The sequence below is a fragment of the Mustela erminea genome, chromosome 6 (genome assembly GCF_009829155.1).
Source record: "Mustela erminea isolate mMusErm1 chromosome 6, mMusErm1.Pri, whole genome shotgun sequence".
Lineage (NCBI taxonomy): Eukaryota > Metazoa > Chordata > Mammalia > Carnivora > Mustelidae > Mustela > Mustela erminea.
Genome location: NC_045619.1, coordinates 91,442,664 through 91,507,307, shown reverse-complemented (window position 1 = coordinate 91,507,307; position 64,644 = coordinate 91,442,664). Strand labels below are relative to the sequence as shown.

General features: G+C 36.4%; 1 long non-coding RNA gene and 1 pseudogene across 3 annotated transcripts; both read left to right on the top strand.

Annotated features, from left to right (window-relative positions):
* The first annotated feature begins 8,790 nt into the window (after positions 1–8,790).
* Positions 8,791–10,074, top strand: LOC116593584 (annotated as a pseudogene).
* A 17,603-nt stretch (positions 10,075–27,677) lies between these two features.
* On the top strand, positions 27,678–51,754 carry LOC116593893. 3 transcript variants are annotated; one of them, XR_004286980.1, is made up of 4 exons: positions 27,678–27,763; positions 38,004–38,086; positions 40,531–40,679; positions 51,735–51,754. It is a non-coding gene; the product is annotated as an uncharacterized LOC116593893 (long non-coding RNA). The 3 variants fall into 3 exon arrangements; XR_004286981.1 differs by lacking the exon at positions 27,678–27,763 and adding an exon at positions 32,918–32,948; XR_004286979.1 differs by lacking the exon at positions 27,678–27,763 and having other exon boundaries at positions 37,893–38,086.
* Positions 51,755–64,644: the final 12,890 nt, after the last annotated feature.

The window sequence follows — 64,644 nt, the reverse complement described above, 5'->3', positions numbered from 1 at the left end:
TCTCCTTCCTTCCTTCTCCCTGTGTGTATACATGTCTTTGTGTGGATGCATGTTTTTATTTTTCCTAGATAGACTTCTGAGGTAGAAATTGCTGGGTCATGTAGTAAGATTCTGTTTACCTTATTACGGACCTGATGAAATGCATCATTCTCCGTATCTTCTACAGCATATTCTTAGAGTCTTTTTGATAAAAAAGTCATTCTTAGAGAGTCATTCTGGTGTGAATGAAATAATATCTCATGGATTAACATACGTTTATCTACGCTAGTGATATCCTCTCCTGTTTTATTGGCCGTGTGTATATTTTCTTTGGAGAAACATCCATTCAGGGCACCCTCACTGTCCCTTTTGGGTTGTCTTATTATGTGGTGTAAGAGATCATATATTCTGAACACAAGTTCTTTATCAATCTTGCTTTTTTAAAATACAATTGACAATCTCTGTTGAGTGGAGTGTTTAGTTAATTCAGATTTAGTTTTGATATACTTGTTTCTACACTTCCCATTTTGCTTTTTCTTTCCTGTTTTTCTCATATCTCAAGAGATCCTTCTGTTCCTCCTTTTTTGAGTTACATCTTAGTGATTGATCTAGGTATGACTGTGTGCATCTTGTCAGTCTACTCTAATTCTGGTCAAATGTAGGAACTTTGTTTCAGTAGATCTCATTTTCTTCTCTGTGATCCTAGTGTCATATGTTATATATATGCATGTTACAGCAGCTCAACAATACAGTGACATAACTAGTGTTTTATATAATCTTATTTCCACAGTCTTTCTCTGGGAATGTCATTTATTTTTGCCTTTGTTTTTTTAAGAATAGTTTTGCTGGATATAGAATACATGGTTGCCTTTTTAAAAATCTGTAATAAAAAAATAAAATCTGTAATCATTTAGATTATGTTATCCCATAGACTCCTAGCTCCCATTATTTTTTTGTAAGAAGTCAGCTGTTAATCATAATTTTGGTTTCCTTTTGTGATAGGTTGGTTTTGTTCTCTTGCAGATTTCAAGGTTTGGTGTTCGTTTGCTTATCCTTGATTTTAGCAGTTTGACCCTATGATGACACGTTTAGGTGTGGATATCCTTGTCTATTTCCTGGTTAGGATTTACTGGGCTTTATGGATCTGCAGATTAGGTTTTCATCAAATTTAAGCAATTTTTGGCAATTACTTCTTCAAATATATTTATTAATCCTTTTCTGTCTTCCTTCTGGGGGTCTCCTTATTGTTGATCTGGTCTCAGGCTTTGTTCACTTTCTTCATTGTTTTTTTTTTTTTTTTCCTACCTCTCTGCTTGAGATTGATTAATTTCTGTTGATTCTTCAAGTTCACTGATTCTTCTGTCATCTCAAATCAGTTGAATTTTCCATTGCAGGTACTGTATTTTTCAGCTGTAAGTTCCCATTCAATTCTTTAATTTACTTTGTATCTTTTTTTAAATTTAAATTTTAATTTTTTAAAGATTTTTTTTGACAAAGAGATCATAAATAGGCATATAGACAGGCAGAGAGAGAGGGGGAAGCAGGCTCCCTGCTGAGCAGAGGGCCCAATGTGGGCCTCGATCCCAGGATCCTGAGATCATGACCTGAGATGAAGGCAGAGGCTTAACCCACTGAGCCACCCAGGCACTCCCGTATCTTTTTATTGAGACTCTTCATGTGTTGTGTCATTTTCATCATGGTTTTCAGCACTATTTCCATTAGTCTTTGACCATGTCCATGTAGCTGCTGTTAAATCTTTTAAATCTTTGCTGAATCTACCATCTGGAAATATTTAGATGGTTTCTCCTTAATGCTTTCTGTAGTAAGGGTCACCTTTCTTGTCTTTTGTTTTATAATCTTGTTGAATTTTAGGTAATGTAGCAATTAGGGGTTCTGATTTCCACCCCAGGGGGTTGTCTTGTTTTGCTTAATAACTTGCCTCCAGTAAATTTATGAAGTCTGTCTCTCCTGCAGTGTGCAGCCATTGATGTCTCGGTTCATTTCTTAAATTTTTAAGTCTTGCTTCCTACATGTTGCTGCTATGCCTGCATCCTTTCACATTTAGCCAAAGATTGGGCAGATGTTGTGTGAAGACCCCATTATTCATGCTTTCTCCTCTGCTGATGGATCTGTGTGGGCTTCTAAGTCCATTCAACATTTGGGTCATTTTCAAGGCTGCCTGGTTTTTGCTAACAAGCTTTTTGCTTCTTTGTGTATATGCGCATGGCTTGACAACCATGGGTATGTGGGTGGCTTGAACCAGCTTCAGTTTCGACTGCATGCCCCAGGTAAACTTGGAGTTTATGTGGAGTGCTTATCACATTCAGATGGCTCTCTGACCTCTCAGAGCTTACAGTTAAATACCTTGCTACTCTTACCTTGTTTCCTCCAAACAGCATTGCAATCTCACGCTAGAGAACTCTGTCTGCTTAGCATGGAGCCCACCTCTTTGACTTACTCTGCCTCAGGTCAGGCAAGTCCCTTCTCTAAGTGACAGGTCTCTGGCATGGTAAGTGAGAGCATAGCACAGACTCACACAACTCTAATCAAACTTCAGTAATTTTCATGAATCCTTTTTCCTTTTGAAGCTGGGGTAAGGCCACCTTCTTTGTGTTTGGGACAATAAATATCCAAATAAAGTTGTGGTTTTCCAGCAAGAATGAAGACTATGGCATGGTTATTGGGGAGGGAGCCAGCAGTATTTGATGCAGAGACTCACTGGAGAATGTGAAGCAGAAGGGTAACAAGATTAGATTTGAATTAGGGCCTTCTGGTTGTGGCACAAATAGTGATCACCAAGCTTTTTCTCTAATGGGCCAGATAGTGAATATTTTAGGCCCTGTGGTTTTTCAACTAAAACTACCACTATAGTGTGAAAGCAGCTGTAGCAGTATGTAGGTGAATAGCAAGAACCAACCATCTGGTTCTGTAAATAAAGTTTTATGGGGGCACATGTGACTGGTCTGACTTGGCCTGTGGCCATAGTTTGGTTACCCCTCATGTGGAGGATAGATTGGAAAAAAAAATGTAAAGAGACTGGAAGATAAAGGACGCTAATATTTCCTTAGTCTAGTATCAGTCCATTATGAAATGTTCACTCCTCTATACTGAAAAAGTCAGGAGGCTCAATTTATTCAATTTACAATGTTGTTCTTTTTCTAGGCTTTATCTTTCTGATTTTTTAAAAACTTAAAACTTTTCAAAAGATTTTATTTATTTGAGAGAGAGCACAAGTGGGGCAGAGGGGCAGAGGAAGAGGGAGAAGCAGACTCCCCATTGAGCAGAGAGCCTGGTATGGGGCTTGATCCCAGGACCCTGAGACCACGACTTGAGGCGAAGGCAGACGCTTAGCTGAGTCACCCAGGTGCCCCCTTTCTCATTTGTTTTGCTTAAAAACTTTTTATTCATTTAAGAAATAATAATATTAGTTGGTGGCTTTTTTTTTCCTTCTGGAAGTCATCAGTTAGGAGCTCATGTTTGTGTAGGGCAGTGGCAGGGGAAATATAAAGCAATGATAGAAAAGAAGTATAGTTAATACAGTTTCATGATTATTGAATGTAGAAAGAGGAGAGAGGGGGATGCCTGGGTGGCTCAGTCATTTAGTAGCTGCCTTCAGCTCAGGTCATGATCCCAAGGTCCTGGGATAAAGCCCCACACTGGGGTCCCTGCTCCATGGGAAGCCTGCTTCTCCCTCTCCCACTCCCCTGTTTGTGTTCCCTCTCTCGCTGTGTCTCTCTGTCAAATAAATAAATAAAATCTTAAAAAAGGGGAGGGGGAAGAAGAAATATTAGAAGAGTCATACACTTCCAGGTTGTGCACTAACATTTAAACTGGCCATGAAGAATGAATAGGACTTTATCGGAGTGCAGTGGAAATAGGGAAGACCAGGTATTTTCTGTAAATGTTGAATTTGATGGAATATCCATGTAGTATATTTTCAGTAATTGGGTAATTGAATACTAGGAGTTTCTAGCTGGAGATAGAGCATCAAGTTTGGAGGTCCTGATTTGAAATAAACTGATTAGAATTATTAGGTAAAGTCATAGCTTGGACAAAGATTGAGCTTGTCCATGATGGAAAACATATAGGAATAGATGAAGGCCAGTGAACAAAGCCTGGGAATACCAATATATAAGGTGTGGATGGAGGTGTAAGACTTGGTAGAGAAGACTGAGAAGTGGCTGGGGAAACTTAGGAGAGGAATTAGAGGAAATGTTGTTGAAAAATTTGAGAAAAAATTTCATGGAGTATTAATTGTATCAAATAAAATCACTAAAAAAAGTTGGATTTAACTTTTAAAAGTTCTTTGGTGTTAACCTTTTCAAAAGAACCACTTTTGAGTTGTAAGGTCTGTTATTTATGTGACTTGTTCATTCTGTGTCCAAATATGGAAAAATAACACATCAAGTAAGGTCCTCCCCAACTTTTTCTAACTGCAGTATCTACCTGGACAGGGTTAAGGGGAAATGGTCTAGTCTGGTGAGTAGACTGGCCAATATTTTTCCATAATTGTCAAAACCTATGGGTCAAGTGTGAGGAAAAATGTTGTCTTTCTTACCTGGAGATACTTGAGCTTTTCTTCAAGTCTCTGGTACATTCTCCTGGATGAATGCTAGGACCAAAATCTGGAAGCAATGGGCAGGAAGCCACTGTCAGGCCCTATCTCTGAAATGGAATCACGATGCAGCTGTATTTTGACATTTTAAAATTTTGATCAGAAACACTTTACACAGACCAGCAGTTTGGGAGAAACTGACCTCTTCTAAGTATTTTATTGCAGAAAATTAGTATAATATCAAGGAGGAAATATAAGGTGATATGCTGACTATACTAGTTCTCACTTGCCAGGGATTCTGTGTCAGTAAAAAAGTCAGTACTGGACTATTTTTGTTAGTGCTGTCTCTTTCCATCCTCTTTCATTTGTCTTTTTATGATATCTCTACTTTTACTGCTCATTTTTAAAAATTTATTTTTTATTTATTTCAGCATAACAGTATTCATTGTTTTTGCACCACACCCAGAGCTCCATGCAATCCATGCCCTCTATAATACCCACCACCTGGTACCCCAACCTCTACCCCCCCTAACTTCAAACCCCTCAGATTGTTTTTGAGTCCATAGTCTCTCATGGTTCATCTCCCCTTCTAATTTCCCCCAGCTCCCTTCTCCTCTCCATCTCTCCATATCCTCCATGCTATTTGTTATGCTCCACAAATAAGTGAAACCATATGATAATTGACTCTCTCTGCTTGACTTATTTCACTCAGCATAATCTCTTCCACTCTCGTCCATGTTGCTACAAAAGTTGAGTATTCATCCTTTCTGATGGAGGCACAATACTCCATAGTGTATTTGGACCACATCTTCCTTATCCATTCATCCATTGAAGGACATCTTGGTTATTTCCACAGTTTGGCGACCGTGGCCATTGGTGCTATAAACATTGGGGTACAGATGGCCCTTCTTTTCACGACATTTGTATCTTTGGGATAAATACCCAGGAGTGCAATTGCAGGGTCATAGGGAAGTTTTATTTTTAATTTCTTGAGGAATCTCCACACTGTTCTCCAAAGAGGCTGCACCAACTTGCATTCCCACCAACAGTGGAAGAGGGTTCCCCTTTCTCCACATCCCCTCCAACACATGTTGTTTCCTGTCTTGTTAATTGTGGCCATTCTAACTGGTGTAAGGTGATATCTCAATGTGGTTTTAATTTTAATCTCCCTGATGGCTAGTGATGATGAGCATTTTTTCATGTGTCTGATAGCCATTTGTATGTCTTCATTGGAGAAGTCTCTGTTCATATCTTCTGCCCCTTTTTTGATATGATTGTCTGTTTTGTGTGTGTTGAGTTTGAGGAGTTCATTATAGATCCTGGATATCAACCTTCTGTCTGTACTGTCATTTGCAAATATCTTCTCCCATTCCGTGGGTTTCCTCTTTTTTTTTTTTTTTTTTTTTTTTACTGTTTCCTTTGCTGTGCAGAAGCTTTTGATTTTGATGAAGTCCCAAAGAATTTCATCTGTAAAGAAAGCACGAAGGAAAACTGTCTTGGAATCTGTCACTATTGGAACACATTTCTACCATATGTATATTTCCTTCTAAAGTAACAGGCTACCCCATCTAAAATGTATTTCATGCTTTGTTGTTTCATATGATAAACTTCTTTGTACCTGTACCACAGTGACAGAGTTAGTGATGATGTTTAGCCAAGATTGAAAGCATTTTCTGGATTATTGGAAATTTTTACCTGATAACAGTTTTAATGTGACATGCTTTTGTATTTTTTCAGAAATTGGTAAACTGTGCCTTAACAAGAATATGTGGCCAATTAGATTGACAAGTTTTTAACCATCTATGTATATAAGATAACTCACTTTGTTTTCCCCCAAATGAGTTCTGTTGATCTCTAATGATCAAATCCACTATTTTCAGGCTGGAGTGGATAACTCATCCTACATTTTGACTGTAGTATTTCTGAGTTTTTGAGCAGTTTGTCAACAACTGCCTTTAATAGGTGAACTGTTTCTAATTCTATAAGAAATTAAGAAAATTAGTGGAAACAAAAAACCTCTATATCCAATAGTGTGTTATTATACTGTGTATGATAGTTATATATTTTTCTATAATTATCCCAGTTACCTTATTGATTCATAATTACAATAGAAGTGAATTAAGCCCTATTTAACTGCAGAAAATTTATGTGACCTTTTAGTTTTTTTATAGGAAATTTTATACTGTAGAACATATTGGTAATCATCAGAATTCTCTTTTTTTTCCCCAATTAAAATACGATTGTTGCTTGTTTCACATTATTTTCTGACATTATTTCATCTATTCCTTTTATGCCTTTATTCAAATGGATATAGAAATACAGCAGTCTCCCAGGCAAATACTAAGAAAAACAGATTCAAGGAAAGGTGTTCTGTGAAATAACCTTCTAACTGTAATCGTCTCTTAAAACATCAACCTTAATCATAAAAATTGCATATAATGCATTGGTATTAGAGGCTCCCAAAATGACACCCAGATTTGGTTATTCACTGGAAGAACTCACACGTCTCAGCATATTTGTACGCATGCCTGTGGTTTATTATGGTGTCATGATACAAAGCAAAATCAGCAGAGAAAAGGTGCATGGAGTGAAGTCTAGAGGAAGCCAAGTGCAGGCTTCTAAGAATCCTCTGCCTATGGGTGTGCTTAATTCCTCCAGCATCAAATCATGACAACTCGTGTGAGATGTTGTCTGCCAATAAAAGAATCTTATAGATACTCAGTGCCTGAAATTTTCTTTAAGTGATAATCATGTAGGCATCTTCTCCCTAGCATATATCAAAATTCTGGTTCCCGGAAGGAAATAAAGTAATAAGTACTTGATAAATCACCTGGTTTGTACCAACACTTAGTAGTCTCAATGGATACATTTTGTTTTTTTCCTTCACAGTAAATAGGCCTTATTTTTTACAGCATTTTCAAGTTCATTACACAATATAGCAGAAAGTACAGAGAGTTTCCATTTACCGCATGTTCCTCTACACGTGTAGCCTTCCTTGTCAACATCCTGAACCACAGTGGTACATTGTTATATTTATATTAGCTCATCTTTATCATCCACAGTCCATAATTTACATCAGGGTTCATTCTTGGTGTTGTACATTCTATGGGTTTTAACAAATGTGTGATGACATGTATCTATCATGTGGTATCACACAGAATAGTTTCACTGCCTTAAAATTTCTCTGTGCTGTGCCTGTTCCCCTTGCTGCAACCCTTAACTCCTAACTTAAAAAGTTTTACTTTTACCAGAATGTCATATAGTTGCAATCATACAGTGGATATCTTCTTGAATGTTTAAAAAATTAAAATTCTGAGGTAATTGAATATAGTGATTCAAGATAATCTTTGTCCTTTGTTATGTTCATCAGTGTAGGATCTGATGACATATGCCTTACAGACTGAAGAAGTGTGATTTCTACAGATGTTTGTCACATAGTGGGGAAGGTTGAGAACAATGACATCATATTCTGCTACCTAGCACTAATCATTGGTACCATTCTGGTCTAAGAGGTGGATCCAGATAGACTCTCCAGCAATGAAAATAGATCATCTCAAGAGGTTATACTTTATAGAACCAGAATCACTAAAATCGCTAAGAGCTTTCATACTTACCTTGCAATTGGAAATAAGGCCAGAGAGAGTCTGTTTGCTATGTTTTGCCATGCTGCAAAGTAGAGTGGCTGTAGACCAAACTTTGTGATGAGGTGTTTCACCCCAAACTTAGCCCCTGCTGGAGATCTGGAGAAGTTCTATTGTGTTACAGCAAAATAAGTATAGTCTCTTTTAACTGCGCCTCAATAGTGAAAGTCCTGAAGAATCCAGAAGAATCCTGAAATTGTCAATCTATGATGATGATTCTGCTAATGACACCATTTTCTGTCAGTCTCAAGGATTTGGTTAAAATTGTGGTCATTATAAACATCCACTTGTAGGTATCAAATTCTGATAAATACCATTCTTTTCTTCCATTTGGTAAAAGGTAGAGGAGAAAGTAAGATTTCTTAGCGAGTTAACTGCCTACCAATAGTATAATTAATATTCACTCCAGTATGGTTGCCAGGTATGGTCCCGAAGAAATCTTTTTAACACAACATCAGTCTTAGACTTCGAATATTCTGTATTTTTCTGTTGTTGATTTAAAATGTATTTTGCTTTTTTCTTTAGTGGCGAGTAAGACTTCTGAAGAAGATTCTTTAAGCAGGTAGGATATTTGTGGATTTTTTTTTTTTTTTTTTACAAATTCTGTGTTAACAAGGGAATGCAAAGAAAAGCATTTGTTGAGAGTTCTACTGTGTGCTAGGCACTATATTATGTGCTTGACATTTATTACTTATACAGTCATTACAATAGCATCACAAAGTAGATGTGCTGTTACAACCTATTTTTTTATTAATTAGTCAGCTGTGGTTCAGGAACACTGATTAATTGACCTATGATTCTATAGTTAAAGAGTAGCAGACCCAGAAACCACCACTGCTACTAACAAGAGCTTGAACGCTGTGAATTTTCAGTCTTGGAGGGGGCCATGGTGCCCCCCGTGAGGCATAAGAAGCTAGTCAGTTTCTCACAGTTTGAAACTTCTGGCAGTGATGATGACTTTGTTTCCGCAACCACACCTTTGAATAAGAAGCCCAGAACAACACCAAAGGAGTTAATACTAGAAACAAGGAAACCTAAACTGAAGAATCTCCAGAAAGAAGATATCCCACTACAAGAGAAAACCCCTAAGAAAGGATGGCTTTAGGTGACGAACTCTACCAGCAAGACTTAGAAGTGGCGCTAGCTTTATCAGTGAAGGAACTTCCAGCGGTCACCAGTGATGTGGCAGAGGCTCAAGATACAAGCGCCAAAAAAATGTGGCAGCAGCGAAATTGGGACAATGACTAAGGCTCCCCATCTCTCTGATTGCAGTGTAGCCAGTGATGATTTAGATTTGGTAAGCTTACCGAGGAAGATGATGTGTGCAGTGCTCAAGGGAAAAGAAAAGCAGCATCAAAAGCTGTGGTACAACAAAGGAAGATTCTTTCGGAAGGCAATCCTGGCGGTAGTGTTGACGACTCTGAACCAACCCGCTGGTGGAGAGTCTGAGGATGAGTCTGATTTTAGGGAGAGTGAAGATGATGATGCGAACTTCACTCTGGGAGAAAATAAAGTGGAAGAAATTAAAAAGAAAGAAGTGAAGGTAAAATCCCCAGTTGAAAAAAAGGAGAAGAAACCTAAATCCAAACGTGATACTTTGGAAGTGACTTCAAGAGACTGTGCTCCAGCTGCCCTGAAATCAGAATCTCAGCCTTCACCAAAAAAGGCTTTATCAGTGAAGAGGCCATTCAGGAACCACTACAAATATGCAAGCCTTCAGCTGGAAGCAGAAAACCTAAGTAGATGCCACCAGCGCTGTCTGGAAGCAGCAGCAGCAGCAACAGCAGCAGGAGCCCACTGGCAGGGGTTTCTGTTAAGTCTCCAAATCAGAGTCTCTGCCTTGGCTTGTCCAGATTAGCACAAGTGAAACCTTTGCATCCAAATGCCGCTAGTGGCTGAGTGTGGTAGTCAGTGAAGGTTTGATTAAGAGAAAAAGAATCCAGCATTGGGCTCTCTGCTCAGCGGGGAGCCTGCTTCACCCTCTCTCTCTGCCTGCCTCTCCGCCTACTTGTGATCTCTCTCTCTGCCAAATAAATAAATAAAATCTTTTTAAAAAACCCTTTGTATTCAAATTACAAGCAGACTTTATATAATAAATGCCTTTCTATTATATAAATGTCATTTATTTTTATGATAATTTATACACTTGTATACATCTTATACATTTTTATAATAAATGTTGTTATATAATAAAAAAAGAGAAAAAGTTTTACAAGTGTGCTTATGTTTGAATTGTGTTTCTGTTTAAGGAGGGTATCATAATATAAAGGAATCCTTTAATGTAAAAAAACAAAAAACAAAAAACGAGTAGTAGACCCATGATTTGACTGTCAGCCTGCGAGACTCCCACATCGATTCTTTTGTCCCTCAGCAGCACTGGGGTTAAGGTACAGATCCTAGTCAGATCAACTCAGAGAGTCAAATTTAGTTATGTGTTTGCTTATTTAGGGTTTTCCTAAGAAACCAGGTTAGTCCAAGCATTTGTCCTAATATATTTGACAACTAGTGATAACTAGGGGTAACTAGTGCAATGGCAACTAGTCTCTTGTTTTTACTGTCAAAGATTTTAGGATGGCTCTCATTACCTATGGCCATAGTACATAGCTTTTATATAATAAGCAACACCTAATCAGGCAAGTTCTTAGATATAGAGATGTCTGCTCTCTTTGAGATGAATGATTTTCCAGAAGTGATGTATATGTAATTTAGGTGTAGGCCATGATATGTTAATTAATTTTATCATCCATTTAGAGGATATTTCTAAATGATTCTCTGTTTACTGACTTCCCAATCTAGTTTTTCCTTTAGGCTAGTTCCCTTGACCTTGAAGCTTTTTCTTTTTTTGTAGATTTTTTTCCTTTTCTCTGTTGACTTTTCTATAATCTTTTCTTGTTAATTTTTTTCTTTTTTTCTTTCTTCTCTGCTTTTCTTGGTGTTTCTTTTATTCCATTTTTTCCCCTTTCTGCCAGCTAAGTATTCTCTATTTTTCTGTAGACAAAATCAAAAGCATATAGAATTTCAGGATTTTAGGACATCTTAGAGATGAATTAATCAAGATACTCTCTGGTACTACAACCTGTGTTTAACATCCTCACCAAGTGATTATTTAAATGGAGAATTTGAAATGCAAAAGAGATTAAAGTAACTTACTTGGATATGATAAGTGACAGAAATGAGATTTACATTCAGGTTTCCCCTTTTTTTTCTCATCTTAATAGGTGAATGTTTTAATAATAGAAGGATGGGGAGTGGGTCTAGTGAACACAGTGAAGGTGCATAAGGAAGGAATTGGCAGGAGAGGCCAAGTTTCAAGAATAACAACACTGGGTTGGATAGGAATAAGAGTTTTAGAAATATGTCAGAATATTTGGGCATATGATAAGTTAGATAAATATGAATTACAGAAATGAAGGACACACACACATAGAAAGGAATGAAGGACACAGGATATTGGGAGTTGTTTAGAAAAGCATATTAAAATAGAAGGTTCAAGAGAATCACGAGCAGTTTTATTGATGGTTGGTTTAATTGAATGAACTAGCATACTTCAGGTTTTCTTTTCTTTTCTTTTTTTTTGGTTCTTATTTATTTATTTATTTATTTATTATTTATTTTCAGCATAACAGTATTCATTATTTTTGCACCACACCCACTGCTCCATGCAATCCGTGCCCTCTGTAATAGCCACCTGACTTCCTACTCCCCGCTGTTGAGAGGTTTTAAAATCATTTGAGCCATGGGAAAGGCTTTTTACAGCACATAAGAATGTGATATCATCTACTTCCAGCCCAATCTTGGCTTAGATCCTCTCGAGTATCTAAGGGGGAATGGAGATTCTGAACCACACAGATATATGGCCCAAGGTAGCAGTCTCCTCACTCCACCTCTTTTTCTAATTCTCTGATGTCTTTCCCATGTACATGTAGGGTTTGGTGGGCTAGGACTGGCTGTCAAATCAGTAACAGAGCTTCAATTGGGTAGTTGGTAGCATGTCTACATTGAGATGATTACATGGATGACTTTCAGTGTAGCTTGTCCTCCAGGAGCAGGAAATGGCTCTGACTCTTGGCCATTTGAAGCTATGCTTGTTTTGGGAATCTGCTTTCATAGGCTAAAGATTTAAAAGGTTGGAGGGTACCACTGAGCCCTGCAAAAGAGTGATCTAAGAGCTCACAGAAAGAATATATTAGGCAGTGTATAAGGAAATAGAGGCACAGCTACCAGGACTCTATTTTTATAGCAGTCTCTCTTCTTGGGTATCTCAGTGCTTAGGAAGGTTCATGTAGACCTAAATAAGGTAGGACCTGTGTAGGGAAAAAGTTGAACCTTATAGTTTTTAACCTCTCTGGGAACAGTATTCCCACTAATAACATAAATTTGTTCTTTAACATGTGTATATTTGTTTGTTTATTTATTTAAATTTAAGCATAGTTGACACATAATGTGATGTTGTGTTTTAGGCGATTTAAGAACTCTGAATGTTACACCATGCCTACCACAAGTGTAGTTACTATCTCTTACTGCATGATGCTATTACAATACCATTGACTGTATTCCCTATGCTGTACTTGTATCCCTGTGACTTGCTATAACTGGAATCCTGAACCTCACATTCCCCTTTACCCATTTTGTCCATCCTCCCACCCCCTTCCCTTCTGGTGATCCAGAATTCTCTGTATTTCTGGGTCTGTTTCTGTTTATTTTTGCTTTTACTGCTCTTGCCTCAGGAGCAAGTTGGGACTACATCAAAATCAAAAGCTTTTGCACAGTGAAGGAATCAATCCACACAACGAAAAGGCAACCTATGGAATAGGAGCAGATATTTGCAAATGACATAGCCAGTAAAGGGTTAGTATACAAATATAAAGAATTGATAGAACTCAGCACCCAAAACACAACCCAATTTAAAAATTATCAGAATTGAGCACTGGATGTGGTGCAAAAATAATGAATACTGTTATGCTGAAAATAAATAAAAAACTGGGTATTTACCCCAAAGATACAGATGTAGTGAAAAGAAGGGCCATCTGTACCCCAATGTTTATAGCAACAATGGCCACGGTCACCAAACTGTGGAAAGAACCAAATGCCCTTCAACGGACGAATGGATAAGGAAGATATGATCTATATACACTAAAAAGTATTATGCCTCCATCAGAAAGGATGAATACCCAACTTTTGTAACAACATGGATGGGACTGGAAGAGATTATACTGAGTGAAATCAGTCAAGCAGAGAGAGTCAATTATCATATGGTTTTACTTATTTGTGGAGCATAACAAATAGCATGGAGGACATGGGGAGATAGAGAGGAGAAGGGAGTTGGGGGAAGTTAGAAGGAGAGGTGAACCATGAGAGACTATAGACTCTGAAAAACAATCTGAGGGGTTTGAAGTGGCGGGGGGTGGTTGGAGGTTGGGGTACCAGGTCGTGGGTATTAGAGAGGGCATGGATTGCATGGAGCACTGGGTGTGGTGCAAAAATAATGAATACTCTTATGCTGAAAATAAATAAAAAATAAATTTAAAAAATATATTAAAAAATTTTTTTAAAAAGTAAATGTAAAAAAAACTTATCAGAAGACACGAACAGACATTTTTCCAAAGAAAACATACAGATGACCAACAGGCACCTAAGAAGATACTCAGCATCACTCATCATCAGGCAAATGGAAATCAACACTACAATGAGATACCACTGCATTCCTGTCAGAACGGTTAAAAGAAAAAAAAAAAACAAAACAAGTAACAATGTTGGCACGTATATGGAGGAAAAGGAATCCTCTTTGATTATTGGTGGGAATGCAAACTAATGCAGCCACTGTAGAAACAGTATGGAGTTTCCTCCAAAAGTTAAAAATTGAACTACCCTACAATGCAGTAATCACACTATTGGGTATTTACTCCCCAAAATACGAAAACACCAATTCGAAGGGATACATGTACCCCTATGGTTACTACAGCATTAGTTAACAATAGTCAGCCCAAGTGTCCATTGATAGATGAATGGATAAAGAAGAAGTGGCATATATATACAATGGAATATTCAGCCATAGAAAAGAATCAAAATTTGCCATTTGCAGTGAAATGGAGGGAACTAGAGAATATTGTGCTAAGCAGAGTTGTCAGAGAAAGACAAATACTATAAGATTTCACTCATATGTAGAATTTAAGAAACAATAGAAATGAGCAAAGAAAAAAATAAACAAAAAATAAACAAAAAATGAGAGACAGACAACCAAGAAACCGACTCTTAAATATAGAGAGCAAGTTGATGGTTACCAGAGGGGAGATGGGGTGGGTGAAATAGGAGCTAAGGGTTAAGGAATGCACTTGTCGCGATGAGCACTGGGTGATGGAATTACCAAATCATTATATTGTATACATGAAATAATACAGCACTGTGTGTTAATGATACTGGAATTAAAATAAAAAATAACAAAAACAGAGGTCAAAGTTCAATTACATCAAGAAACTTCATTCAATAAGTAGATAGCTGACCTTTTACTCAGTTTTTCTTTTTCATGAACTTGTTTTTGTTGTGTATTTTTGCTCTAAAGTATTTCCGTTAAACCTGGTGATGATGATGCTTCATGGCCTACATCAGATGATAAAGACTTAAGTTTGAATACAAAGGTAATGTACTCTCTTGTGAAATTAATTTTCCTGCTCTGAATTTAGTTTTGTGTATTATTTACTCTTAAAATTTAGCAGTGGCCTGCCTATCATCATTTTATGTTTGAAGTGGAAAGTTGGTCAGAACAAACCATTTTATAGAAATATGACAAGTTCAATTTTTTTTTTAACTCTGTTAAATAACAAAGGTGGAAAAAATGGGCTGGAAATGTATCATGACAGAAAAATTATATTGGAAAAAGCTTTCCCATGATGGAGGAAATAGGACATTTGGTCAAAGATAAGGATTCTTACTGTGAGTTTTAAATTATCGTATCATGACTTTTCTTTCTTTTCTTTTCCTTTTTCTTTCTCTCTCTCTTTCTTTTCTTCTAACATGACTTTTATAATACTCATGCCTAAATGAATCTTTAGTGGACCCAGTTATTTATTGCAGATTGTTTTTTCTTGGATATGTGTCTGTTTTTGTGCCAGTTCCATGTGTTCATCGTCATTAGCCATCAGAGAGATTCAAATCAAAAACACATTGAGATACCACCTTACACAAGTTAGAATGGCTAAAATCAACAAGACAGTAAACAACAAGTGTTGGAGAGGATGTGGAGAAAGGGGAACCCTCTTACACTGTTGGTGGGAATGCAAGTTGGTGCAGCCACTTTGGAAAACAGTGCTACCCTATGACCCTGCAATTGTACTACTGGGTATTTACCCCAAAGATACAGGTATAGTGAAAAGAAGGGCCATCTGTACCCCAGTGTTCATAGTAGCAATGGTCACAGTTGAGAAACTGTGGAAAGAACCAAGATGCCCTTCAACAGATAAATGAATAAAGAAGATATGGCCCATATATACAATGGAGTATTATGCCTCCATCAGGAAAGATGAATACCCAACTTTTGTATCAACATGGACAGGACTGGAGGAGATTATGCTGAGTGAAATAAGTCAAGTAGAGAGAGTCAATTATCATATGGTTTCACTTACTTGTGGAGCACAAGGAATAACATGGAGGACACTGGGAGATGGAGAGGAGAGGTGGGTTGGGGGAAATAGTAGGGGGAGACAAACCATGAGTGCTGTGGACTCTGAGAAACAAACTGAGGGTTTTGGAGGGGAGGCGGGCAGGGGGCGTTGGTTGAGCCTGGTGGTGGGTATTGAGGGCATCTTTTCCATGGAGCACTGGGTGTAGTGCATAAACAATGAATTTTGGAACACACACACACAAAATTAAATTTAAAAAAAATTTTTGATAAAAATTCCTCAACTTTTTTTCTTTAACCCCATTTGTGCCCCATTAGATATATCCTTTCAATGTATATATTTCTCCTTAGAATTCTTATTACCAATTCTTTCTTCATGTGAAAGCTGATATATTAGAAACATTTCTTTTTCTATTTTTTCTCTTGAGAATTAATTATGGCTTTCAGGTAGTGATAGATGGCCACTAATTGAGCAATTTACTTTATAGCAAAAAAATTAAATTCTTTACTGTAGTATTTATAAATAAATAATTGTAGAGTGAGAAAAGTCAGTAGTATTAGGGATATACTATGAAAAAAAGCCTCTGTTTTATATGTATTTATATGTATATTATATATTTATAATATGTAATTGAAAAATTTTAAGAGACTTCTGTTTATGGTATATCCATAATCACACTTACATATACTGAAAAATATGTTTTTTCTACATACCATTTTTTTAACTTACATTTTTCCATTTTTTCCTTGTCTTATGCTCATGCTTGATTGATTGGTCATGTCTTATATTTTTCCTTTTTTCTTCCTTTCCCCCCAAAGCTTTTTTTTTTTTAATGACTTATTCCTACCCTAATTTTTCCTTGCAGAAAACTTTAGTGTCTATTGTTTCAGTCCATCTCTTTCTGTCTCCACTGTCAACATATTTGGTTATGACTTTCTGTTTTGTGTGTGTGGTTTTTGTTCATGAATCATGCCCCACAAGGTATATGATTTTTTTCTCTAAAATTTTTTTCTTTAAATTTTCTCTAAATTTAAACAATCACTTGACTTTAGGATTTTTTAAAAAATGTTTATTTGATAGAGAGTGCACATGCAGGGAGCAGCAGGCAGAGGGAGAAGCAGGCTCCATGCTGAGCAAGGAGCCCAATGTGGGACTCTATCCCAGAATCCTGAGCCAAAGGCAGATACTTAACTGAATGAGGCACCTAGGTGTCCCTGTCTTTAGCATTTTGGCAAACAAAAGCAACTTAAATTGTTTGCAATTCCAACTTACCTAACTAAGATGCTACTAAAAACTAAATTTTAATATTTCCTCCTGTAAGAGATATTCATGCAAATATAAATCATGCAAATACATTTTAAAAATAATAAATAGTTAACATTTCTTAATGCTAGTTTTTTCAATAACACTTTTAATTACCTAGGAATAAATTTTTATTTTAGGTTACTTTGGTAAAGAAAGTATTTAAACATTTTTGAAATTTCAATTCCATTTATTTTACATATACTGTATTATTGGTTTCAGAAGTAGAATTCAGTGATTCATCAGTTGTGTACAACACCCACTGCTCATTAGTTCAAGTACCCTCTTTAATGTCCATCACTCAGTTATTCCACTCCCCCGTAATCCTCCCACTCCCAGCCCACCTCCCTCCAGCAACCCTCAGGTTCTTTTCTATAGTTAAAAGTCTTCAAGGGGGGTGGGGTTATGGACACTGGGGAGGGTATGTGCTTTGGTGAGTGCTGTGAAGTGTGTAAACCTGGTGATTCACAGACCTGTACCCCTGGGGATAAAAATATATGTTCATAAAAAATTAAAAATTAAAAAAAAAAAAAGAAAACCCTTTACGGGGATTAACTAAAAAAAAAAAAAAAAAGAGTTTGTAGGGTCTGCCTCCTTCTCTGTTTTCATCTCCCCCCTTCCCGTATGTTCATCTGTTTTGTTTCTTAAATTCCACATATGAGTGAAATCATAATTTTGCTTAGCATCATACCCTCTAGTTTCATTCATGTCATTGCAAGTGGAAAGATTTCATTCATTTTGATGGCTGAGTAATATTTCATTGTGTGTGTGTGTGTGTGTGTGTGTGTGTGTGTGTGTGTGTATGGTGGGGGTCTTCTTTATCCATTCATCTGTCAATGGACATCTAGGTTCTTTCCATAGTTTGGCTATTGTGGACATTGCTGGAATAGACATTGGGGTGCAGGTACCCCTTCAGGATGCTACATTTGTATCCTTTGGATAAATACCTAGTAGTGTAATTGCTGGGTTGTAGGATAGCTTTATTGTTAACTTTTTGAGGAAGAATTTGTAATAATCAGGAGTAAGGAAAATAACATTTTGGGACTAGCTATTAAATCTCTCATAATCCTCACCCCATGAGAAAATGTAGGCTAGTAAATGACAGAACTGAGATTTCAATTTACATTTGAATGATTCCAAAACCCATGTTCTTTGTGTAATGGTGCTCATTTGATAATGGTGAATATTATAATTATTTTACCAAATGTGTTACTTGTAATCCTTAAAACTATTAATTTTTTTTCTAGAATACCTCAAAACCAAACTTAAGAAAGCAAATGAATGTTTCTTAGCATTTCAAGAACTGTAAGCTGTTTGAAGACTTGCGTTATTCACTGATTTTTGTCTGTTCTTGTGTTAGTAATTCGAAATTACAGGCAGATATTTTCATGTACTCTTTATTTTGTTTTTTACTAAGTGAGAGCAAAACTTGGCCTTGTATCACTGGGAGATAAAACTTTATTTGAGAATGATAATTCTGATAACAAGTGTGAACATACAGTTGGCGTTCCTTCCAAACCATCCGTCGACATCTGTGACTCTTCTCCTCTGGCTTTGCCATCACCTGATTCTATTCTAAAACCTCCTTTCACATTGTTAGGCCTTGGTCTTACAAAGGTAAGTTGTTTCATTTTAAACTTCTTCCCTATTTTCTTTTTCATGTATCATCCTCTTGATCCTTATAATGAAAAGAATCTTAGGAAGAAATGGAAGTCCTCAAGATCATAAGAGAAAACAGTGTCATAATGGTAGAGAGGTAATTGGATTGAGATTTATAAAGGTTGGTGGGAGTGAACAGTTCTTAGGTATGCCCTTATGGAAGGAAAGAATTAGAGAGCAACTGGAATGAACCGCTGTAGAGGGATGTGAAAATGAGGGAGGAGCTGAAGACAAAGAATTCATTTAAGAAGGGCGATATAAATGTAAACTTGCAGAGTTGAGAAAGATTATTATAAAAACACAATAGCAGTGGGGCTATGGGAGAGCAGATACTCTACATTATAAAATATGGTAGAAATTATTTTAAGTGCAAATTAAGAAAATGAAGTCAGGTAATTAAAAAATGCTCAGACTCCTCTGAATGACTTACAACTTATTTTTATGAAGAAGTGGAAGAAAATTTTATCCTTACCTTTAAGTTGATAAAGTGTGATATTGTATATTTAATTTAGCAAAACCTGTGTTTATAGATAATGCAAAGTGAAATCTGTTTTAGGCCTTAATCAGATTTATTATGAATTTTGAGTTTTGGCCATTATCTTTCTTGTTTTTTTTTAAGATTTTATTTTTATTTTTCTGTGTGTGTAAGAGAGAGAGAGAGTATAAGAGGCGGGAGAGGAGAAGCAGATTCCCTACTGAGCAGGGAGCCTGAAGCAGGACTCGATCCCAAGACCCTGGGATCATGACTTGAGTTGAAGGCAGATGCTTAACCAACTGAGCCAACCAGGTGCTCTTTCTTGTGATTTCTAATTTATTTACTGTGTGGTATAATCTTTTTTTTTTATTTATTTGACAGAACACAAGTAGGCAGAGAGGCAGGCAGAGAGAGAAGAGGAAGCAGGCTCCCTGCTGAGCAGAGAGCCCGATGCGGGACTCGATCCCAGGACCCTGAGATCATGACCTGAGCCAAAGGCAGCGGCTTAACCCACTGAGCCACCCAGGCGCCCTGTGTGGTATAATCTTGGTAAGTTTTTAGATCTTTATGAGAATAAAGAGAGGAGATAAGTAAACACTTTATGTAGTCTTTTCATTACTTAAAACTGAAATTTCTGACTATGTAAGTGAGGTTCTTAATCTTTATCCATTAAATGAAATAAATTTTAAGCTGCAACACTCTTAAAAAATATAAAATTTTGTCTCTCTCTCTTTTTTTTTAAGAGTTTATTTATTTATTTGACAGACAGAGATCACAAGTAGGCAGAGAGGCAGGTAGAGGGGTTTCGAGGGGAGGCAGGTTCCCTGCTGAGCAGAGATCCTGATGTGGGGCTCGATCCCAGGACCCTGGGATCATGGCCTGAGCTGAAGGCATAGGCTTTAATCCACTAAGCCACCCAGATGCCCCTAACATCTTGTTTCTTGATTCTGATTTATTTTTAATTGTATCTGCATATTATAGATACATACACACACATCAAATGAATGAACTCACAATTTATAGTTTTTTCTTAATATGAACTATTTGTCATTTTAGAATCATAAGGAAGGAAAGGTTGCTAACAGAGTATACAAAATTATTTCTGGAAGATGACTTTTACTTTTTCAAATATCTCCCATAGTGGATACATTTTATATTATCAGGAAGCTTTAGTATTAATAGCTATTAGTTTTGGGGGGGTTCTTTTTAGATTTAAAAAATTTTAAGTAATCACTCTACCCAACATGGGGCCTGAACTCACAACCCTGAGATCAAGAATCACACATTCTTCCCACTGAGCCAGCCAGGAGTTCCCATAGTTGTTAAATTTAACATGTGAATTCTTTCATATCTGAAACTCAGAAATACTGGTGATTTGATTTTTTTTTTTTTTGTCCATTTCTTCTTTCCTCATGTGAATATTCAGTCCTGCTTGATAATGACACATGTATTTGGAGACTTTAAAACCTTCAACTTGGATGATCATAATTATTTTTTAATACTAGATTCTTTCTCTGGTCCTTAACTACTGGTGAAATACGCTGTTCACAGTGGAATAAGAAAACCATGTGAATTTTAAAATAGAGTTTTATATTTTTCTCATACATCATAGTAGTACTTAAAAATGCCTCAGAATTCTAAAATCCCATATTTCTCTCATATAATTTAAATCTTTTAAGATTAATTTTTAAAAATGAGTAGTCTTATAAAAACCTTGAATTGGTGTTTTGCAATTAAATCTTCATTAATCTTAAAAATGGTATTCATTACAGAAATGAATCTTGCTTATATATTTTTTTCCAAAGATTTATTTATTTCAGAGCAAGGGAGAGAGAGAGTTGGGGGTGGAGGGACAGAGGGAGAGGAAGAGAGAGGGAAAGAAGCAGACTCCCTGCTGAGCAGGAGTGTGATGTGGGACTCAGTCTCATAAACCTGAGATCATCACCTGAGCCAAAATCAAGGGTCAGATGCTTAACCAACCGAGCCACTTAGGTGCCCATTAACCTGCCTACATTAATAAAAATATATTTTGTATCCTTGAAACCAATGTTGAAGTATGTAATTGAAATATCGAATCCCGGGGCACCTGGGTGGCTCAGTGGGTTAAAGCCTCTGCCTTCAGCTCAGGTCATGATCCCAGGGTCCTGGGATCGAGCCCCGCATCGGGCTCTCTGCTCAGCAGAGAGCCTGCTTCCTCCTCTCTCTCTGCCTGCATCTCCACGTATTTGTGATCTCTGCCTGTCAAATTAAAAAAAAAAATATTGAATCCCATGGGTTTTTCCCCCCTGCTTTTATTTTTATTCTGAAAATTTCAAGAGTTCTGTGTAGGTTTACATTATTTAATTATATCATTAGTATATTTTAGTATATCTATATTTAGTATATATATTTATCTTTCTTTTAAGATTTTTATGCTTTTATTTGACAGAGAGACAGGAGGCAGAGAGGCAGGCAGAGAGAGGGGGAAAGCAGGCTCCCTGCTGAGCAGACAGCCCCATGTGGAGCTCGATCCCAGGACCCTGAGATTATGACCTGAGCTGAAGGCAGAGGCTCAACCCACAGAGCTACCCAGGCACCCAATATTTATCTTTTAAACATTATGAGTAATGTCATTTTTCTTACTCCAAATGTATTTGTCTAGAACTTTCTTCATAAGTCTTCTGGGTGCTTCAGGATGTCTGGGTGGCTCAGTCAGTTAAGCATCTATCTTTGGTTCAGGTCATGATCCCAGGGTGCTGGGATTGAGTCCTGCATTGGGCTTCTTGTTCAGTGGGGAGCCTGCTTCTCCCTCTGCCTGCCCCTCCCTCTACTTGTACTCTCTGTCTCTGACAAATAAATAAATAAAATCTTAAAAAAAAAAAGTCTCCTGGGTGCTTCAAATTTGGTATGTCCCAGATTGAAGACATTGTTTCTGGCCCTTTCTTCTTCCCTGACTTTTTGTAATCTGCTCTGTCATTTGTTTTCCGCATCCTAATAGATAGCACCACTGAAACACTGAAGTAGGAAAAATCTTGGACTCCAAACTTCCCTGAAATCACTACATCCAGGGGCACTTCAGTGGCTTGCTCGGTTAAGCATCTGACTGTTGGTGTTGCTCAGGTCATGATCTCAGGGTCCTGGTATGAAGCCCCGGGTCAGGCTCCATACTGAGTAGGGAGTCTACTTGAGGATTCTCTCTCTTCCTCTCCCTCTGCCCCTCCACCTGCATGCACACCCTCTCCTTCTAAATATAAATAAATTAAATCTTTTAGAAAAAAATCATCACATCTCTACCTCTGAAACCAATAATACATTATATATTAATTAATTGAATTTAAATTAGAAAAAGGGGTGCCTGGGTGGCTCAGTTGGTTAAGCATCTGCCTTCAGCTCAGGACATGATCCCAGGGTTCTGGGCTTGAGTCCCTCGTTGGACTCCTTGCTTAGCGAGGAGTCTGCTGATTTCTCTGCCTGCCGCTCTTCTTGCTTGTACTCTCTCTCTCTCTCTCTGACAAATACATATAAAACCTTTAAAAAATATTTAAATAAAATCACCACATTTAGTCACTCTCTGCATTTGTTATTTTGTACCTGCTTCTCATTTTTCATATCTTACTATAATTCCCTCTCTCTCCTATAATTTTGAAATCCTCTTCTGGCTTGGGTTCCTTTTTCTTTCTTTCTTTTCTTTTATTTTATTTATTTATTTGACAGACAGATCACAAGTAGGCAGAGAGGCAGACAGAGAGGAGGAAGCAGACTCCCCGCTGAGCAGAGAGCCTGATTGGGGCTTGATCCCAGGACCCTGGGTTCATGACCTGAGCTGAAGGCAGAGGCTTTAACACACTGAGCCACCCAGGTGCCCTTTGGGTTCCTTTATGTTCATCTCTACATTGCTGTCAGAGTGACCTTTCTAGAATATATTTGTGGTGATGTAACTCCTCTGCTTCTTTAGTGGATACCCGTTACCTGAAGGAGAAAGTTCATATTCCAGCATGACACTTGACTTTTTTGTTTCAGTCCTGATTTTCCAGTTCTATCTCTCTATCCCGCTCCCAAAAATCGTGTTCCAGTTTCACCACTTTCTGTAGCTATCGTCACTTACTGTGTTATTCCATACGTCATCCTTTTGCTCATTCTACCTTTTCTAGAATGCCCTTCACACCGTCTTTGTGTTGTCTCTCTCTCAAGATACAGCCCTACCTTCGCAGCATTTCCCGAGCTTCCCATATACAACTGTTTTCCCCTTTGTGCCTTCACTGTGCTTTATTCACTTCACCTGTAGAACTAGTAAATGATACTCTTCTGTTCTTGTTTTTGTCCATCTCTACCCCTACTAGTATATATGGCAGTCTCTTTTATTTATATTTCCAGTTTCTCCCAGGATAGTGCCTATCACTTGACAGAAGCATTTGTCTTTCTGAGTGAGTGAGTAAGCATGAGAATTGATGTGATGTTTTCTGAAGTTGGGTTTTTGTTTTGTGTTGTTTTTATAGGAAGGAGAGGAGCGGCCAGCGATTGGAACAAAGGATGATGGTATCACTGAAAGTGTTCCACAAGAGCAAACAGTTAATGACTATTCGACTTCTGCTGACAGGGCAGATAAAAATGATAGACATGGTAACTTAGTGAGCATCCATGAATTTTTTTCTAGGCTTAAATGCTAGTATAAAAAATATCACAGTATGTAGATCCAGTTATGTTACCCGTTTCTTTAAGATATTTTTCTTTTTCTTTTTGCTGTCTTTCTTTTTAAGTATCCCGACTGCTACCAGCTTTTTCTTCCTGAAAATACTTCAACCCTCTGAAAATCTTTACTGCTTTTACTTTTATTTTATTGAAGTAATCATGAAGGGGGATAGGCTTGTATACACACTTAAAATTCATAATACATGTTCTCATTAATGTATCTGTGACTGTATTTTATAGTTATATTGTCAGCATTAGCATTCGCAGAACAAACTGAAGAACCACCTTGGGATTCTGAGGTACTGTTTTATTATTATTTTAAAATAAAAGCATGGAATGATGTTAAAGTGTAAAAGGGATACTTAGACTTTACTCTCTCATCTCTGCATTTGCCCATAAAAACTATTTCCTTATACTTCTTGCCTGTAATTGATAATATATTTGTGTGCTAAATATAATAATCCAGCATAATACAGTTCTATTAATTTACAAACTTAACCTAATGAAAGCTGTGTAGTAGTATTGCAGAAAATGGAGGCTTAGACATGATAAGGAATTAGCTTGTGTTTTGAAATTAAGTTATCTAAATAACCAAAGAATTACTCCAGGCCAGCTTATGGCCAGATATATGATTCTGTGGTGTATATGGATGTGCAAAACTCCTAATAAGATCTAGAAAGAGTTTGGATTTTTAGTTTTTTACAACTTGGAACTTGAAAAGATAATGCCTGGGACTTAAAAGTCTATCTATCTATCTATCTATCTATCTATCTATCTATCTATCAATCATCTATCTATCTATATGTATGATATGCATATGTATATGTATATTTTAAAAATATTTAGTTTATTTTTGTATTTGAGAGGGAGAGTGAGTGAGTGGGAGGGAGAGGGAGAATCTGAAGTAGACTCCAGTCTGAGCACATAGCTCAACTGAGCTATCGGGGCCTCTAAAACTATTTTATTTGGATTGTTAAGTAAATTTACAAGGAGCATTGGGATTATAATAAAATTTACAATAATATAATGGTATTAGTGGTATTATTGGTTTAGTGGTGTTTTGTTTATTTATTTTTTAGAAGATTTTATTTATTTGAGAGAGAGAGAGAGAGAGAGAGAGAAAGGGAGCATGAGTGGGGGGAGGGGCAGAAGGCAAGGGAGAAGCAGGCTCCTTGCTGTCATGTGGGGCTAGATCCCAGAAATGCCCAGGCATCCCTGGTCTAGTGGTGTTTTCAATAGGTAAAAACTATTTTGGATAGTTAAAATAGTATGCCCTGAGTATCTTTGTGGCAACCATACTTGTAGAAGCATAAGTGTAAAGTAATGATGACCTTTTCTAAGGTGATGGGCTTAGAAGGAGGTAAAAAGGGCCTGATCTCTTAGCAGAGGTAGGAGCTACACAGTGCTGCAAGCACCGTGTTTGAAGTCAAAAGATACGGTGGCACCCAGGTTCTGTCACTTGGTAGCTGTGGGATCCCAGAAAAACTTGTTTAACCTGTTTGAATGTCACAGACCTCATTCATAAAAATGGTTCTAATACCTACCTCTCAGGTATGTGTAATGAACAAATGTGAAAACACTTTGTAAACTGTTAAGGGCACTATAGAAATACCAGACAAAAATGATCACAGCAGTATTTAGTGATTTACTAAATATCGAGGACACTTTTTGGAAATGTGAAGATTTCTGAAGGGCAATAAAATAAATGGCAGTAGTGTCAAGAAAAGAAGGGGAAAGTTAGAATGGGCAGGTGGATTTCTAATTTGGGCTATGTTAAATTTCAGTGACATTGCATAGGTATACAGTTGACCCTTGAACAAGATGGGTTTGAATCGTTTGTCCACTTACACTCAGATTTTTTTTTGATACAGTACAGTACTGTTAATGTATCTTCTCTTCCTTATGATTTTCTTAATAACCTTTTCTTTAGTTTATATTGTAGGAATACAGTATATAATATATAGGACATACAAAATGTGTTAATTGACTTTACGTTATGGGTAAGTTCATCATTGGGTTGTAATTTACTTTGGCCTTCCGTGCTCAGTTTACAGAGTCAATGGTCAAATGAGGATTAAGAAGCATATTAGATCTAGAGATCTAATGATCTCTACTCTAGAGATATAAGGTCTTCTATTTCAATATTTTGGTTTTTAATATACACTTTTGCTGTTTTAAGTCTAATTACTTTTGAAGTAGGAAGTTCAATAGGAGATTAGTAAAGTTTTGGGAGAATCCAAAGTTATATGTGGATTTTGGACTGCACAGCTATCAATGCCCTTAACCCTTGCATTGTACAAGGATTGATACCTAGTATAGTGACTTGGTACTTGAGACCTTCTCAGTGAGCTTGTTATTATTGTTTTTTAGAGAAAAAGAGTGAGAGAGAGGGAGGTGTGGAGGGGCAGAAGAAGAGGGACAGAAAGACTCCCAAGTAGGCTTCATGCTCAGCATGGAGTGCAACATGGGGCTTAATCTACCAAACCTGAGATCATGAACTGAACTGAAATCAACAGTCAGTTGCTTAACTGACTGAGCCATATAGGTGTTCCCTCAGTGAGATTATTTTAAGTGTTTTGACCTTAAATACATTTGTTATTAAATACCAGCTATGTACCAGGCTGTACAAGTTGAGGGGTTAGGCTGTAGTGGTTGAAGAAGAAAAATGAGGAAACAACAACCCACTGTAAGTCACTGTTAGTGGTTCATATAAAGAAAATGGAAATGTTAGGTTAGGGAATAGTGGGGGAGTTTGCAGGTAGGATGGGGATGAGAACGCGTATGGAATTTTGTTGGTCAGAAACAATCTCTCTGAGTGTGGCAAGAGCTGCCAAGTAAAGGATGAGAAGGACCAGTTGTGTGAAGGTCTTGGAGACCTTCTAGATATTCTAGACAGACAGAACCGTGGATCACACCTGTTCATCATTTCACTCTAATGTCTTGGAATGACCAGGAAGCAGGAAGATCCACCCCATTGTCATAACCATTGGTATTATTGTTGTTTGTAGAAATGAAAATGGGTATACTAAAATAAGTGCCTGGTACCTTTTAGGCAATTAATAAATAAATGTTCTTATTATTCCCTTATGAAAGCTTATTATACTTTTTGGAGAGTTTCATACCTATATATAAAACTTTTTGCTATTATTTAAACGTAATTTCAAGAAAAGTTTTTCTTCCTACTTTGCCATTGCCTTTAACCATTATCCTGTCAATAGAGTTTCCAATCCTTTGTTTATCCAAATGAAGCAGCAGTTACCACACTGTACTCTTTATACTCAACATGATCTACTCCAGGGTTTCTTATGTCAAGTGTCCTATTTTAACATGGAAAAAAGAATTCTGCTGTTAGGAACAGTTTAAATTTGTAGCAAATATACTTACTAAAGAATTTATTTAAATACATATTTTTAATATCCTTTTATTTTGGTGGGGAATGCAAAGGAGAGTTAGGTGTTTTGTTAGTTCCTGTTGAAATGTACATATAAGTCAGTGTTATGTCCAAGAAAATATTTACTCTGGCATTTGATATTCAGTTTACAGCCAGTGGCCAAATGAAGAGTAAACATTATATTTAATTTAGAAAGCATATATGAGTTTTTCAAATGTTTTGCTTTTCTTATTTGTGAGTCTGATCACTATTACTTATTTTCAAATGTATATGCTTTTCTTTTTTGTGAGTCTGATTACTATTAAAGTAGGAAATTCAGATATTTTCTTAGAAAATGATTAGGGAATCTTTATGCAACTCATTTTTGTTGTTCATTTTAACAGAGTAATTCTGAGAGTCTTCCAGAGACATACGTTAATCATTTATCTGGAAATGCAGATCAGAAAGGGGCAAGTACATTAAATGAACAAGTAGAAGGTAAGAATTGTATTTTATTAAAAAGTCATTTGATAAAATATTGATGTAAAATGGGAACACTGATATATTTAAATATCCAAAGAAAATCACCTATTGAATTAAAGATAAAGAGGAGAAAGATTGTAAAGGAGATAAGTTGAAGTCTTATCAGGTGCCAGTGTCAGTAACAGATGAAATTAAGGATGCCACAAAGGAGATTCATTAGTCATTTCAAGATACTCTAAGACCAAAGGAACATCAGGAAATAAGTGGAAAGGATAAAAAGAGTAACAGATGTGGAAAGAACCAAGATGCCCTTTAAATGGATGAATGGATAAAGATGTGGTCCATATATACTATGGAGTATTATGCCTCCATCAGAAAGGATGAATACCCAACTTTTGTAGCAACATGGACCGGACTGGAAGAGATTATGCTGAGTGAAATAAGTCAAGCAGAGAGAGTCAATTATCATATGGTTTCACTTATTTGTGGAGCATAACAAATAGCATAGAGGACATGGGGAGATAGAGAGGAGAAGGGAGTTGGGGGAAATTGGAAGAGGAGGTGACCCACGAGAGACTATGGACACTGAAAAACAATCTGAGGGTTTTGAAGGGGCGGGGGGTGGGAGGTTGGGGTACCAGGTGGTGGGTATTATAGAGGGCACGGATTGCATGGAGTACTGGCTGTGGTGCAAAAATAATGAATACTGTTATGCTGAAAATAAATAAAAAACAAATTAAAAAAAAGAAAGTCAAGAATACAGGGTATAAATGAAGGACAATAAGCAGCTCTTAAAGTGGAAGGTGGTAAAGTAAAACAATTCTTTGTTTTTTATTTTCTTTTTAAAATTTTTTTTATTTTTTATTAACATATAATGTGTTCTTAGCTGCAGGGGTACAGGTCTGTGAATCTCCAGGTTTACACACTGCATAGCATTGATCATATCACGTACCCTCCCCAATGTCCATAACCCCACCAAAATAATTCTTTTAAATGAGGAGCAGACTATTTGAAATGCAGGAATAATATCAGGTGAGCTTCCAGTACCAAAACCAGTCAGAGTAGGATACCAAAATTTTCCTGCTCTTACTGCTTTCCTCATGGTTGGGAAGACATTCAGGACTTCCCTGGTTGATGATGCAGAGCTATGTTCTAGTCAGCAATAAGTGTGTGTATCTTAATGGAATAAAAATGGTGGTACTTCATAAATAGTATCATTGAGTGCAAAGTAAGAGTATTTGAAGGAAGAAGGGAGGAGGGTCATTTCGGGGGAAATCAAGGAAACTTTATCCACGATAAAAAGTCCATTATAAAGCTTATGACTTTTAAGACATTTCCAGTTTTGAAGAATTGATAGTGATGCACATAAGGCTTGTTTCTAGAAGGTGAAGTTAAGGTAAAGGAATGTGATAGCAGACACAGTATGGACTAGAATTTCTCCAACTTTAGTAATCAGAGACCTTGCTAAAAATGCAGATTGTGAACAGCAGGTCTGGGATTCTGCATTCTGACCTTTCAGGTGATGCCATTGTCTGTGGTCCCTGTGTCATGTGCTCTGTATCAAGGGGTTTCTGTAGAGAGATCTGGAAGGGCCAGTGGATAGTTCAGGACACCATGGGATCAAGGAAAAGCATTATTTTGTTTTTATTTGTGAGCATGTTTTTAGCTAGAGGGGAGCAAGGAGATGCAGAAAGAGAGGTTATAGATGTGAGATACTAGTGCTAAATAAAGAGGAAAGAAGTGGTGAAGATAAATCTTAGTAAAATGGGTGTAAAAGAAGAACAATCAAGACCAGAGATCCAGAAATAACTCTGTTTTAAGGGTTTATTTCTTTACTTATTTTAGGGAGAGAAAATGAGAGAGATAGTGAGTGATTAGGGGGATGGGCAAAGGGAGAAGGAGAGAGATGCCTCAAAGAAGTTCAATTCTGAGACTAGAGCCCAATGCGGGGCTCAATCCCAAGATGGTGCCATCATGACTTGAGTCGAAATCAACAGCTGGATGGCCAATCCGCTGCCACCCAGGCGCCCCCAGAATTACTTTTGAAGAAGAGGGATAGTGACAGGAATGAGGGAAAAAAGAAGGGCACATTAGCTGGGAAATTTTGGAGTTGAGGAGGAAACTCCAGAGAATTCATTTGAGATGGCTTGAGGGTATTTGCACTAAACAGATTAAATCACAGCAGCTCTACAGAGAATACTGAAAGCAGATGGAGTGCTAGACATGGGGTAAATCATAGCCATGTATTCATCCTCCTCAGGTCTACTGGACATCAAAGATATATGTCTTGATTGATAATATCTTGATTGACATTCATTATTTAAATGAGATACGGAAGCTATAGCTTTTTTTTTTTAACATAAGTAATTTATTGATATTATTGCTGATTGAAAAACCCTGTAAAAACTGACATTGTCTGCTCATATCTTCTGCCCATTTTTTAAATATGATTATCTGTTTGTGTGTGTTGAGTTTGAGGAGTTTTTATAGATCCTGGATATCAAACTTTTGTCTGTACTGTCATTTGAAAATCTCTTCTCCCATTCCATGGGTTCCCTCTCTGTTTTGTTGACTGTTTCCTTTGCTGTGCAGAAGGTTTTGGTCTTGATGAAGTCCCCAAAGTTCATTTTCACTTTTGTTTCCTTTGCCTTTGGAGACATATCTTGAAAGAAATTTCTGTGGCTGATATCGAAGAGGTTACTGCCTATGTTCTCCTCTAGGATTCTGATGGATTACTGTCTCACATTGAGGTCTTTTATCCATTTTGAGTTTACCTTTGTGTACGGTGTAAGAGAAGGTCAAGTTTCATTATTCTACATATAGCTGTCCAGTTTTCCTAGCACCACTTATTGAAGAGACTGTCTTTTTTTCAATGTATATTTTTACCTGTTTTGTGAAAGATTATTTGAACATAGAGTTGAGGGTCCATATCTGGGTTCTCTACTCTGTTCCACTGGTCTATGTGTCTGTTATTATGCCAGTACCATGCTGTAATATAAAAATATGGGCAGAAAATATGACCAGACACTTCTCCAATGAAGACATACAAATGGTTATCAGACACATGAAAAAATGTTCATCATCACAGGCCATCAGGGAGATTCAAATTAAAACCACATTGAGATACCACCTTACACCAGTTAGAATCGCCAAAATTAGCAAGACTGGAAGCAACATGTGTTGGAGAGGATGTGGAGAAAGGGGAACCCTCTTACATTGTTCGTGGGAATGCAAGTTGGTGCAGCCACTTTGTGTGGAGATTCCTCAAGAAATTAAAAATAGAGCTTCCCTATGACCTTGCAATTGTGCTACTGGGTATTTGCCCCAAAGATACAGATGTAGTGAAAAGAAGGGCCATCCGTACCCCAGTGTTTATAGCAGCAATAGCCACCGTTGCCAAACTGTGGAAAGAACCAAGATGCCCTTCAATGGACGAATGGATAAAGAAGATGTGGTCCACTATGGAGCATTATGCCTCCATCAGAAAGGATGAATACCCAACTTTTGTAGTAACATGGATGGGACTGGAAGAGATTATGCTGAGTGAAATAAGTCAAGCAGAGAGAGTCAATTATCATATGGTTTCACTTAGTTGTGGAGCATAACAAATAACATGGAGGACAAGGGGAGTTGGAGTGGAGAAGGGAGTTGAGGGAAATTGGAAGGGGAGGTGAACCATGAGAGACGATGCAAAACAAACTATCTGAAAAACAATCTGAGGGTTTTGAAGGGGTGGGGTGTGGGAGGTTGGGGGAACCAGGTGGTGGGTATTATAGAGGGCACGGATTGCATGGAGCACTGGGTGTGGTGCAAAAACAATGAATACTGTTACTCTGAAAAGAAATAAAAAATTAAGGAAAAAACCCTGACATTGTCTACCAAATCAAACTACTTTTCGAAACAGAAGTACTTATAGGGTTGGTTCCCTACATGCAAAAATTGGGAGTATCAGTAAGTATGACACTGATTCTGAAATACAAAAGATTTTCAGGGCCTAAGTATTCTGTGGCAATTAAATAGAATTCTTCTATTTTGATAGTCATATTTCCATATTGAAAGCTTAATGTACATTATTTCATAGATGTGTTTTATATACCTTCTTGCATGAGTGGATCAAGAAACTTTAAGATGGGGACACCTGGGTGGCTCAGCGGGTTAAAGCCTCTGCCTTCAGCTCGGGTCATGGTCTCGGGGTCCTGGGATCGAGCCCCGCATCGGGCTCTCTGCTCAGCAGGGGGCCCGCTTCCCCCTCCCTCTCTGTCTGCCTGTTTGCCTACTTGTGCTCTCTCTCTCTGTTTGTCAAATAAATAAATTAAATTAAAAAAAAAACCCAGAAACTTTAAACTAGAGGATACAAAAAATGTAGGCAAACCAGTAGCCCACATGGGTATGGACAAAATGAGTACTTTTAGTAATCCTTATCCCACAAGTGTATATCCAAGCCAATCAATTCATAATGCTTTCTCTGATGAAAACTCAATTATGCCTTCAGTTGAGCTATCATTACAAAAGTGGACTGCCTAAATTACAGGACAAACGGAAGAACGTGGCTAATGCTTGTAGTATAATGATAAAAAGGATTCTGCTGTACTGCATTAAGGATGTGATGTAGCATTCTACCACTGGCTTTCATGTTTGTCCTCTCAGGGTCATTATTTATTCCTCTCATGAAAAGTTGCTTTTCTCCCCATCAGTCAGCATGTTCGCATCGGTATACATACCATCTTCTCTATTAGTTATGCTCCTTTGAAACATTATCTGACTTTTGAAATCCTAACTGCATGTTTTGTTGAGCATATATTTTGTTATTTTGTTCAATACTTATAATGGGTTCATATTTCTGTCTTGTCACTGTCCTAAGCCACCTTCCTATCTCTAGAAACAGAAAATGAAAACCTAATGTAACCACAGCCAGGCATGAGGATTCATCTTAGTATGAACTGCATGAAAATTTAGTTGTTTTTCATATGTACATATAATTAACTATATGTTCCTTTTGCGTTTTAGAGTCTCCAGGAAAATATTCTTTCTTGAAGGTAAAACTTATATTTTTATTTTGAATTTTTAACTACAGATTGTATGGAATGTACATTATGTAGTAATTCTATTGTTTCAATACCTCTGCAGCCTCCTGTCGAGGAGAAAGGTTCTGTTCCTAAGAAAGGAGGAGAAATGGAGAAAAAACAAACATCCAAATCAGGTAAATTTTACAATAGGAATGTAGCAATGGAAAGAAGTACATTTCAATATTTAAAATGCTCACAGTCTTCTTCTTCTGAATTATTATTAATTTTTTTTGACCACGTTTAAGTGAAGGATTGGACATAAATAAGGGAGAGGTTATTGCTGATATCCATGTTAGAACAAAAGATATTTACAAGCCTAAGAAAAAGAGCTTTTAAAACATGTAAGCTTTAGGTCAATTCTTTTAAAAGGAGGAGCAGACTATTTGATATGCAGGAATAATATCAAGTGAGTTTCCACTACCAAAACCTGTCAGCGTAGTGTACCAAAATTTCCCCCCCTTCCTGCTTTCCTCACAGTTGGGCAAACATTAAGGACTGATGTGGCAGATTATGCAGAGCTATGTCCTGGTCAGCAGTAAGTGTGTGTCTCTTAATGGCTTATAAAATGGTCGTACTTCCTAAGTAGTATCATTGAGTGCAAAGTAAGAGAATTGGAAGGAGAAAGAGAGCAGGGTCAGTTCGCAGGAATCAGGGAAGCTTAGAAAGTTAATGACTTTTAAGACATTTCCAGTTTTGAGGAATTGATAGTGATGAATGTGAGGCTTGCTCTAGAAGGTGAAGTTAAGGTAAAAGAATGTGGCAGTGACTCAGTATGGACCAGAATTTCTCCAATTTTACTGAATCATCGGAGACCTTGTTAAAATGCACATGGTGAGGGGCATGTGTGTGGCTCAGTGGGTTAAGCCTCTGCCTTGGGCTCAGGTCATGATCCCAGGATCCTGGGATTGAGCGCCGCATTGGCTCTCTGCTCCGCAGGGAGCCTGCTTCCACCTCTCTCTCTGCCTGCCTTTCTGACTACTTGTGATCTCTGTCTGTCAAATAAATAAATAAAATCTTTCAGAAAATAATGAACAGTATGACCACAGGTCTGGGATCCTGCATTCTGACCCGTCAGGTGATGTGAATGCCAATGCTCCTTGGGTCATGTGCTCCATCGCAAGAGTGTAGACTTCCACCTACAGACACCTGGAAAGGCCACTGGAGACTTCAAGACACCATAGGATGAAGGAAAACATTATTTTCCTTTTGTTTGTAAGCATGTTTTCAGCTAGACAGGAGCAAGGAGATGCAGAAAGAGATGTCATAAAAGTAAATATCAGTGCTAAATAAAGAGGAGAGAAATGGTGGAGATAATCCAGAATAAAAGGGGTGTAAAAGCAGAAAAATCAATACCATAGTTCCAGCAATAACTCTGTTGTAAGGATTTCTGTATTTATTCTACGGAGAGAGAATGAGAAAGACAGAGAGTGATCAGGGGAGGGGCAAAGGGAGAAGGAAAGGGATTCCTCAAGGAGACTGGCTTCCATGCCTGGAGGCAGATGTGCGACTCTATCCGGGGACCTTTCGATCATGATAGGAGCTGAAATCAAGAGCCGGATGTGCAATCCAAGGCTCCATTCACGTGTCCCCAGAAATTACTTTTATTTTCTTTTTTTCAGAAATTACTTTTGAGGAAGGGGACAGTGATGGGAACAAGGGGAAAAAGAAAGGCACGTTAGCTGAGAAGTTTTGGAATTGAGCAAGAAACTCCAGAGAATTCACTTAAGATGGTTTAAGGGTATTTGCACTAGAACAGATTTAATCACAGCAGCGCCACAAAGAATACTGAAAGCAGATGGAGTGCTAGACATGGGGTAAATCATAGCCACATATTCATCCTCCTCAGGTCTATTGGACATCAAAGATACAGGTTATATTGGTATTTATTATTCAAATGAGATATGGAAGCTATGGCTTTTTTTGGTAAAGATATTTAATTTTTTGATTTGATAGCTGTTTCCAAAAACCCTTGAAAGACTGACATGATCTATCAAATCAAACTCCTTTTGGAAACTATAGAATTACAGGATTGGTTCCCTAAATGTTAAAATTTTTATTATCAATAAGTGTGACACTAATTCTGAAATAATTATTTTTTAAATTTTAATAAATAGAATATTTTTAAAAAAATTAGGAGAAAATAATTTCTTTTAGGCTTTTTTTTAAGCACTCATTTGAGAGTGGGTGGCAGGATTATATTTAGACGTTTGTGCCCAGCTGGGAAAACTAGGTAGAGGTCTAAAGATTGCTTATTGAAAACAAAGTTTCTTTGCCTTATTTTTATAGCTTTAAATTCACAAGTATTGGTCAAATTATATTCAATGTAACTAGAAAAAGCAGCTTCCCAAGCCAAATATTAAAATATTTCCTATATTCTCTATGACTTTATTTTAGCATTGGCTTTCCCAGCCATAATGGGAATCACTGAGAATTTACTATATAGTACCGTCTTCTCAACTATGTACGCATTGTCTATCTCGTTTTATTTTTGTTTTTTTTTTTTTAGAGAGCAAGAAAGTGGGGAGGGAGGGACGAAAGGCAGAAAGAGAGAGAGGGAGAGAACCCTAAGCAGCAGGCTTCACGCTTAGCATGGGGTCTGATGTGGGGCTCGATCTCATGACCCTGAGATCATGACCTGAGCTGACATCCAGAGTCAGACACTTAACTCATTCACCCACCCAGATGCCCCTTTATTATTATCATTATTATTATTATTATTGTTATTATTTCTTAATGATTTTATTTATTTGAGAGAGATTGAGAGAAAAAGTGGGAGGAGGGGCAGAGGGAAAAGCAGACTCCCCACTGACCTGGGAGCCAGATGCAGGACTCCGTCCCAGGACCCAGTCATGACCTGAGCTGAAAGCAGCCCTTTAACTGACTGAGCCATCCAGGCGCCCCCCAACTTCATTAATTTTGATGAATAGGTGGAATATAGGTTTTCAGGAGTACTATATCATTTAAGAATAATATTCTCCTGATACTCAGTCTATTGATTAACCATTTCTAATTTGTGCTCTACTTAATGTACCAGTTAACTCAGGGCCTTTCATCAGTCATATGATCAGATTGGTACTAATAAATTGTACAGTATTTTTTTCACCCCTGTAGTTTTATGTTCTTTCTTTACTTGTAGAACTAATGCTATATTTTCAAAAGATTTTCAATTATCTCCTAGAGTAGTGAATACAGACAATAAATTCAAAGTTATTTACCTATACAAGTGACTTGCTCCTGTTACTTCCTCATGAGCTTGGTGGATCCAAGAAGCAGGACTTTTAAAACAAAGCACCTACAGGTTCCTGTAACACAGGAAGATATGGAACAGAAAAATTATAAAATAAATACATGCAACTTAAAACAGTTCATGTAGAATAATTCCCACTTGATGCCTTTTGTAAAGTAATGAGCAGAGTTGGTTGCTAAGGACCCAAGATTGTGTGTTTATTCATTTAGTATAGATTTATTCTGTACTGGCCCTGATAATTTTATATCCTCAATATTTCTAGATTGATTCTGTCAGTTCAGGTGTGCTTCATCTTTATTTTGCATCAGTGCCTTCTCATTCATCTCCCATCTTATATTATAATGCCCCTCAAATTCATTCCTCCCCACAGCATTTAGAGTGATCTGTCTCAAATGCAAATATGACTGTGAACCATTGCTGAAAATATGTTTGTGTCCAAGTATCTTAAAATTACATATAAAGCTTTCATAATTTTGAGTTCTGCTAAACTCTCCAACCCTTTCTACTGTCTGCCCTTTTCTCTGCCATTCTGAACTGCTGGTGATGTCTTCCTCTTTGATTCCTGTATTTTAGACAGATATTTACCCTGTTGTGTGCGTCTCTCCCTTGTCTTACTACTGGCTTGTATACTCCCCTCATTTTCCACCCTCTAACCCCTTTGAATCTGTCTGACCTCAGTGTTTCTGTCTCAGTTCAGGCATTATCTCTACAAAATCCATTCCTGACACCTTTTATCTACTTGCTTCGTTAAACCTGGGTACCTAGCACTTACTGGGAACTCAGTAAATTATTACTGAGTAAAATAAAGAGTGTTTACACAGAGATGATTTATGAGATTATCCCATACAGGGAATCCTGGGGGGTTCAGTCGGTTGAGTGTCCAACTCTTGATTTTGGCTCAGGTCATGATTTCAGAGTTGTGAGATCAAGCCCCATGTGGGGCTCAGTGCTGGGCGTGGAGCCTGGTCAAAATTCTCTCTCCCTCTTCTCCTCCCCCCCCCCTTTAAAAAAAGAGAAAGAGAGAGATTGTCCAATACAGTCTAGTAACAAAAAGAATATATATATATATATATACATAAAGAAGTATCTTACTGTTCAGGTGGTGAAGATGCACTAGAAAAATCTGTATAGTACTAATGTAGCCCCAAAGAAAGAGATCTATTTATCTAAGGAAGGGTAGCCTTAATCAAGGATGACTTTACATAGCAGTCTGTGTCCTATAAGATGTGAAGAAATTTGTCAAGTAGTAGAGGAAAACATTTTAGGAATGTTTACATTCATCAGGGAAATACACCCCTAGGAAGATTGTACACTGATACAGGCATAAAAAATACTAGTAATTTTGGAAACCATGAATAATGTTGTAGTTGAAGCTTAGGGTGTTGTTTAAGAGATACTACAACAAGGTAAAGAATAGTCTGCTGTGATTTTATATCTTTCTGCTGCATTTTTAAAAAATGTATTTATTTGACAGAGAGAGAGAGAGAGAGAGAGATCACAAGTAGACAGAGAGGCAGGCAGAGAGAGGAAGGGAAGCAGGCTCCCTGCTGAGCAGAGAGCCCGATGCGGGGCTTGATCCCAGAACCCTGGGATCATGATCTGAGCCAAAGGCAGAGGCTTAACCCACTGAGCCACCCAGGTGCCCCTCTTTCTGCTGCATTTTAAAAATTTGTTTCTGATTGTTTTATTCATTGATATTAGGTGAGTGAATTTGTGAATGATTCTTTGAGATGTTTGTATGCCTTTAACCTAGTGACATTTAGTATTTCCCAAATGGTTTGCTGAAATTTTTGATAATTAAAAGTATTTCTTAAAGTAAATATTCAGCTAAAGATTAAGTTTAATTTAAACTCTTAATTGATAAGATGTTGTTTTCTATCTTTATGAAGGTTATAGCTTTTATCTAACAATTCTAATTTGTCCATTTTAATAAAATATATAGATTTTTCAGCAGAACTAGACTTAGAAATGACAACAGAAAAAGAGGAAGAAAGCTGTAATGAAAGTGAAAATAAACACCTACAGGTATATACAAATTTAAATTTAAATTTCCAATTTTATATTGTTTTCCCTACTTTAAGAATGTAACATAGTTCAATTGAAATTATCTTCTGAACAGAATGTATTGAAGTTGATAGATTATAATTTAATATTTAGTTTTTGTAAAATTTTACAAGTTACCAAATTTAAAATATTGTTAGAATTTATAGTAGCTTATAGTTAAACTTTATCCTTGCAATTGGACCAAAAAAATTCCTGAATATTGTTTGCTTCTTCCATTTTTGTAAGTTTTTACATGCTAAAAAGGTAACATCAAATACTGAACCATATGTTTAAGCAGTTGAAATTATGAGCAGTATAACAATGATGACTACTGACTTAGACTCATGTAGAAGGAGTGGTTCTTGGTGGTTCAAAATGTGCAGTTCTGTATTGCCTGTCACTAATGCCAAGATTAAAGATTTATTTTGCCTTGTGATCTCTGTGTAGTTGACTTCAGAGAGTAGGGTCATAAAATCAACACAATTGCCTATTGTAGAATCACACCTTCCAGGATGGGACCTTTGTAGTTGGGTAATAAACAGGCACATTTTCAGTTATTTCATTTCAGTATAGGGAATCTGTAAATATTATTAACATTTTTTCTTATCTACTCTCAGTGGACGTTACAATAGCTGGATACAGGCAGATAATTTATAGTGATGTATAATACTATCATAGTATATAATTTGAATTAAAATTTAGGAATTTATTTTTCTTTTCTGATTGATGTTTATTGATTTTGGCTCCTAATAATAAGTTTGCCTATTCTCTAGTTATTAATCTTTAAAAACATCATCAAATGCACTATTGGGGCTCACTGTTTAAGGTATGGTAAGATAAAATGTTTTTAAGTTTGTAACATTGAAAATCATGTAATTCATTTTTTGGTAGATGTAACATGTGATGAATTGTTTAGTTTAAAAAACTGACAAAATTAAGTTTATGGATTTGTGTTTTTCTTCTATTTCAGGCTAGGGCAAGTTATTTTTTGCTTCTTAGTTACAATCCAGTGACTTGGGAGCAGCTTAACATAGATTAAGGAATTTAACAGTTAAATTTTAATTATTTTCTAATTTTTCCTTTGTCCATACTTGATTACTTAAGGATAAAGTTATTTTATGAACATGTATGCTAACAGAAAGGACATCTGAAAATCAAATACAGCACTTTCACTTTCCATTTTTGTATCTGTCAAAAATGGCCCAAGAACCAGGAATGAATAAGGAATGTGATAGAGAGGATGATATATTTTTATATTCAGAACATCCCTCTGTTCAAAAGTGTGAGGACATGTGGACCAAACAAGACAAATTAGAGTGGAAAAATAAGTTAAAACTCATCACCAGAGAGTTAAAGCAGAAGTTTGGTGAAATTTGTGAAAAACAAAAACAAAAACAAAAACAACATTACTGCTTATCCTAAGGAAGAGTCCCTACATGGTCCCTTTACAGAAGGAGCAAACTTAACGGAATAACCTTCTAATTTGACAAATGATAGATTTGATTGTGAGAAAAAAGATGCATTTGCAGTGCCTGTCTTTGTCACACTTCAGGCATTACCTGAACAGAAAGAGTCTAGACTAGAAAATGTCGTTTTTTCTCATTCATCCTCAGATTGTAGTTGCCGGTCATCTTCTGATCTTTCCTTAAGTGAAAATAAATCAGACTCTGAAAATGATAACAAATCAGACTTTGAGCAGATTTTTAACAAAAGTGAGTTTTGATAGTGACAGAGAACATAAAAAAGTAAGGAACCCACGGGTTACATTTGAAGTGAAAGAAGACCAAGAGTTTGACATGCAAATGGCAAAAAAGTATAAATCAAACTAGTTATTTTAAAGATTTTATTTATTTGTCGGAGAGAGAGTGAGAGAGAGAGAGAGTGAGCAAGACAGCATGTGCACACAAGCAGGGGGAAGTACTGGCAGAAGAAGCAGGCCTGAACTCTGTCCCAGGACTCTGGGATCATGACCTGAGCCCAAGGCAGATACTTAACCAACGAGGTACCCATGCATCCCAATTCCTCTCTTTTTATTGAAACAGAAATGAAGCAGAATTTATAAAAATTGCAGTTACTTGTAATGATAAACATAAAATATTTTTTATCAATTAAAATTATGACAAACTAAGAGTCAAATGATATAATTAATGAAAAAAGTTCTGGGATGCCTGGGTGGCCCAGTTAGTTAAGAGTCTACTTTTGGCTCGAGTCATGATCCCAGGATCCTGGGATGGGGTCCTGCATTAGGCTCCCTGCTCAGTAGGGAGCCTGCTTCTCCCACTGCTGGCACCTCCTCCTGCTTGTGCTCTCTCTCACTCTGATGAATAAATAAATAAAATCTTTAAAACATGTATAATTAATGAAAAAAGTTCATTTTAATGAATAAACTAGTAACGATTATCCTTCATATCAAACTTCTATTAAAGATTGAAGAAACGGAGAAGCACCAAAATGATGAAATGGCAGTATTAGAAAGCATATATTCTTCTGCTGCTGCTGGACTAATGCATCCAATAGGGAGTGGAAAAACTGATAACAACCTATGTCCTATTATGGAAAATGAAGAATCTGATGGGTAAGCCTATAGCAATATTTAAATAGTAGGTAATTATTATTTTCCTATAAAACAAATTCTAGTTGGAGCTATCATTCATGATTAACAAATTTTATGTTTTTTAGTAAGGCTATTTCATCTTGGGTACTAATCAGAAAAATTTAAATAATGAGATACCATTTTTTGCAATCATAATGATAAATATTTTATTAAAAAATTAACAACCAAAGTTAGCAAATGTGAAGAAAAGGGCATTCTTATACACTGTTGTTAAATAAAATTGGTAAACCCTTTCTGAAGGGTGATTTAGCAGTGTGTTTCAAAAGTTTAAATTAGCCCTCAGGGAGATTTGAATTAAAACCACATTGAGATATCACCTTACACCAGTTAGAATGGCCAAAATTAACAAAACAGGGAACAACATGTGTTGGAGAGGATGTGGAGAAAGGGGAACCCTCTTACACTGTTGGTGGGAATGCAAGTTGGTGCAGCCTCTTTGGAGAACAGTGTGGAGATTCCTCAAGAAATTAAAAATACAACTTCCCTATGACCCCGCAATTGCACTCCTGGATATTTACCCCAAGGATACAGATATCGTGAAAAAAAGGGCCATCTGTACCCCAATGTTCATAGCAGCAATGGCCACGGTCACCAAACTATGGAAAGAACCAAGATGCCCTTCAATGGATGAATGGATAAAGAAGATGTGGTCCATATACACTATGGAGTATTATGCCTCCATCAGAAAGGATGAATACCCAACTTTTGTAGCAACATGGATGGGACTGGAAGAGATTATGCTGAGTGAAATAAGTCAAGCAGAGAGAGTCAATTATCATATGGTTTCACTTATTTGTGGAGCATAACAAATAGCATGGAGGACAAGGGGTGTTAGGAGAAGGGAGTTGGGGTAAATTGGAAGGGGAGGTGAATCACGAGAGTCTATGGACTCTGAAAAACAATCTGAGGGGTTTGAAGTGGGGGGGGAGGTTGGGGTACCAGGTGGTGGGTATTATAGAGGGCACCGATTGCATGGAGCACTGGGTGTGGTGAAAAAATAATGAATACTCTTTTTCTGAAAATAAAGAAATTGAAAAAATTTTAAAAAAAAGTTTTAAATATTCTGACCCCTTATTTGCCAGGACTAGATCCTATGGGAAAATGTGACTTGTGTAAGCACACACACACACACACACACACACATTATAAGGACATTTATTATACATTATATATATATAAAATATGACATAATTTAAGGATATTTATTATAGCATTATTTTCATATAAAAAAGTTGGAGATAGTCTTAAGTATCTGTCAATAGGGAAGTAAATTTTCACCCCTGTAAAACAATATAGTATGCGACTGTTGGAAAAAATGAGTTTAGGTCTACGAGGTACTGATTGTTTTACAAAGTATATTTAAAGTTTTTGGTTTGATGTCATGTTTTATGCAAATTTTAGAATACTTTTATTTACTTATTTATTTTTCTATCCCAGCATTTCTTTTTCTTTCTTTCTTCTTTTTTTTTTAAATTCTGGTATGGTAGTCATCATACAATACATCATTAGTTTTTGATGTAGTGTTCTGTGATTTGTTGTTTGTGTATAACACCCAGGGCTCCATGCAACACATGCCCTACTTAATACCCATCATTGGATTGGGCTCACTCAACTCCCCCACCTCATTCCCCTTTAAAATCCTCAGTTTGATTCACAGAGTCCATAGTCTCTCATGGTTCATCTCCCCCTCTGATTTTCCCCCCTTCATTTTCCTCTACCTTCTAATTCCTCCATGCTATTCCTTATGTTCCACAAATAAGTGAAACCATGTCATAATTGTCTTTCTCTGTTTGACTTATTTCACTCAGCATAATCTCCTTCAGTTCCATTACGTTGATGCAGATGTTGGTATTCACCCTTTTTGATGGCTGAGGGATAGTCCATTGTATATATGGACCATATCTTCTTTATCCATTCATCTGTTGAAGGGTACCTCTGCTCCTTCCAAAGTTGGCTATTGTAGACATTGCTGCTATGAACATTGGGATGCATATGGCCCTTCTTTTCACTACATCTGTATCTTTGGGGTAAATACCTAGTAATGCAATTGCTGGGTCTTAGGGTAGCTCTGTTTTATATATATATATATATACATACACATACATACATATATTTTTATATATATAAAACTATATCTATAATAAATATATCTAATATATATATTAGACTATCCCCAACTTTTTTATATAAAAAATATATATGATTAGATATTAGATATTAATATATATTTATATAAGTTTATATAAGATTTTTATTTTTTTATTTGACAGAGAGAGATCACAAGTAGGCAGAGAGGCAGGCAGAGAGAGAGAGGAGGAGGCAGGCTCCCTGCTGAGCAGGGAGCCACATGCAGGACTCGATCCCAGGACCCTGAGATCATGACCTGAGCTGAAGGCAGAGGCCCAACACACTGAGCCACCCAGGCACCCTGTTTTTAACTTTTTGAGGAACCTCCACACTATTTTCCAAAGCAACTGCACCAACTTACTTTCCCAACAGTGCAACAGGGTTCCCCTTTCTCCACATTCTCTCCAATACTGTTATTTCCTGTCCTGTTAATTTTGGTCATTCTAACTGGTGTAAGGTGGTATCTCAATGTGGTTTTGATTTGAATTTCTCTGATGGCTAATGACGATGAACATTTTTTCATGTGTCTGTTAGCCATTTGTATGTCTTCTTTGGAGAAGTGTCTGTTCATATCTTCTGCCCATTTTTTAAATATAATTTTTTATTTTTTTATTAACATATAATGTATTATTAGCCCCAGGGGTACAGGTCTTTGAATCGCCAGGTTTACACATTTCACAGCACTCACTATAGCATATACCTTTCCCAATGTCCATAACCCAACCACACTCTCCATAACCCCCCTCCCTCCAGCAACCCTCAGTTTGTTTTGTGATATTAAGAGTTTCCTATGGTTTGTCTCCCTTCCGATCCCATCTTGTTTCATTTATTTCTTTCCTACCCCTCAAGTCCCCCATGTTGCCTCTCAACTTTCTCATCTCAGGGAGATCATACGATCATTGTCTTTCTCTGATTGACTTATTTTGCTCAGCATAATACCCTCTAGTTCTATCCCTGTCATCGAAAATGGCAAGATTTCATTTCTTTTGATGGCTGCATAGTAGTCCATTGTATGTATATGTGTGTGTGTGTGTGTGTGTGTGTGTGTGTGTGTGTATACCACATCTTCTTTGTCCATTCATCTGTTGATATCCATTCATTGATCTTGAAAGAACATCTAGGTTCTTTCCATTGTTTGTCTATTGTGGACATTGCTGCTATAAACATTCAGGTGCCTGTGCCCCTCCGATCACTACTTTTGTATCTTTAGGGTAAATACCCCGTAGTGCGATTGCTGGGTCATAGGGTAGCTCTATTTTTCACTTTTTGAAGAATCTCCATGCTATTTTTCAGAGTGGTTGCACCAGCTTGCATTCCCACCAACAGTGTAGGAGGGTTCCTCTTTCTTCACATGCTCACCAGGATTTGTCATTTCCTGACTTGTTAATTTTAGCCATTCTGACTGGTGTGAGGTGGCATCTCATTGTGGTTTTGATTTGTATTTCCCTGAAATGAAGTGATGTGGAGCACTTTTTCATGAGTCTGTTGTTCTGCACATTTTTTGACTTGATTATTTGTTTTTGGGGTGTGGAGTTTGGGAAGTACTTTATAGATCTTGGATACCAGCCCTTTATCTGTAGTGTCAGTTGTGAATATCTTCTCCCATTCTGTTGGTTGTCTCTTTGTTTTGTTGACTGTTTCCTTTGCTGTGCAGAAGCTTTTTATCTTGAGGAAGTCCCAAAAGTTCATTTTCACTTTTGTTTTCTTTGCTTTTGGAGACATGTTCTGAAAGAAGTTGCTGTGGCTGATGTCAAAGAGGTTACTACCTATGGGCTGCTCTAGGATTTTTTTTTTTTAATTTTTTATTTTTTATAAACATATACTTTTATCCCCAGGGGTACAGGTCTGTGAATCACTGCCATTTGCGACAACATGGATGGAACTAGAGCGTATCATGCTTAGCGAAATAAGTCAAGCAGAGAAAGACAACTATCATATGATCTCCCTGATATGAGGAAGTGGTGATGCTCTAGGATTTTGATGGATTCCTGTCTCACATTGAGGTCTTTCATCCATTTAGAATTTATCTTTGTGTATGGTGTAGGAGAATGGTCGAGTTTTGTGAAAAATAGAATACTTTTAAAATCTGATATGTTGCAAAAGGAAGTTACCTGCTATACTGACACTCTTATTACCAACAAAATTGCTAGTCACTAGGTTTTGGTTCCTAATGCATGAGTGCTCAAATGTTGGACCCTCAAATTGATCTGAATATTACCAAGAGATTTCATATGGCAACTTGTCCCATGTTCTATACAAACATTTCATTTGATCCCTGTGCTATAAGCTAAGATGTTGCTAATGTGTTGAATCTTCTTAAGGTACCATGCACGCGTGCTATTATCCTTCCTTTTTAAAGAGAATCTATTTCTACGTGCACCCCACCAAAATTTTCAATAGTAACTTCATATTATAGAATTTATGAGAATTCAATTTACAAAGTAGGAATATTTTCTACATTCTAAATCCCTTGTACTTTCCTTACAGAATTTTAATCTGACTAATGATTTTGGATAGAGAAGATATCCTAGAGTTCGATGATTTTTATCAAGCATGAAATACTGCTGTTGGAACTTAGAGTTTTTCTGTGGTCTTTCTAAGCATGAGAAAAATGATAATCAGGTTATATAATATATATCTAGAAAATTTTTAAGGAGTCTTTTGCTTGTATAATTTCATGAATTATTTAATGCCTTGGTCTGGCTTTTAAAAAAGATTTTATTTGTTTATATTAGAAAGAGAGTTGGGTTTGAGGTGCGGTGGTGGGGAGAGGGACAAGCCAGCTTGGCACCGAGAGCAGAGCCCTGCGCAGGGCTTGATCTCACAACCCTGAGATCATGGCCTGAGCCAAACCAAGAATCAGAGACTTAACCGACTAAGCCACTCAGGTGTCCCCTTGGTCAGGCACTTAAAAAAAATAGTGCTACATGTATGCAATTTAAAAAATTTCAAGATATTACAAAAATACTACATCATCATTGTGTAAGGATTGAACTAAACAAGAAAATTAAGTCATCTATAATCATTCCACTTAGCTATTGAATCCTTAAAAGAACCATGTACACTCAGTGATCCTTATTTCCCTCCCATTCACTACTGAATTCTCACGAGTAATTTTCCCTCCCATTACTCCAGAATTGATTTTTCAAAGGTTACCACTGATTTTCATTTTAATAAATCTAGACATAATTTCTTAGATCTCATTTTATTTAACCTATCAGCAATCTTTGACCCATTGGAAAACTCTCTTCTCCAAAATTCTGTCTTCATTTAGCTTTCAGAATATCACTCACTCACCTGGTTTCCCCCCTGCCTTTCTAGTCTGTACATCTCAGCCTGATTTGCTTCTTTCTCTTCATTCTCCACCTCTTCCACATTGAAGTCTTCCAGGAATCAGTCCTTGATCTTCCTTCTCTTGACTTTTACTATCTTTTATATTCTAATGATCCTCAAGGTTGTATCGCCAGCCCACATCTCTCTGTGGAATTCCAGACCTACATATAAAACCACCGATTTGATATTACTTTGGGATAGTTATTGGCTATTGCAAACTTAACATGTCCAAAATTGAACTACTGATATTCTTTCTTATACCTGCCCTTCTTGTCTTTCCCAATTAAGTTAATGACAATTCTTCTAGTTGCTCTGCCAAAAAACTTGGTATCATCTTTGACTCCTGTCTTTTTCTTTTTCATACATGTCTCATCTACTCTATCAGCAAATCTTGTCAGGTCTTCCTTCAAAATATATCCAGAAGCCAAACACATCCTCCATGACCAAGCCACTGTCATCTGTTGTCTGTATAAGTGTAATAATTAACTAATTGGTCTTCTTGTTTGTTTGTTCTTTTGCCTTTTCTTTTTTCACTAATTCTAAACACGGTGGGTCTTTTAAAACACAAGTCAGATTATGTCTTCCTCTGCTCAAACCCCAATTGTCTCTGATTTCACTCAGAGTATGTGCCTAAGTTTTTTCTAACACCTACATGGCCTTGTATGATCTATTCATCTCGGGTCTCTCCCTATTGCTTACCACCTCTCCTTGATTTGAACTCCTATTTTCTGACTTTTCACTCTGTTGAGGCACACTGAATGTTTTTCTGTTTTTTTTTTTCTTTTTTGCTCACTATAAACACTTAGGATTAAATAGTAAGCTAAAAGTATACAAAAGTTACCAAATCATTTTCTTTAAGAAAATTAAAAAGAAATTATTTGTGAGAGAGAGAGTATGAGCAGGAGGGAGGGGCAAAGGGTGAGGGAGAAGCTCAGTGGGGAGCCTGATTTGGGGTTCTATCCCAGGACCTGGAGATCATGACCTGAGCTGAAGGCAGACCTTATCTGACTGAGCCACCCAGGAACCCCCAAATAATTTTATTTTCAAACAAAATTAAGCACATTATTGCTATTTTTCACATCTGAGTATTGTTGAATTTTGTCCAGATTTTTTGAGGTATAATTGACAGATAACTGTGTAAGTGTAAGGTATACCTGTATTACTTTAATATACTTTTATATTGTAAAATGCTAATAGTGTTAATAGCTCTATCACCTCACATAATTATCATTTCTTTTTTAGCAACTTCTAAATATATAACAGTATTATTAACTGTAATCACCATTCTGTACATTAGATCCTCAGATCTTACTCTTCTTGTAACAGGAAGTTTGTACCCTCTAGCCAATATCTACCCATTTCCCTCAGCTTCCTACCGCTGGCAACCACAAATCTATAAATGTGTTTTTTTTTTTTTTTCAAGATTCCATGAGTAAGTCAGATCATAGAGTATTTATCTTTTTGCGTGACTTCCTTCACTTAGCTTAATTCCCTCAAGGTTCATTCATGTTGTTGCAGATGGCAGGGTTTCCCTCTTTTTTTTGTGTGTGTGTGGCTAAAAATATTCCATTGTAAGTGTATACCACATTTTTAAATCAGTGAATCCACTGATGGGCACATAGGTCGTTTCTGTGTCTTGGCTGTTGTAAATAATGCTGCAGTAAATGTAGAGGGACAGATACCTCTTTGAGATACTGATTCATTTCTGTCAGAATGTTCCCAGAAATGGGATTATTGGATATTCTGATAATTCTATTTTTTCGTTTGTTGAGGAACCTCCACACTGTTTTGCACAGTGGCTGTACCAGTTTACAGTCCTGTAACAGTGTGTAAGGATTCCCTTTTCTGTACATCTTTGCCAGTGGTATCTCTTCCCTTTTTGATGTAAGCCATTTTAACAGGTGTGAAGTGATAGATATATCATTATGGTTTTGATATGCATTTCCCTGAGATGATCATGTAATTTCTTTCATTCTGTAATGTGTATCAAACTTACTGATTTTATTGATTTCTATAGGATAATTTTGCTCAGTAAAGTATTCTTGGTTGACAGTTCTTTTCTCTCAGCATTTTTGGATAAACTACTGATCTTCATGTGTTTGAGATCAATTATTGGAAGATTATTGTGATCATTTTGTGGTATCATATTTCCTTGACTTTTTATATTCTTTGAAGTTTTACATTGCTGTCTTTGCATTTGAAGTAGTCTTTAATGACTACCTTTCCAGTGTATCCAAACCTGTTTTGCTTTGTTTTGTTTTGTTTTTGCTCTAGTGGTGTGCTGGAACTTTACTGTAAGAAATCTAGTTTTCCAAAAAAGCTCTCTCTTCAATGGGTGATTATCTAAGTGTGTTCCAAGGGCTCCCAGATGTGGTTGAGAGGAAGGGGCTGGAGCCAGTCTGTGGGCTATTGCTGGCTCTATAGCTGGGACTGTAGTGAGTGTGTCTGTTATCTGATGCATGGGTAGGCAAGAGTTTTCCTAGGTCCCTTGGTTTATGATGCTTGGTTCCACAGCTCCTACAAAGAGGTCCACAGCTGTTTTGTTGCCACAAAGACCTTGTATTGTAATTGTATATTTATCAATCTTTGAAGCAAGGGATGTGTATTTGCTTATATATGGTTGGACTTCATAACTGTTCTGTGAACTAATAGATGAATTGAGATGGTTAGCAGAATTTTACAAAAAATTGGTTTTTATTCTTTACCAGTAAAATTATTAGAAAACATCAGTTTATTAAATCTTTTAAAAATATTTTAAAGGATTTTTTAAAATTTAATTTTTTCTCAGTGCTCCAATATTCATTGTTTATGGACCACACCCAGCACTCCATGCAATTTGTGCCCTCCTTAATACCCACCACCAGGCTCAACCAACTCCCCACCCCAACCCCTCCAAAACCCTCAGTTTGCTTCTCAGAGTCCACCACTCTCATGGTTTGTCTCCCCCTCTGATTTCCTCCAACTCACTTTTCCTCTCTATCTCCCAATGTGCTCCATGTTATTACTTGCTCCACAAATAAGTGAAACCATATGATAATTGACTCTCTCTGCTTGACCTATTTCACTCATCATGATCTCCTCCAGTCCCGTCCATGTTGATACAAAAGTTGGGTATTCACCCTTTCTGATGGAGGCATAATATTCCATTGTATATATGGACCATATCTTCTTTATCCATTTGTCTGTTGAAGGGCATCTTGGCTTTTTCCACAGTTTGGGGATTGTGACCATTGCTGCTATGAACATTGGGGTGCAGATGGCTCTTCTTTTCACTACATCTGTATCTTTGGGGTAAACTCCAGTAGTGCAATTACAGGGTCATAGGGAAGCTCTATTTTTAATTTCTTAAGGAATCTCTGCACTGTTCTCCAAAGTGGCTGTACCAACTTGCATTCCCACCAATAGTGTAAGAGGGTTCCCCTTTCTCCACATCTTCTCCAACACTTGTTGTTTACTGTCTTGTTGATTTTGGCCATTCTAACTGGTGTGAGGTGGTATCTCAATGTGGTTTTGGTTTGAATCTCCCTGATGGCTAGTGAAGATGACCATTTTTTCATGTGTCCATTAGCCATTTGTATGTCTTCTTTGAAGAAGTGTCTGTTCATGTCTCTGCCCATTTTTTGATGTGATTTTCTGTTTTGTGTGTGTTAAGTTTGAGGAGTTCTTTTTTTTTTTAAGATTTTATTTATTTATCAGAGAGAGAGAGGGGGAGAGAGCAAGCACAGGCAGACAGAATGGCAGGCAGAGGCAGAGGGAGAAGCAGGCGCCCTGCTGAGCAAGGAGCCCGATGTGGGACTCGATCCCAGGACACTGGGATCATGACCCGAGCTGAAGGCAGCTGCTTAACCAACTGAGCCACCCAGGCATCCCGAGTTTGAGGAGTTCTTTATTAGATCTTGGATATCAGCCTTCTGTCCGTAGTGTCATTTGCAAATATTTTCTCCTATTCCATGGGTTGTCTCTTTGTTTTGTTGATTGTTTCATTTGTTGAAACTTTTTTTTCTTGAGGAGGTCCCAGAAAGTTCATTTTCACTTTTGTTTCCTTTGCCTTTGGAGACATGTCTTGAAAGAAGCTGCTGTGGCCTATGTCAAAGAGATTACTGCCTATGTTCTCCCCTAGGATTTTGATAGATTCCTGCCTCACATTGAGGTCTTTGATCCATTTCGAGTTTATCTTTGTGTATGGTATAAGAGAAATGTGGAGCACTTATTTAAGAGAGAGGGATAGAGAGTAAGAGAGAGCATAAGAGGGGAGAAGGCCACTGAGCCAAAGGCAGTGGCTTAACCAACTGAGCCCCCCAGGCTCCCAAAAACATTAGCTTTTTTTTTTTTTAAAGATTTTATTTATTTATTTGACACAGAGAGAGAGAGAGAGAGAGAGAAAGAGAGAGAGAGATCACAAGTAGGCAGAGAGAGAGGAAGGGAAGCAAGCTCCCTGCTGAGCAGAGAGCCCAATGCAGGGCCTGATCGCAGGACACTGGGGTCATGACCTGAGCTGAAGGCAGAGGCTTTAACCCACTGAGTCACCCAGGCACCCCCATTCCTTGATAATTTTAGATATTCAGTGCCTTTGACAGTATCATGAATGGTTATGGATTTATTCGAGACTTTGAATTATCTGGTTATATTTACTTAATATTTGTTTAGATTCTGGGGAAAGGGGGAAGATTTTATTTATCAATCTATCATAGATTATTACTTTTGGTTTATAAAGTTCTAAATTACAAAAGCCGAAGATTCCTGTACCAACAGTGTCATTGACACATATATAGTATACTCAATAAGTGTCTGTTTGGGAATAAACAGTTGAATGAATAAATGAATGCCCATTGATCAGCTTCTATAGAAGAAGCAAATCTTGAGTTGTTTGAAAGTAGATTTTCAATATTGCCTACATATGTAGTCTTTTCATTTAAAAAAATGGTTAAGATTTATGAATTTTTATTACAATTATAGCTAAAAATGGAATACTAATAGATTCATTTGATATCAGATTACTTAAAAACACATAAATATTACTTTCACCATATGCTGTAAAACACGTGTTTTGAAGGCACATTTCCTGGATTTGAATTCTGGGTCTACTCCTGACCACCTGTACTAGCTTTGGGAAGTTACTTTTTTCTGTGCCTCATTTCTTCCTGTGTAAAATACCTAATATAATTACCTATGTTTTGTAAGATTGTTGTGAGGCTTAAAATAGCTTTAAAACGTGAAGTTTTCATAAAAATGCATAGTATTTACACAATAGATCCTCAAAACACTAATATCATGATTATTAAAAAAGGGTTTCTTCCATATAAGAACTTAACTTGCAGTTTCCAAATAGTTTTTAGAACCAGTAAAAGCTTGATTTATTGAAAATGACAACAAAAAATGTGGTATATTTCTTCATATCAAATAATGCAAGTAATGTTATGATCTTCCTTTGCTCAGTTTGATCTGAATTTAGTGCTTTGTTAACATTATTAATAATATAGTTTAGATATGATTTAGATATCCCTTATATTTTAAGTATTTAATATTTGCCTGAAAAGAATTGTTTTTTTTTTTTAGATCTTCAAAGAAAACATCTAGTGACAAGGAAGAGGTAAATACATATATAGAAAATTTTTTTCATTTATTAATTTTTAAATTTTTATTTTATTATGTTATTTTGATAAATAATGTTTATCAGGAATATTATTCCATGATAATAAATTAATTTAGGAAAGGTATAGTGAAAATCTGCCTTTGTTTTACAGACATATACTTTGAAAAAGTTGTTCAGAAACACTAGCTATTGATAAAGGTCGTTTTGATAAAAATCAGTCCTTTTGAAAGTACCTTTTTTTTTTGCTCTTATAAAGAGATATGGGTATTTATCATCTCTCTACACTCAGTGTATTTTATCAATATTCAGGGAACATTTTGAAGTATTATTATTTATTTGTAGGTCAAAAAACAAATTGATTCTATGGATGACTTCGATGACTTAACTTTGTCATCTGAAACAATTTCAGAGGATTTCCACATGCCTGACTCTAATCATATGGCTTGCATGTTGCTAATTGAACAGCATGGCATGGATTGTAAAGGTAAGACCATTGTGTAAATATGAAGCCTTTGTATGTACATTACTATAGTAATATGTGCACTTCTTGTCTAGTGCTGTACCATACAACACTGATGTGTTATAGAGCTACTCATCTCAGAAATACATTTTATATGAAAATAGAGAAATGTTGAATACTCTTAGCAAAGAGCCGTAATTTCCACTATACTTTTCATCATGGGAATGGCACACCTGATGTGTGTTAACTCTCCTCTTCTGTGCCTTCACCCAAGGTCAGGTTACCACTATATTTGTCCTAGAATACTGAAACAACCTCAGGACTATTTTCCTTGTCATTCCACCTCCCAGAATCTTGGTCTACTCTGCAACCATAGTTACCATATATTTCTTAAAAATTTATATTTTATCACGTGACCCCCTTGCTTAAAGCTTAGCTATTACTTCTCATTGTTCTGGGATGAAAGATCACAGTTCTCAGCCTCATCTTGGATTGTTTCATATCCTTCTGTCCGTATCTTAGCCACTGTTTTAGATATTTTTCCTTACAATAGAGCTTTTTCCCCCTCAACAGCTTAAGTTAGGACAACTGCACATGTATAAAGTGTATAATTTGATAGTTTTGACATATGTATACATACAGTTATGTAACCATAACTGTAATTCAGGCTGGTAATAACCCTCAAGTCTCGTGTCTCTTTGTAATCCCTCATGAAACTGCCGAATGTTTTTCTAAAGTAGTTGCACCATTTTTAGTTCCCACCAGCAATGTCTGAGAGTTCTGATTTCTCCCTATATATTCATGAACACTTAGTATTGTCAGTTTTTTAAATCTTAGATGTTCCGATGGGTCTGTAGTATATGTATCATTATGGTTTTAATATACATTTCCCTAATAACTTATAATGTTGAGCATATCTTTGTGGGCTTATTTGTCATCTGTATATCTTCTTTGAACTGTCCAAATCCTTTGTCATTATAAAAATTGTATTTTCTTACCTATTGAGTTTTGAGAATTCTTTGTATATTCTATAGTTCCTTTATCACCTGTATTTTTTTTTGCAAAGATTTTCTCCCAGTCTGTGACTTTTCATTCTCTCAGCAATATCTTTTGAAGAGCAGTTTTTCTTTTTTGATGAAGTCCAGTTTATACCTTTGTTGTTTTATGAATTTTTGCTTTTGGTGTTCCTATATGAGAAATCTTTGCCTAGCACAAGGTCAGAGGTTTTCTCTCTGCTTTCTTTTAGAAGTTTTGCAGTTGAATAACAAAGTTTTATAGTTTTAGGTCTTACATTTCGATCTGTGATCCATGAGATCCAGTTTGTATTCTTTTTTTTTTTTTTAAGATTCTATTTGTTTATTTATTTATTTGACAGAGAAAGAGAGCATGAGTAGGGGGAATGGCAGGCTGAGGGAGAGGGAGAAACAGTCTCCCTGCTGAGCAGAGAGCTGGACATGGGGCTCGATCCCAGGACCCATAACCTGAGCCTAAGGCAGCCACTTAACTGACTGAGCCATGCAAGTGCCCCCATTTTGAATTCTTTTTTATTTATTATACAGGGTATGGGTCCAGGTTTATTCTTGAACTTAGTAAGTTTACTTATTAGTTTTAGTAGCTTTTTAAAAAATTCTGTCAGATTTTTCTACATAACCAAAGTTTATCAAACTTTTTTTTTAACTACTATTTTACTAATTTCTTAAGGTGGAGCCAAAGGTCATCAGTTTGAGGCTTTTCTTCTTTTTTAGTACATACATTCAGTGCTATAAATGTTCATGTGAGTGCTACTACTGCAGGATTCTAGAAATTCTTATGTGTTATATGTTCATTTCCATTCAGTTCAGAATATTTTCTAATTTCTTTTTTCTTTACTTCTTTGACCCAGGTATTATTTAAAGATTTTATTTATTTGAGAGAGAGAGAAAGAGAGAGCATGAGCTGGAGGGGGGGGGGAGAAGACTCCCCTCTAAGCAGGGAGCCCAGTGTGGGGCTTGATCCCAGGACCCTGAGATCATGACCTGAGCCGAAGGCAGACACTTAACTGACTGAGCCACCGAGGTGCCCTGACCCAGGGTTTATTTAGATGTGTGTTAATTAGTTTGCAAATATTTGAGTATTCTCCAGAGATATTTTTATTCTTGATTTCTAATTTGATTTCTTTGTGGTCATAAAACACACCCTTATGACTTCAGTTCTTTTGACTTACTCCTCCTATTATAATTTATTTTATGATCCAGAATATCGTCTCTTTTGGTAAGTGTTCCATGGATGCTTGAGAAGAACAGTGATGTTCAAGTCTACTATGTCCTTGCTGATTTTCTGCCTACTGAAATCTCAGACTATAATTGTGAATTTGCTTGTTCCTCTGAAGTTCTGTCGATTTTACTTTATGTATTTTGAACCTGTTAATAGATGCATAAACATTTAGGTTTATTATGCTTCCTTTAGTTCACTGTTTTATCATTATTAAATGAACTTATTTATTGCTGCTAATGTTTTTTGTTTTGAAATCTATTTTGTGTGGTATTAATGTAACCACTCAGGCTCAGTCTTCTTTTGCCAAGTGTTAGTGTGGTCTATCATATTTCTGACCTCTTAACACATTTGTAGTTTTTACATTTAAAATGCATTTTTTAAATAGGTTGCAGATAGCTGGGTCTTCCTTTTTTATCCATTTTGACGTATGCCTTTTCATTGAGGCTCTTAGACCATTTTCATTTAATGTGATTATTGATGTAGTTGATTTGAATCTGTCATCATGTTGTTTGACTTCAATTTGTCCTTTCTGCTCTTCATTCCATTCCCTTCTTTTTCTGATTTCTTTTGGATTGAGCAAGTAATTTTTATGATTTAGTTTTATTTATGTGTGTATGTGTATGTAAGTATTTTGCTTACTAGCTATAACTCTTTAGTTTTGCTATTTTGGTGATTAGAGCCTAAAGTATATGACCTGAACATCATAGTCCTCCATCTAGTAATGTTATAACAGATCATATGTAGTTTAAGAAAATTATGAAAGTTTACTTCCTTTTCTTCACTCTTAGCCAGATCCTTCTGGATCTGTGGGTTTATAGTTTTCATTAAGTTTAGAAAGGTTTTGGCCATTTTTTCTCTTCTTTTTTTTAAAAAGATTGTATTCATTTATTTGAGAGAGAGAAGTAGAAAGAGAGAGAGTGCATGAGCCAGGGAGGAGTGGCAGAAGGAGGGGAAGAAGCAGACTCCCCTCTAATAGGAAAGTCTAACACTGGACTTGATCCTAGGACCCTAAGATCATGAAATCATGACCTGAGCTGAAGGTGGACACCCACTGATGAATCCACTCAGGTGCCCCCGTCGTTTTTTCTTTGAATATTTTTTCTAGTTCTTTTCCTCTGCCTCTTTGGGGAATTGTGTATTAGTTACTTGAAGTTTTCTCACAGTTTTCCAATGTCAAATTTCAGTCTTTTATTTGGAGCTGTCTAATATGTGTTTATTCCAATCCAGGGTGTTTTTCATGTCTGACATAATTTACATCTCTGTAAGTGCTATTTGGTTTTTTAAAAATTAGCTTCTATGCCTCCATTTACCTTTTTTATGCTTTCTTTGGAATTCTAGCTAAGTTAATGACAAACAGTTTGATCCTTTCCCATCCTGCTCTTATGAATTGTTAGGTGAATCCAGAGTAATGTTCAGCCTAGAGCTCATAATTCCCCACTGCTGAGGCACAACCTACTTAACTCTATTCATTGTGCTGCGGGTTATGAGTTTTTCCAGCATGGCTAATGGGGATAGATACTGCCCCTGGTGCCATGTGAGCTCCAGGAAGGGTCTCCTCTGCTCTTTCTAGACGGATCTTTCCCCTGGTTGCAGGAGATTTCGTTACGGGCACGCATTGGTTATTACTCTCCTGATCTCCAGGGTTCTTTCTTTGTTTTCTTTGTTCTGCTTTCTCCTCACCAGGGCTTTGACCTCTGATCTCATCTGTCTTGGTTTCACCAGACTCAGTTTCATCACCTCAACTCAGGGAGTCTGGTGGAGTCTATTTCAGTTTTTTCACCTGTGTCATGGCCTGGAAATTGTCCCAAGGCAGTGAGCTCAGGTATGTGTTAGGCAAACTTCCTGTGTTTTCAGGGATCATTGTCCTTCATTGGCTGAATTCCTTTTTCTTGAAAATGATTTTAAAGTGTATTTTACCTGTTTTTGTTTGGCTTTTTTCAGGTAGGAAGATAAATCAGTACCTGTTACTCCATCTTGGCCAGAAGCAGATTGCAATAGAACGTTGGCACATGTTGTAGACTGTCTTTAATGCTCTCCTTCCTCCTTTGCTCACATGCTTCCCGCTCCTCCTTCATTTCTCAGAATAGGTCCTCAGGGAAATCTTCCCTTCTTACCATAGATCAAGTTATGTTATTTGATCATAGAACTCTTTTATTATAGGAACTATCTGAATTTATAATTGTGTTCTCCTTCACTAGACTTTAAGCTAAATAAAAGCCAGAGATCTGCAGAGCTTAGTGTAATATCTTTTGCTTTTTAAAAAATTTTATTTATTTAAGAGACAGAGTGCATAAGTGGGGGGAGGGGCAGGGACGGGGGGAGAAGCAGACTCTCCACTGAATAGGGAGCCCAATGTAGAGCTTGATCCCAGGACCCTGGGATCATGACCTGAGCTGAAGGCAGATGCTTAACCAACTGAGACACCCTGGCATCCCAGTAATATATTTGATATTGAAATCATGCAATACATATTTGTTTAATGTATGAATGAGTGAATGTGAAAGCATACAGTCTTTTATATGCAAAAAGTACTCATATATTTTATTTCTTTTTCTTTTTTTATATTTAATTAATTTATTTGAGAACGAACATGACTGGGGGTGTGGGAAAGAACAGAGCAGGAGGGAGGAAGGGTGGATAGAATCTCAAGCAGACTCTGTGCTGAGTGGAGCCCAATGCAGGGCTCGATCCGACAACTCTGGATTATGTATGACCTGAGCTGAAACCAAGAGTCAGATGCTTAACCAGCTGAGCCACCCAGGTGCCCTATATATTTTATTTGTTTTTGTTTTTTCTCTGATGTAGATTCTGTCAGTTTATTGAAAATCCAGAATGCGGTTCTTTCGTATGAAAGATTAATAGAACTTAAAATCTATCACTGTGAACAACTTAAAAGAAAAAATAAAAAAATGGAAAATATGGCTAAGGCACTACAAAAGCAGCTATCAGAAACAAAGGAAATGATATCTAAGTTGGAGCTTCACAAAATAGAATGGGAGCATGAACTCTGCAGTTTGAGGTATGATATCTTGGTTTTAAGGAAATACTTGGACTATTTACCTTGTGTGTGTGTGTGTGTTTTTTTAAATAGTCCCCACACCCAATATATGTAGGGCTTGAAGTCAAGAGTGAGATCAAGAGTCGCATGCTCTACCAGTTGAGCCATCAAGGCACCCCTTGAATTATGTACTTTTATCTACAGATATCTCCCAGAAATGTCTCCCAGAGATACTAGTACTAAGCAGCATAATGCTTTTTCATTGCTTTTCAACTATATATATCTTTTGGAAGAGATTGAAGTGAGAAATTACAAACATGAGCCCTAGAAAGGAAAAACATTGAGAACATAGAAATTTTATTTGGATAATAAACCAGCATATGTGGCACCAGATCATAACATGAGCTTTTTATTGTTTACAAAACAAATTTTAAAATAAGCACATTTATTTGCAGATTTACTTTAAAACAAGAAAAACATGAAGAATAAATGCTGAAATCTTATATGAAAAGATTCAGGAGCAACTAACAAAAAGAAAAGAGCAGTATAAGAAAGAAGTAGAAATGAAACAAGAACTTGAATTTAATCCTAGAGCACTAGATATGGAATTGAGGACTGTAAGAAATAATTTCAATCAGGTAAGTCTTTGAAAAAAATTACATATTTCCATCACTATTATTTATAATATCCCTTTAATTTAATGTATATTACTTAGGTATAAAATAGATAAAAAATTTAGTTTTATACTAATAGGAACTATGATATTTATAGCTAAAATCATTAATTTATTGGAATTCTTGACTTCTCATATAAACCCTATGTATATTTTCTGAATGAAGAGATGGAGGGTAAATAGAAATAAATATGCATGTTTGCTATTTTTTAAAAAATATTTTATTTATTTTTAGAGAGAGAGAGCATGAGTAGGGGAATGTGTAGAGGGGAAGGGAAAAGGAGGGATAAGAATCTCAAGCAGACTCTGAGTGCAGAGCCTGACTCAGGATTGGATCTTAAAACCTTGAGATCATGACCTGAGCTGAAACCAAGAGTAGGACACTTAACCAACTGAGCTACCCAGGCACCCCAGTTTTGGATCTTTTATATTAAAATATAGGCTAAATCACCTTGAGACTATGATGGAATTAGTTAAGTGTTTTGTAAAGAAATTTTATTTCACATACTATATCTACCTGTATATCTATAACAAATTTAGCTGTCATTTAAATTAAAATTTGAGTTACTCATGTAGGATAAAAATCCTTGTATTTAAAAAGGCTACTTCTTTTGAACATTTTTTTAAGTTCTCTTAAGCTTTTGACTTTTTAATATATACATATATAATATAAAATATAAAAATATATATTTTATACATATAAACATATGTATAAAATATATGTATGTATATGTATGTATATATGCATATATGTGTTTATATATGTATATATGTATATGTATATATGTATATATATGCATATATGTATATATGTGTTTGTATATATATATTTTATCCATGTATATATGTATATATGTATATTTATGCATTTGTATTATATATTTTCTCCATGTATATATGTATATATATTTTAAAAGCCAACACTGCAAGCATAGAGGATTTTTAAAGCATGCATATTTTGAAATTGAGATTCAATTAAGTGGATTAATTTGACAGTTAGCTCCAGATTTCCCAAGTGAACTGAATAAAAAGTACAGTATCTCCGTACTTTTTATAAATATATATAAGTATAAGTATATATTTATAAGTATAAATATATGTATATACATATATACTTTTATATATTTATACATTTATGCAAACTATACATAGTAGCTTTATATACATTTTAAGTTGGCATAATTTTATTCTTATTTCTATAAATTTGAATTTTTAGTCTGAAATCATGTATCCTTATGACCTTATAATCCTTTGAAGGCCCTTCCTTTTCATTAAATCATAATTTGGGACAATTATGATGAGCTTTAGCAAAACTATATTTGATTTAATCTTCCCACTGCTATTTATAATTTTTTAAGCAATTTTACAAATAATTTGCTCATTTCAAATCTAAATTACTATCATTTGGTCCTAAGTTTATCCAACGGAAAGAGAATTGTACCTCTGTAATTTATTAATTGGGCATTGGATCTCCATTTTCAGATTAATGAGGGGTGGCAGGATTCCTGTGTAGCAGGAATGGAGGTCAGGGAGAGAGGTGAAAGCCAGGTCATCTAGGGTCTTGAAGGCCATTAGAATGACTTCACTTATGTTCTGAGATAGTCATCTATTAAAAGGATTTGAGCAGAGGATTGAAAATGTGAGGAACTCTGACATTAATTGAAGCCTCTAATAAAAAAGAAGGAAAACATTTCATATTGTAGAATTTACTAATGTTAGTCCCACCTATATACCCATTTCTTTTTGAGACTTCAGTCGATTGGGAAATTCACCCACAAGGAAAGGATACTGGCGTTGAATTAATTGACTAAGTAACATAATACTGACTAGGCAGATAACATCTTTTTGTGTATTTAACCAAATTCATTAAACAGCCATAATGTGTACATGTTAGGAAAAGGAGATGAATTGATATTTGTAGTGAAATTTTCCAAGTACATGGGTTAAACTTATATATTGTTAACATAATTTAATAGTAAGATGATTTATAAAACCAGTAACAGAAATGTCTTATTAGGTTGCTGTGATACAACTTCAAGAAGAACTGACCAATACCCTAAAAAAACTATCTATGTCAGAGGCTTCACTGGAGGTGACATCACGTTGTCATATGAATTTAGAAGATGAGGTAAAAGACTTAAAGGAAAAACTGGCTCAGAGTAGGAATCAGGTATGTATGAAATGTAACATGTCAAGTTAATCTGTAGTTGGTTAAATAATATGAAATGTTTTAGGATGCTTATTTCCATGGACCACTTCCTTCTCTTTTTCATTATAATTAATTTAGTATAATTTTAGTATCTTCACAATGTACTTATTTCTTAAACTTTGACTTTCATTCTGTTATTTGTTTTATACATTTTTTTCTTTTTGAAACTTATACATCATTCTTCACAGAAATTGGGACTTTTTTCCTACTAAATAATTTTTTTTATTTTTTTATTTTTTTATAAACATGTATTTTTATCCCCAGGGGTACAGGTCTGTGATTTTATAAAAAGACTTATTTATTTATTTGTGGTGGGGGCAGTTGGAGAGGCAGAGGGAGATGGAGAGAATTTCAAGCAGATCCCTGCCCAGCAGAGAGCCCTATGCTGGCTTGATTCCATGACCCATAAGATCATGACCTGAGCTAAAATCCTGAGTTGGATGCTTGACCAACTGAGCCACCCAGGTGTGCTAAATAATATTTTTTAATGATCTCTCTGTTACCATCATGAGTTAACCCATGTAAAAGCAGAAGATAATGTTTAATAGAATGTTTCAGAAAATTGTCTTATTTCTCATCTTCACTTTTTTGAATGGATACAGAATCTGTACTGATTTCAGGATAACTTGTACAGAAAAATGATTTCACAAACCAGTTGAACTTAGGCATTTCCTTCATTTTCTTTTCCTTTTCAATATATAATAAATGCACAGAAATATTTAGATCATGTATACTATATACACCCAAAAGAGAGAATTAAGAAAATTATCTAGGCCTTGCCATTGGATTTTTTAAAAGCTGTATTGAGATGGAATGCACATTCCATACAATTCACCCATTTAATATTTGTAGTTCAATGTTTGGGTATATTGATAGAGTTGGGCAACCATTACTGCCACCAAGTAGAACATTTTAATTACCCTGAAAAGAAACCCTTAATCCTTGCTCCCAGGCTCAGGCAACCACCAGTCTACTTTCTGCCTCTATAGAGTTGCCCATTCTGAATATTTAATATATGGGGAATCACACAATGTGTGGTTCTTTGTGACTAGCTTCCTTCGCTTAATGTTTTTGGGGTTCATCTGTGTCATAGCATATATCAGTGCTTCATTCCTTATTATCAAACAGTACTCCATTGTGGGATAAAACCCTTGTTCATTCATCATTTGATGCACCTTTGGGTTGTTTCCACTTTTTGACCATTAATAATGCTGCTGTGAACGTTCATTTAGTTATTGTCTGGACATCTCTTTTTATTTCCCTGCCATCACATTTTATCCTCTCAGTTAATTGGGTTGATTTCACCATCTCTCAGTCTCTCTCTCTTTTTTTAATTAACATATAATGTATTATTTGTTTCAGGGGTACAGGTCTGTGATTCATCAGTCTTACACAATTCACAACATTCAGCATAGCATATACCCTCCCCAATGTTCATCACCTGGCCACCCCATCCCTTGCACCTCCCTCTTCTCCAGCAACCCTCAGTTTGTTTCCTGAGATGAAGAGTTTGTCTCCCTCCCTGGTCCAATCTTGTTTCATTTTTTCCTTTTCTACTCCCCAAACCCCCCATGTTGCCTCTCAAATTCCTCATATCAGAGAGCTCATATCATAATTGTCTTTCTCTGATTGACTTATTTCACTCAGCATAATACCCTCCCTCTAGTTCCATCCATATCATTGCAAATGGCAAGATTTCATTTTGTTTGATCTAGGTTTTTTCCATCATTTGGCTATTATGGACATTGCTGCTATAAACATTTGGATGCACGTGTCCCTTCGGATACCTACATTTGTATCTTTAGGGTAAATAGTAGTGTGGTTTCTGGGTCATAGGGTAGCTCTATTTTCAATTTCTTGAGGAACCTCCATGCTGTTTTCCAGAGTGGCTGCACCAGCTTACATTCCCACCAACAGTGTAGGAGGGTTCCCCTTTCTTTGCATCCTTGCCAACACCTGATGTTTCCTGACTTGTTAATTTTAGCCATTCTGACTAGTATGAGATGGTATCTCAGTGTAGTTTTGATTTGTATTTCCTTGATGCCAAGTGATGTTGAGCACTTTTTCATCTGTCTGTTGGCCATTTGGGTGTCTTCTTTGCAGAAATGTCTGTTCATGTCCTCTGCCCATTTCCTGATTGGATTATTTGTTCTTTGGGTGTTGCATATGATGAGATCTTTATAGATTTTGGATACTAGCCCTTTATCTGATATGTCATTTGCAAGTATCTTCTCCCATCTGTCAGTTGTCTTTTGGTTGTGTTGACAATTTCCTTTGCTATGCAAAAGCTTTTCATCTTGATGAATCCCCAGTAGTTCATTTTTGCCCTTTCTCCCCTTCCTTCTTCCTAGAAGAAGTTGCTGTGGCTGAGGTCTAAGAGGTTGCTGTCTGTGTTCTCCTCAAGGATTATGATGGATTCCTGTCTCACACTGAGGTCTTTTATTCACCTGGAGTCTATTTTTGTGTGTGGTATAGGAAGATGGTCCAGTTTCATTCTTCTGCTTGTGACTGTTCAATTTTCCCAACACCATTTGTTGAAGAGACTGTCTTTTTTCCATTGGACATTCTTTCCTGCATTGTTGAAGATTAGTTGACCATAGACTTGAGGGTCCACTTCTGGGCTCTCTATTCTGTTTCATTGATCTATGTGTCTGTTTTTGTGCCAGTACTACACTGTCTTGATGATGACAGCTTTGTCATAGAGCTTGAAGTCTTGAATTGTGATGCCTCCGGCATCAAGCCCTGCATTAGGCTCCCTGCGAAGCAAAGGGCCTGCTTCTCCCTCTCCCTCTGCAACTCCCCCTGCTTGTGTTCTCTCTGTCTGTCAAATAAACAAATAAAATGTTAAAAAAAAACCCCACAAGAACTTAATTATGTTGAGCATCTCATCTTTTTATGTGTGTTATTATCCATTTCTTTATCTTCCTTATAGACTGAACCAATTACTTTGCCCATTTCTTTATTGGGTTGTCTTTTCATTATTGTAAGAGTTATTTGCATATCCTAAATACAGATCCCTTATCAGATATAAGATTTTCAAATCTTTTCTCTTATTCAGTAGCTTGACTTCTCACTTTATTGATGGTGACGTTTGAAGCAAAGACGTTTTTAATTTTGATGAAATATACTTAATCATTTTTTGTCTTTTGGTGTCATATCTAAGAAACTGTTGCCAAATCCAGTCACAAATGATACACCTATGTTTTTTTCTAAGAGTTTTATAGTTTTAGCTCTTATGTTTTGAGTTAACTTTGTATATATGTTATGAGGTAGAGTTCTAATTTTATTACTTTGCATGTGGATATCCATTTGTCCTAGTACCATTTGTTAAAAAGACTATTCTTATTCCATTTAATTGTTTTATACCCTCGTTGTACATCAGTTCACATAATGTAGCATTTTCTTTTTAGATGGTCAATTCTAATACAATGATCTATATGTCTATCCTTATGTCACTGTCCAATAAAATTTTATGAGACATCCTCCCTAGTCCTTTTGCAAATTACCACTCACTTATGTAATAATAAAAAGTCACTGTAGTAGAACTTAACCTTACTCCTGTAGACATTTTTTGCTTCTTAAAAAGGAGACTTTTACCAACTTATGTCTTGCTGACTCCATGATCCGATGAGAAGTTAGGCTCAAAAAGCTAGAGTCTTGTTTCTTTTCTCCATTCATATCTTCAGTCTCTCACTCAGTGCCTCCCATATCCATTTTCATCAAATCTTGGTTGTAGGATCTACTGTCTACTATTTACTTCCTTATGTTTTATGAACTTGCTATAAAGTGTAGACTCATCCATAAATTTCAACATCTAGGAAGGAAAAGATGAACTCTGGGCCTTTAACTTTCCTGTTTTGAAATCTTGCTAATCCAAAATTCCAACTCACAATTAGATACTCTTTTGACCTGGTTCTTGTGGTGTTGATCCTGTTCTTGGCACAGATCCTACATTTCAGAAAACACAGTTGTCTTTCTCCATCTTTTTAGTTTAAATAGAAAGATATGTACTTTAATAGCTCAATATGTAATTAATGGAATAAACATTTATTACATTATTTCAAGAATACAGCTGTAAATTATTAGGTTTTATTTAATGGAGTTTTCAGAGACAAATAGTAGATAATCAGTTTGAATTCCAAAAAAAATTTCAAAGCCTGTTCGTATGATATGGGAAAGCTTTGTGACAATATCAGTGAGACCCTTACAACAGAGATAAAAGAGTTAAAAAAGAATCAGTTGAAGAGTGGAATAAGTGAGTTAAGAAACACACTTAATGC